Source organism: Labeo rohita, chromosome 25, assembly GCF_022985175.1.
Source record: "Labeo rohita strain BAU-BD-2019 chromosome 25, IGBB_LRoh.1.0, whole genome shotgun sequence".
NCBI classification, from domain to species: Eukaryota; Metazoa; Chordata; class Actinopteri; order Cypriniformes; family Cyprinidae; genus Labeo; species Labeo rohita.
Window position 1 is genome coordinate 22,143,753 of NC_066893.1, and position 61,155 is coordinate 22,204,907.

Genomic DNA, 61,155 nt, shown 5'->3' on the forward strand with positions numbered 1-61,155 from the left:
ATATATATATATATATATATATATAATTTAATTTAGAATTAAGAAGTTAAAAAGTCACACTTACTGATTTTTATTTATTCTGTGATAGAAGTAAGCTTTAATAAATAATGACTGTGACAAAAATAGTATCTAATGAATGAAATAGAAGATACTAGTCACCTTCTAGTAGTTAAAAATAGCTACTAGTAACATAACAACAGAGTGTAGTTAGTTTTATGGAATAAATGCTAAAACAGCTTGTCATGCATACTGTGTCCTGTTTGTTTGAGCAGCAGGTAACCTTGTGTTTATGCTGGAGCTCAGCTTGTAAACTGCTCCGGGTCCATTTTTAAAGGACAATATGGCAATGAGGAGGAGGTGCACGACTAAAATCAGAGCACATTTGCCTGGGAGGCATGCATGACCGCGTACGTGTGGAGGGTGGACCAGGGAGGAGGTGATTTGTTGGATTTTGGGGACATTCATGTGCTGCCTCCCATCCGCAGACCTATGAGAGTGAAATAATACATGCATATGAAATATCAGAGTCAGTTAATCTCACTGTGCCTCATGGCCAACTCAGAATACATATATTAATGAGAAAAGCTTTTATTTTTCCATTAGAGAAGCTTTAAGCTGTTTGGGGACCAGATCACCAGCCCTCAAGTGGAACCGGTGCAATTGTAGAAATTTTATTAAAACAGATTTTTAGATGTTGATACAGATCTTAATGGGCTAATATATCAGTGCCACTGGTTTAGAGATAAAGGTAATTATTTACATTTTTTTCTGTGTGCCAATTGCATTTCTGAGCAGGAGACTGCAATGCTTATGTCTACCTATAGGTGGAAGCAAAGTGTTTGTAATCTTATTGAAACACCAAATATCAAATAACATTTGAACAATTTTCTTTTAAGTAAATAAATAGTTATTTGTTTTTCTTTAATTATTAGTTTGTTTTTGACTTTAAGGTAAATGTCCCCGGAAGATACAAACTGTAAACTTGAAAATAAAAACAATAATTAGAAGAAAAACACAAAATTACATTATTTGTATTTTAATGTGTTAAAAATGGCAATCATTTTTTTTCTGAGGTAATATGTTCCTGCCATTTTGGTTAATCAGTATTTGTAACAAACACTTAATAATATATACTTTATATTATAATAATACTTTATAATAATTTTACACCAGGCACGCTTTCACTGTATAGCTATTTGTGCAGTTGTCCTTAAGAAAGTCAATATCACCAATAAACATTCTTTGTCATACTATTCATGTCCTCAACTTCTTAGAAACATCTTTTACTTCACACAAACACCTGTCTGGAAGTTTCCTAAATGCTACACATAGGTTATTCTGTTTAGGTATAAACTAGTTGACCTATCCAAACCCTCTTTACAAACCAAAGCCTCAAATCCAGCCAATAGGCGATGAGCAAATCATCACCTCCCACCTGCCACTGTGTATTAGTGATGTTCTGTTCGACTCATTGTCGCGAATCGGTTCTTTTGAACAGTTCATGTCAAACAACCCTTTCGAAAGATCTATTCACCTATTTACGTATGCAGGCCACGTCATTACGTGGCCCCTGACATAACGGTATGGCATATGTTCTATATGCGCTTATATCACAGTTTAATGCCTTTTATATATTACACTTTATACCTCATAAATCATAGTTTGAACATAAATATTATGTGCTAAGTGAGTTCAGTGGAAATCTACATGTTTCAGTGAGTGCGTTTACATTGACAGCAGAATAATACTGCATAATAACAATCAAAAATATCCCATTCTAACAATTAATCAACGCGTTTACGTGACAGCCGTGTCCTTTAACCAATAAAATAACTATTTTTCGAGAGTTACATTTAAAATGTTCGTTTTCTTAAACATAATCACTGTCAAAACGTCAATGTGAACTCTCGGATTCTCGTTTCGTAAACGAGTCGCTCAGACTGATTCACTGAAAAGATTCGAATCACAAGAATGATTCATTAACGTATCGTATGCCGCTCGTTCGGTTATTATGGCTGCGCTTTAGAATGCGTGTCTCATCGGGGAAACTTCGTGTCGTTCTTTAACGGAGTCTAGTTTATTTATTTCCACCATGTCAGCGGGTATCATGCTTATAAACCTACATCGACTTTTGCACCGTTCTTTCGGTGCCAGACGGCCGTTTTTAGCAAGTTTATACCACACTCAGCGGGGAGTCTATGGTTTCAGACCGAGAGAGATTCCGGAGAAAGACAGTGGGCTTCCGCAGATCTCTGCGCTTAACCAAGGTTTATACATTAACTGTAACCTGCCTCTGATATTGTATGCATTCAGTATACGTTTATGCTTTAAAGACACCATAACATATGCTTTGGTCGCGGCTTGTTACCACTTCTTAACGTTTCATTCTTAAACCTGTAGAAATATTAGAGACGCAAAGCAAAATCTGCAGTGCTTTAACACATTGAGTGTGGTAATGAATTACAAGTCGCATTCGCTGGCTGTGTCATGTAAACAGATCACGGGCTGGCGAGACTGGTGGAGGCCTATCGAGCACATGGACACAAAGTAGCTAAAATTAACCCGTTACTCCCCGAAACCCCTCTGTTGGACAGCGTGCCGGAGATTAGCCTGCTGAATGGAGCTGTTAACGGAGTCCTTAACACCACTGGTGAGTTTCTGCTTGTTTTGAAGTGACTTCCGTCTTAATAAAGGAATATTCCGGGTTCAAAGGCGGTAGTGTGGGAATGGCTTGTGCAGTGTGTACACAGACATAATATTATTATGCGTCCATATATATCTAATGATGTCTAATAGCATAAGAAGTAACTCTGATATGTCCTTCAGTTTTGTGCAGATGCTGTATTGGGTTTACAGTGGTGGATTTACCGTTTAAATCTATATGGGTCAAGACATTAGTCTTAAGTGCGTTAAAGTGCACTCTTGTATTGATTGAAGTACTTATTGTTTGTTATTTTAATAACAATATTGTAATTATTTTTACTTTTTTTTATTAATGTTATTGTTTTTTTAGTTATGATTCAGCACTATGTTATATATTTTTGAAAAATTCCAGTATTATTTATTTACAATAATAATCACTCTTATTAGTATTATTTAAATAAAAATAGTGATTATATATATATATATAGATATATATATACACTGTGTGCAGAATTATTAAGCATGTTGATATTCTGGTCATATTTTTTTTCCAAACACATTTTACCAATTCCAAACCACATCAGTCTTAGTAACTGCTGTTAATTTTGTATTTAATCATTTATATGTGATGTATAATTGTCCGTGAAGGCTGGAAGTGAAAAACTCCTTATATTCAGGTGTGCAGGATTATTAGGCATGTTTTCGTTTACAGCTAAAATGAGCCAAAAAAGATATTTAACCCAGACTGAAAAGTCCAAATTATTAAATGCCCATGAGAAGAATGCAATACTAATGCATTACAAGAATTTGCAAAGTTAAGGCTTGACCATTGGACAGTGAAATGCTTGTTGAGTCTGCATGGTCAGAAAAAACAGGTGGAGAAGAAAAGATGCATGTTAACTGCAAAAGAATTAGGAATTAAGGTGAAGAATTAGGTGTGACACCATCAGGAACCGTTTCCAGTTCTCCAGCGCCACCATTTTCCAGAACTGCAACCTACCTGGAGTCTTCAGAAGTGCAATGTGTCAGGTTCTCAGAGACTTTGCTTGGTAAAAAATCCTAAAAAATGCCCCTTACTTAATAAGAATAACAAGCTGACGTGTTGTGAAATACATGAAGACAGTTTTTTTATATGCTTTAGAGACAGATAAGTTGAGAGTGACTCTTGAAGGACAAGCATCACATCCTCTTGTGCCTCTGATTCAAGAATTTATCTTCCAAAATCTGGCAGTAAGTTTTGGGAGTTCATGTTTAGTCTCTTATCCTGAAAAGTCTGACTTGCAGAGATGGACTAAAATGAACTCCCAAAACTTACTGCCAGATTTTAGAAGATAAATTCTTGAATCAGAGGTACAAGAGGATGTGATGCTTGTCCTTCAAGAGTCACTCTCAACTTATCTGTCTCTAAAGCATATAAAAAAACTGTCTTCATGTATTTCACAAGACGTCAGCTTGTTATTCTTATTAAGTAAGGGGCATTTTTTAGGATTTTTTACCAAGCAAAGTCTCTGAGAACCTGACACATTGTACTTCTGAAGACTCCAGGTAGGTTGCAGTTCTGGAAAATGGTGGCGCTGGAGAACTGGAAACGGTTCCTGATGGTGTCACACCTAATTCTTCACCTTAATTCCTAATTCTTTTGCAGTTAACATGCATCTTTTCTTCTCCACCTGTTTTTTCTGACCATGCAGACTCAACAAGCATTTCACTGTCCAATGGTCAAGCCTTAACTTTGCAAATTCTTGTAATGCATTAGTATTGCATTCTTCTCATGGGCATTTAATAATTTGGACTTTTCAGTCTGGGTTAAATATCTTTTTTGGCTCATTTTAGCTGTAAACGAAAACATGCCTAATAATCCTGCACACCTGAATATAAGGAGTTTTTCACTTCCAGCCTTCACGGACAATTATACATCACATATAAATGATTAAATACAAAATTAACAGCAGTTACTAAGACTGATGTGGTTTGGAATTGGTAAAATGTGTTTGGAAAAAAAATATGACCAGAATATCAACATGCCTAATAATTCTGCACACAGTGTATATATATTTATATACAGTACCGTTCAAAAGTTTGCGGTCAGTAAGACTTGTAATAGTCTTTAAAGAAGTCTCTTATGCTCATCAAGGCTGCATTTACTTGATTAAAAATATAGAAAAAAAACAGTAATATTGCAAAATGTTTTTACAATATAATATAATGTTTTTTATTTTAACATACTTTAAAATAGAGTTTATTCCTGTGATGAAAAGCTGAATTTTTATCAGCTGTTACTCCAGTCTTAAGTGTCACATGATCCTTCAGAAATCATTCTAATATGCGGATTTATTATTAGAATGATCCATGTTTGATAATATCAACAGTTGTGCTGCCAAATATTTTTTGGAACCTGTGAATTTTTTTTTTTTTTTTTTTTTTTTTTCAGGATTCTTTCATGAATAACAAGTTTAAAAAGTACAGTGTTTATTCAAAATATAAATATACTCACACTACCAGTCAAAAGTTTTTGAACAGTAAGATTTTTAGATTTTTTTTCCCCTCAAAGTCCTTCAGAAATCATAAAACCGTTTAATACATTTTTTTTCAGGGTTCTTTGATGAATCGAAAGATCCAAAGATCAGCATTTAAATGACACAAAAAAGCTTTTGTAACATTATACCATTCAGAAGCTGCTTATACCATTCAGAAGGAGTCAGTATCATTTTTGTCTTTTTTTGTAAAGAAATTATGGAATTAATTTAATTAATTAATTAATTTAGCCAAGATGCTTTACATTGATCAAAAGTGATGATAAATACATTTGTAATGTTCTATTTCAGATAAATGCTGTTCTTCTGAACTTTCTATTCATCAAAGAAACCTGAAAAAATCTACTCAGCTGTTTTCAGCATAATAATAAATGTTTTTTGAGCAGCAAATCAGAATATTAGAATTATTTCTGATGGATCATGTGACTGCAGTAATGATGCTAAAAATCTTAGAGTTTTGAAATCACAATAATAAATGTATATAATAAATATACATGTTTAAATAAACAGTTATTTTAAATAGTAAAAATATTTCAAAATTTGACAGTTTTTGCAGTACTTTAGATCAAATAAATGCTGAGCAGAAGAGACTTTAAAAAAAAACCTTACTGTTCAAAAACTTTTGACTGGAAGTGTATACATTTTTATTTTTTATTTATTATTATTATTATTTTAATTTTGAAATTTTAATGTTCATTTTAGTGCAGTTTCTTATCTTATACACTCTCATTGCAAGTGCATTGCTGTATTTTTTATAAACTAAGAGATTAGTCAAAATTTAAATAAAAGTTGTGATAATTTTAAATTATATACAATTACATAAATTATTACTTTTAAATTTTTATTACAAGCACATTTAAATATTATAATAAATCTAAATAATAGTGTTGTACTGTATATACAAGAATTTTTGTTTGTTGAATTTTATAAAATGTTTATTTATTAAATTGTCTGAGGAACCTGTATCTGCCATGTGAAGCTGGAGCATTTCTATTTGTCTACATTTCTATATGTCTTTATTCTAGGATTGCGGCATTTTGGGAAAGCCGAGGCAACCTCCGAAGAAGTGGTTACCTATCTGGAGAACACGTACTGTGGGAGAATCTCAGTGGAAACCACGCAGCTCCAGAGCTTGCAAGAAAGAGAATGGTTTGCAGACCGGTTTGAGGAGCTCAAAAAAGAGGCGTTTTCACCAGAGGAGAGGAGACAGCTGGCAAAACTGATGCTTGAGTCACAGGTAGTGCAACAATTTATTTACACTTATTTTGAAAGCCCCAGAGCGACTGTTATACTTTTAACCCATTTAATCCCACCGGTCACAATTGTGACCACAATTTTTGCTTGCACATTTTTCTGTAGTATTAAAAAGCAACTCTTATTATAAAGCACATGTTCATATATAATGAAAATTTAAGATGTCTAAATGAGTTCAGGGCAGGTCTAACATGATTGGGTAGTTTGGCCATGTGACCATAAACATTCATTTCCTAGTACTGCCCTCTGAATGGAAGGATAATGTCAAAGCTCAGAAATGACAGGTACATTTTCTAAGTTCATTTTTAAATAGCCAATACATCTTTTGCATGCATCATCATGAAAGGGTTATCTATACATACATATTAAAATTATATTATTACATTGCTTTTTTCTGTTGTCAAACTGCTGATAAGTGAAGACGGTCACAATTGTGACCGGTGGTATAACACAGGGAGTCTAGGTGTATAGTGTAAATGCATTTACAAAATTAAAAATCTCCAGCCAGCAATTAGTTTAAAGACTGGTTTAACTTGTTGAAATTTGTTTTATTCCATTAACAAGAAGTAAACATTGTCTGGCTCAGTTTCAAAAATAACAAAATAGCAATCTTATGCAGCAGTTTAACACAAATATTCAAATGAAATGATGACAAAATGACAGATTATAAGAACATAGAGGAAATTATTATAAACTTCATTATAAATGGAAATAAATAGCGTAGTAATGAAAAAAATGTATATAAAAATTAAGGAATAAATATTGCAAAAATAATAAATAAACAAATGATGAAATATGAGCCTAAGGTAGGAAACATGTAACAATTGGCCTGGCACACTTCTCACAGGAAAATGTCGTGCGACCGTCACAGACACGACATCTGACAAACCTATTTCCTGCACAACAAAAAAAAATACTTAGACTGTTATTTATCTTTTACATAGCTTTTATATAGCTATTTGCAGATGTTATGATTCAGAAAACATCTTTATATATGTAATCTGCTTGCCTGTGTTTATTGGCCAGTGAGCAACACCATCAAACCTGTGTATATCAGTCACAGCAGCCAACATTGAGGATGGCCTCCCATGACCTTTTGGTGCAGTACCAAATTTTTTCAGGAGACTTTGGGCAACTACTCGCTGAAATCCAAGAAGATCGTAGTCACCATTCATGACATCTCTGTGGAAAAGCCAACTGTTGACCACAGCACTGTGAAGAGTCCATGCATAAATTGGCCACCACCACTTTTTTGATCTTATTGTGCTGTGATAACAGGACACCTGAAGATCATGTAGATCTACTCCTCCCATTTGCTGGTTGTAGGAGTGGATTATTTGAGGTTGCTGTAGGTAGTCATATGCCTTTCTTTCCTTGTTCCATCTCTTAACTGGTACCTCAGAGTAGACATCTTCCACATTGCTTGCAACAGTGACCACACTGTTGTCTCTTCACCTCACCAGTAGCTTTTCTCCTTCAGACAGAACTTCGGTGGAGCCCCTCTGTAACTTCTGGAATTCACCCATTGGGTGCACTCCAGCATAAGGCTCCATGTGGTAAAGGTAACCCCCTGAGGATGCCAGGCTCCAAACCTTATAGCCATAGCGGATTGTTTTCCCTTTATGAACTGTTTGTACCCGTGGTGCCCATAGTAGGGAATCATGCTCTCATCAACTGACAGCCACTTACTGAATGGCAGAATTTTGTATGAGCTATTAAGCTCCTGAAAGATTGGCCTCACTTTAAAGAAGGGGTCATTGTTGCACTTTGTGTTGTCCACTACATGGATGGATGCCATAATCACATGGAGCCTTATGCTGGAGTGCATACCCTTCTTCCAGAGACCGGGCTAGGTCAAGGGCCCAGCGTAGTCCTGGGTTTGGCTGAACAAGCTGGTGTTCCAGGAGGATGCAACTTCACACATGACAACCTCTTCACCACATTATCCCTGATTGATGAGATGACAAAGCGAGGATATGGGTGCACTGGGACCTTGCGGCAAACAGGTTGTTTGCTGTGCCATTCAAACCAATGGGTGAATTCCAGAAGTTACAGAGGGGCTCCACCAAAGTTCTGTCTGAAGGAGAAAAGCTACTGGTGAGGTGGAGAGATAACAGTGTGGTCACTGTTGCAAGCAATGTGGAAGATGTCTACTCTGAGGTACCAGTTAAGAGATGGAACAAGGAAAGAAAGGCATATGACTACCTACAGCAACCTCAAATAATCCACTCCTACAACCAGCAAATGGGAGGAGTAGATCTACATGATCTTCAGGTGTCCTGTTATCACAGCACAATAAGATCAAAAAAGTGGTGGTGGCCAATTTATGCATGGACTCTTCACAGTGCTGTGGTCAACAGTTGGCTTTTCCACAGAGATGTCATGAATGGTGACTACGATCTTCTTGGATTTCAGCGAGTAGTTGCCCAAAGTCTCCTGAAAAAATTTGGTACTGCACCAAAAGGTCATGGGAGGCCATCCTCAATGTTGGCTGCTGTGACTGATATACACAGGTTTGATGGTGTTGCTCACTGGCCAATAAACACAGGCAAGCAGATTACATATATAAAGATGTTTTCTGAATCATAACATCTGCAAATAGCTATATAAAAGCTATGTAAAAGATAAATAACAGTCTAAGTATTTTTTTTTTTGTGCAGGAAATAGGTTTGTCAGATGTCGTGTCTGTGACGGTCGCACGACATTTTCCTGTGAGAAGTGTGCCAGGCCAATTGTTACATGTTTCCTACCTTAGGCTCATATTTCATCATTTGTTTATTTATTATTTTTTCAATATTTATTCCTTCATTTTTATATACATTTTTTTTCATTACTATGCTATTTATTTCCATTTATAATGAAGTTTATAATAATTTCCTCTATGTTCTTATAATCTGTCATTTTGTCATCATTTCATTTAAATATTTGTGTTAAACTGCTGCATAAGATTGCTATTTTGTTATTTTTGAAACTGAGCCAGACAATGTTTACTTCTTGTTAATGGAATAAAACAAATTTCAACAAGTTAAACCAGTCTTTAAACTAATTGCTGGCTGGAGATTTTTAATTTTGTAAATGCATTTACACTATACACCTAGACTCCCTGTGTTATACCACCGGTCACAATTGTGACCAGAGATGAAACACATTTTTTCATGGACTTTTCAATTATTTTTATAAAAAATTGACATTGATTGTTTAATATCCTTACAAATACCACACAAATTCATATATGTCATCTCAAGGAAAAATTTGGGATTAAATGGGTTAATAGCATGTAAGTCATTATACACTTGATTCCTCCGGTGTCAGCAATTGTGTGTCTCCTGTGTTCTCTTTTTAAAGGAATTTGACCACTTTTTAGCCACCAAGTTTGCCACAGTCAAACGATATGGAGGTGAGGGAGCAGAGAGCATGATGGGATTTTTTTACGAACTTTTTCGCTCTGCAGCGTACAGTGGAGTGACAGATGTGGTCATGGGAATGCCTCATCGCGGACGCCTCAACCTGCTGACCGGACTGCTGCAGTTCCCTCCAGAGGTTAATACTTGTTGCTGCTGGATAGATTTACTGTCTGTAGAAATCAAATTTGATAAACTGGATTAAATTACAGTTTAAAACCAGTCTGGACAGCAAAGCCTGCTGCTGTAACACATACACTACCAGTCAAAAGTTTTTGAACAGTAAGGTGTTTTTGTTTTGTCAGTCTCTTCTGCTCTCCAAGTCTGCATATATATATATATCTTTACTATTTAAAATAAATGTTTTCTGTTTAAATATATTTTAAAATGTAATTTATTCCTGTGATTTCAAAGCTGATTTTTTTTTTTAGCATCATTACTCCAGTCACATGATCCTTCAGAAATCATTCAAAAAACATTTATTATTATTATTATGTTGAAAACGGCTCAATAGAATTTTTTCAGGTTTCTTTGATAAATAGAAAGTTCAGACAAACAGCATTTATCTGAAATATAATTTTTTTTGGAACAGTATAATGTGACCCTGAAGACTGGAGTAACGATGCTGAAAATTTTGATTTGATTGCAGAAATAAATTACATTGTAAAATATATTCAAATAGAAAACAGTTTTTTTAAATAGTAAAAAAATATTTAAAATTTTTACTGTTTTTGCTTTACTTTAGATCAAATAAATAATAAATGTAGGCTTGCTGAGCAGAAGAGACTTATTTAAAAAAAAAAATAAAACATTAAAATCTTACTGTTCAAAAACTTTTGACTGGTAGTGTACAGTCAGTATATATATATATATATATATATATATATATATATATATATATATATATATATTTCAAGGTACTTAAGACAGAAATAAGAATAATAAAGAAAACAGAATAATATACAAAAGTATAAACAAAAAGAATACAAAATTCAGGTAAAGTCTTAAAATATGTAAGTAAATAAATAATTAAATAAATAAATTTGATCAGTGGCACCTATCAATTTAAAATTCATGTAAATGTTATGCTGGTTATATTACATATTTGTAATGGAAATTACAATTATTGAATTAAATTTGAAAATGAAAAAGTAATATTTTTGCTAGTGATTTCAGACTCAGGATTTCAGAAAAGGATCCTTTATACACAAATGTAAATTCTGTTATTATTTACTCCCCCTCATTTTGTTTCAAACCTGTATGAATTTCTTTCTTCTGGAACATAAAAGAAGATATTTTGAAGAATGTTGGTAGCCAAACAGTTTTAGTTACTATTGACTTCCATTATATAAACAAAAAAACTCATAAATTTCTTCTTTTATGTAAGAAAGAAAGCCATGCAGGTTTGGAACGATATGAGTGGGAGTCAATGATGACATAATTGACACTTTGCATGAACATTACCTTTAAAACCACTTTGGTTTGGACTTGTTTCCTTGTTTTTCTTCCTTGTCAGTCATGTTTGTGCAATCTTTGATTTAATTTTCTTAGCCGTTGTTTGTTCTTAATATCTAATCCTCTGAGTCACGATCTCCACCTCTTTATTCTGCATGAATAGCCTCATTCTCCAGACATTGGCAGTTTATTTGTAACGGCACGTTTTGGGAAAACATTCTAATTGAGTCATAGCCTGCAGCCATTATTTAGCTTTTGACAAACCGAGTACTTCTTCATTTCTCTCTCTCAGCTCATGTTCCGTAAGATGAGGGGTCTCAGCGAGTTTCCGGAGAACTCTCCCTCTATTGGAGACGTACTGTCCCATTTGACCTCTACGGTGGAGCTGGACTTTGGGGCGGGACACCCTCTTCATGTCACAATGCTGCCTAACCCCTCCCACCTGGAGGCCATCAACCCCGTGACGCAAGGAAAGACCCGTGGCCGTCAGCAAGTCAAACAGGATGGCGATTACTCCACTGACCCTCATGCACGACCAGGAGACAAAGTCATCTGCCTGCAGGTCCTGAGCAGTGATGTTTCAATCAATTTTAGGATGTGTATTTTTAGTTTATTCACTAATTAAAACATTAAACACCATGCTAATACATAGTCGTGTTGATGTTATAACGTCTTTTTTTTTTTTTTTTATCTGCTCTGTGCAGGTTCACGGCGATGCTTCGTTTTCAGGCCAAGGCATAGTACCAGAGACCTTCACCCTGTCAAATCTCCCCCACTATAGAGTAGGTGGAAGCATCCACCTCATCGTGAACAATCAAGTGGGCTACACCACTCCCTCAGAGAGAGGCCGATCATCTCTTTACTGTAGTGATGTTGGTATGTCTTTGTCAGGGGTGTTTTTTCCCCCTATTATTTATTTTGCGTTTCCATATTTTCCAACCTGAGATGTATGAATTAAGGTAGGCCTGTCTCGATTGTTGCTTAATTGTCTCATTGTGGTTATTTAATCATGTTTTGCCATCCAAACAAGGTAAATTGTATTGTGGTTATATTATATTATTAATTCACCCAGCCATGGTAAATATGACGGCACCTTTAAGATCTCCCTGTGGTTTTCAAAGAAAAGAACATTGTATTTGGAAAGCAAATAAATGATAATTTGATAAAATGCTAAAATTATTTGATAAAATAATTTGCAAGCAAATAAATTAAGAAAGCCATTAATATTAGTATTGTAATTTTTTTTCCATTAAAGTAAAATAATAATATAATATTAATATTAAATAATAATAATATTATAATATTAAATATAATGTTATTATTATTATTATTATTAAAAAAAAAAATATTTAATAGTACAGTAGTATTGCAATAATGATTTATTAATTTAATTAGAAAAATTAAATAAATTATAATTAATAATGTCATTTTTTGTTGTGTTGTTATTGTTGTTATTATTATTATTATTATTTAAATAATATAATATTTGTATTATTTTTACATATTGTTGTATTGAATAGGTAAAAATTCTGCACCAGTGTTATTTTAATATTACTGTATTACTGAGATACAATAATAATTTTTTTAATTAATATTTAATTTAACTAACATTTTAGTAATGTTTATTTGTTCGTCATTTTTTTTTTTTATTTTTTTTTATTGTTTTTATTACTGTTTTTATTAGTTTTTTTATGAATAGTTTTTTCATTTAACAGTACAATATTATTGCAATAATGATTTATTAATTTAATTTTTAAAAATTAAATAAGATGTTGTTGTTGTTCTTCTTCTTATTATTATTATTACTTATTATTTGAATAATAAAATATTTGTATTGTTTATACATATGGTTATATTGAATAGGTAAAAATTCTGCACCAGTGTTATTTTAATATCACTGAGATACAATAATACTTTTTCAAATTAATATTGGAATTGTAATTTTTATATTTTCTGGTTCCTTTTAAATTTAGTTAAACGTTTTAGTAATGTTTTATTACTGTTTTTATTAGGTTTTTTTATTATTAATATTTTAAATTATTAATTATTATTATTATTAAAAATTAAATAAGTTATAATTAATAATGGAATTTTTAATGTTTAAATAAGTTGTTTTGTTGTTGTTATTTATAATTTAAATAATAAAATATTTGTATTATTTTTAAATATGGTTATATTGAATAGGTAAAAGTTCTGCACCAGTGTTAGAAATAATTAGTTTTTATTAATATTTTTATTTAACAGTACAATGTTATTACAATGATTTATAAATTTTTTATATTTATATTCTCTTTTCATTTAAATTAAGGTTTAGTAATTTTATGTTTTTGTATTTTTTGTTTGTTTTATAAATTTATATATATATATATATATATATATACGTATACACATCTTTTATTATCTATTAACATTAACATTTTTGCAAATTCTGTTTGTTGCTGTTCAGGTAAAATGGTGGGATGTGCAATAATCCATGTGAATGGCGATGATGCTGAGGAGGTCCTCAGGGCGACCCGGCTGGCCATTGAATACCAGCGCCGCTTTAGAAAAGATGTTATTGTAGACCTGCTTTGTTACCGCCAGTGGGGGCACAATGAGCTGGACGAGCCCTTTTTCACAAACCCCGCAATGTATAAAATTATTAGGTGGGTACCCCTACCAGTGACTGTTTTGGCCATTCACCTTTTTTTTATGAAAAAAATTGTTTAATTATCCTGTTTTCATTGCCATTCCAGGTCTAGAAAAAGTATCCCAGATTCATATGCAGACCAGCTCATCGCTGAGGGTCTGATGACGGAGGAAGAGCGTGGTCAGATCAAGACCACCTACTACGCTATGCTCAACGACCGGCTGAACAACATGACCCTCTACAGCCCTCCACCCACCAACCTCCAGGGGCGCTGGGGAGACCTGGTGGAGCCCCAGAACAGAGTCTCATTCTGGGACACAGGTGTAGCGCTGCCCCTGCTGCAGTTCGTAGGCGCCAAATCAGTAGACATACCCGAGGAGATTCAATTGCACAGTCACCTGAGAAAGACTCACGTGCAGGTAATAAAGGAACATCTTACTTGATCTTTACCCCTGTTTGGTGCTCTTTTATGGCAGTTTGTAAAACAGCAACATGACAGTTGAGAGGTTTAACTTTTGTGCATAAATTATGTAAAAGTAGGAACATCTGCTATAACAGTATATACAGCCATAACTAATTCTATGTGAGTGGCTCTTTAAAATTAGCTTTCTCAGTAAAGATTTGATGCAGTCTTGTTAATTGGAACATGCTTAAATGATTCTGTCACAGGCACGCCTGCAGAAACTGGAAGAGGGCACAAAATTGGACTGGTCCACAGCGGAAGCTTTGGCGTTTGGCTCATTGCTGTGCCAGGGTAAAGTATTCATCTCTCATATCTTGCACTGCTAAAATCAGGGTTTCTGCAGGTCTTAAAGTCTTAAATCGCTTTTCTGTGAATTAAGGCCTTGAAAAGGTCTTAAATCAGAGCAGTAAATTCATATGATCATGGCATTAATTTTCATAAGGGTTTGCGTCCTCATGTGTTTCATTTTAAAGTGAAGCGAAAGCATAATTTCTGTGCTACTGTACATGGCTTAGGTTGCTCAATATTCATTAAACAATACGTGGTAGATGGCAGTATGTGCTGCTTTATCTGTCAGTCACCCGAAGAAGAACTTTGTTTGGATTGTTTTTATAGTAATAAAAATCATTTAGTTCAGTTAGAGAACAGACAATTAAAACTGAACGTGGCTGCTCAATGCAGTGTGCCGAACGACGGTTGCATCACAGATCAGATTTCATTTATCGGAATCAGAATCAGAACAGCTTTATTGCCAAGTATTGCCTAAGCATGCATACAAGGAATTTGTTTTGGTGTCACAGGCTTCCAGTGCACAGAGACGACAACAACAATACAGAGAAAATAATATAAGTTGAGAATAAAAAAAAACAAAAAAAAACACATATGTAATTATAAATAGACAAAAATTGCAATATAAGATTTAAGAAAATAAATTGTGTATACAGTTGTGATACAGATGATAGAAAAAGAACAGAATAGAATAGAATAGAATAGAATAGAATAGAATAGAATGAGATGCCGGGAGGCGGGGGGGGGGTCTGGAACATTTAACTGTTCATAAGGTATATTGCCTTGAGGGAAGAAACTGTTCTTATGTCTGGCTGTCCTGGTATTTGTGGCTCTGTAGCGCCGACCAGATGGCAAAAGTTCGAAAAGGGGATGACGTGGGTGTGAGGGATCCAGACTGATTTTCTGAGCCCTTTTCCTCACTCTGGATGTATACAGTTCTTGAAGGGTGGGCAGGGGAGCACCTATAATCCTCTCGGCGGTCCGAACCGTTCTCTGTAATCTTCTGGGCCTGGTTTTTCAAAAGGTTTAATCCGGATAAAATTGATCCGGATTTAGTAATCCTTTTTTTGGTGATCTGTGATCACGTAATCCATCTTACTTTTGAGCCAGTTTTTCAAAGCAACATCGGATTGGATCAATCTGATCCGGATAGGAACTTTTCAGGATCACCAAATCTGGATAACCAGTGCTCAAACAGAATAGGAAATCACAATGTAGAACTATAGATATGTAAAGAGCAACAAGTAGAATAGCCAGTGTGGGGTCAATATAAGTTTATTTTTATTTGAAATGAAAACACACACATTTAAAAAAAACAAAAAACAAGATCTTCTTCCAGCAGTCCGCTCATCTGAGACCTACAACACAAACACTGTACATTGAGGATATTTATAACAATTTTCAAATATAGATGTATTGAATTTAAAAAAAAGACTTAATGTCAAATACTCCACAATAATTTCAGACTTCCTCATCTGATGTGGAGAGACCAGCTTGTCTGAGCGTAGCCTTTAGGAGGCGGATCTCTAGTCTGGCCGTGGTTTGCTGCAGTTTGGTCAGAGTCAGTTGTTCCTCTGCCAGAACGAGCAAACAGGACGTGCAACAAGGGACGCAATAGTTAGACACTATTTCTGATTTGGATTTGTTTTGGATTTCAAAAATCTGTGATTGCCATTCTTTGCATTTTTTTGGTTATTCTGTAATCATTGCATGCATCACTAATAAATATTCTAAAAACAAAAATATTTTCAATTGTGATGAATATATATATATCAATTAGTGACAGAATAAAATTTATTGTTTTTGGTCAATTTTGACAGCTGTTTGGGGGATTATTTTATGAGGCCAAACTCTTTCTACTTTGCTGTAGGCCTATACTGAAAGGCTGAATACGTTAAAGCCTACCTAATCACTGTAGCCTGACGGATGAACAAATAAAATTAAAACCTTATGAATAAATAGGATATCTTGTAAGATACTGCATGATCCAAATATAGTATTATTTGATACATTTTTAAAGTTTTCATTACATTTTGGGCATGAAATCCATGCTGTATCCACCCTTCTGATGGGATCAGTTTAATCCAGATTTTTTGGTTCAAAGTGATCCAAATCCTACAAAAAAAGTTCTGAAAAACCCAAACTAAAGGTTTGATCCAGATCAAAACCAAGATTGGATTACGTGATCTAATCAGATTATGTAATCCGTTTTTTCTTTTGAAAAACCCATTTTCAAGATTTGATCCAATCCGTTATCCAAAATCCTAGTGGATTACTTTTGAAAAACTGGGCCCTGGTGTCTGATTTTGTAGCTGAGCCAAACCAGACAGTTATTGATGTGCAAAGAACAGATTCGATGACGGCTGAGTAGAACTGTTTCAGCAGCTCCTGTGGCAGGTTGAACTTCCTCAGCTGTCGAAGGAAGTACAACCTTTGTTGGGCCTTTTTTGCAATGGAGTCGATGTGAGTGTCCCACTTCAGGTCCCGGGAGATGATGGGCCCTAGGAACTTGAATGTCTCCACTGCAGCCACAGTGCTGTCCATGATGCTGAGAGGGGGGGTGCAGGGGGGGTTTCTCCTGAAGTCTATGATCATCTCCACTGTTTTGAGCGTGTTGAGCTCCAGGTTGTTAAGACTGCACCAGACAGCGAGCTGCTCAACCTCTTGTCTGTAAGCAGACTCTTCACCATCCTGAATGAGGCCGATGAGTGTGGTGTCATCTGCAAACTTCAGGAGCTTGACAGAGGGGTCTTAGAGGTGCAGTCGTTGGTGTACAGGGAGAAGAGCAGTGGGGAGAGAACACATCCCTAAGGGGCGCCAGTGTTGGTGGTGCGGCTACTTGACATTAATGTCCCCATTCTCACTAGCTCACTATCTGTCAGAAAGCTGGTGATCCACTGAGAGATAGAGCTAGGAACAGAGAGCTGATTTAGTTTGGTCTGGAGGAGTATAGGAATGATGGTGTTGAAGGCCGAACTGAAGTCCACAAACAGGATCCTCACATAAGTCCCTGGTCTGTCCAGATGTTGCAGGATGAAGTGTAGTCCCATGTTTACTGCATCATCCACAGACCTGTTTGCTCGGTAGGCAAAATGCAGGGGGTCCAGTAAGGGTCCAGTGATGTCCTTCAGGTAAGCCAAAACCAGTTTTTCTAATGACTTCATGATGACAGACGTTAGCACCACAGGTCTGTAGTCATTAAGTCCAGTAATTTTGGGTTTCTTTGGCACGGGGATAATGGTGGAGCATTTGAAGCATGATGGAACTTCACACAACTCCAGAGACCTGTTGAAGATCTGTGAAAAAATGGGTGCCAGCTGATCAGCACAGGTTTTTAGACAGACAGGCTGGTGTCACACCGTCTGGGCCTGGTGCTTTTCTTCTTTTGTTCTTTCTGAAGACCTAGCGCACATCTTCACTAATCTGAAGTGCAGGAGGAGGGGAGAAGGGGTTTGTTGGAGGTGTTAATGGTTGTGTAGGGAGATGGTCAGAACGAGTGTGGGGGGGTTTCAAATCTACAATAAAACTCATTCAGGTCTTCAGTAAGTTTTTTGATTCACCTCAGTGCTGGGGGATGGCGTCTTGTAGTTTATGATGGCTTTCAGACCTTTCCACACTGAGGCTGGGTTGTTTGAATCAAACTGATCTTCTAATCTTTTTGCATAGGTCCTTTTATCCGCTCTAATCTCTTTGTTCAGTGTGTTCCTGGCCTGACTGTACAAGACTCTATTCCCTTTTCTGTAGGCATCCTCTTTGGCCTGATGTAGATGTCTGAGTTTTGCTGTAAACCATGGCTTATCATTGTTAAATGTTAAATAAGTCCTGGTAGGAACGCAGGTCGGTATAAGATGAACCAGGCAGTGATCAGAGAGTCCCACGACGCCGTCCGGCATCGCGTCATTCAACCAGGTTTCCGTGAAGCACAGAACAGCAGAGTTTGAAAAGTCCTTATTTGTCCGAGTGAGCAGAAGTAGTTCGTCCGTTTTGTTGGGTAGAGAGCAGAGATTCGCCAGATGGATGCTAGGCAGCGCCGTTCGAAATCCGCGCTGTCGAAGCTTAACGAGAGCGCCAGCTCGCTTTTCCCGTCTGCGCATCCTGAGGCGTTTGATCAGTGCTACAACGTTTAGCAAAACGTCCGAATAATCGAAAACCGGTAGGATATTTTGAGGTGTGTTCTGCCGAATGTTCAGCAGTTCATCCCTAGTAAAACTGATTGTGTTTGAGAGACAAAAAACAGGAAAAACTAACAAAAACAGTACAAACACTGGAGAGCCAAACACCGTGGCTGCCATGTGTGGCGCCATCTTGAAAGACATGAAGAGAGAGGTCAGAAAGACAAGTCTATGGCGGAAGAGTTTCAAAACGAAATGCGAAAGTGCCTGTTTTAAAAATGTTTAGGATTTCGAAAAGCCTGTTGACCTCTGCCATTTATCTAAGGTTCTAGTGGAAGTTTCATATTTATTTGGTTCCACAGTGTTTGCTGGTTTTCATTTAAACTGTGTATTTTTTTTTTTTTTTTTTTTTAAATATACATACATCAAGGTGTATGCCGTGCTTCCAAGCTTTCTTGTTTGTTTTGCTAATAAACGTTACACAGTGTTTACTACGGATGCAACAATACAGTTAGTCCACGGTTTAATACTTACCTCGGTTTTTAACCACGGTTTTCGGTTAGGTTCTGATAGCTTGCCACATCAGTGTGTGTGGATTATTATATATGTCTGCTTAATTTTTTTTTTTTTTTTTTTTTTTTTTTTTATGGAAGGTATTATTTTTACAATTTTTACACAAAATAGGATGGGTTTCATTCATATTGGATGCTTGAGGGTGCCCTCGTGCAGAAAATCCACATATGCGTCAAAGTATCACTGATTACATTCTGTCCAGCCAGAAAAATTCTAATATGGATAAAGGCATCGCTATTGCTGTAAATGAATAAAAACAAGATATAACGTTAAACGTTTTCAATGATAACATGTAAGGACAATAAACACCCGTCTACAATAATATATGGTTTATCTGTGTTCTTCAAGCCACTTCCAAAATGCAGTTTAAATGCGGCTTCAAACAGTCCCAAATGCAGTTGTAAACAATCCCAGGCGAGGAAGAAGGGTCTTATCTAGTGAAACGATCGGTTATTTTAATAAGAATAATACAGTTTGTATACTTTTAATGTAAAACGCTTGTCTTGTCTCATTCTGCCTGAACTGTTTTTTGTTCTAGTTCATGACAGTTAGGGTATGTCAAAAAACTCCCATCTCATGTTCTCCCTCAACTTCAAAATCGTCCTATATCACGGTTTTACCTTTTTTGTTAAGGGTGTTTGATCTTCTGTAATCTATTGTAATATTAATATAATCTATTGTAATATTTGTTTATAATTTAATTTATATCTGTGTAGCAACACTGCATTTTCTGCATCATTAGTCTTCAGTGTCACATGATCTTTCAGAAATCATTATTATAATATGCTGATTTTCTGCTTAAGAAACATTTTTTTCTTATCAATGTTGAAAACAGTTTTTTGTGGAAAATTTGATACATTTTTCAGTATTTGTTTGAAACAGAAATCTTTTGTATTAGTGTAAAAGCCACTTTGATCAATTTCATACATCCTTGCTAAATAATGTCTTTAAAAAAACTGACCCTTACTAACCCTAAAGTTTTGATTGTCAGTGTACATGAAAATGTTACGTTAGCATCAAAAACCCATTTTTATGTATATTTAATGCAGGATTTAATATCCGTATCAGTGGTCAGGATGTTGGTCGGGGTACGTTCAGTCAGCGCCACGCTATGGTTGTGTGTCAGGAAACCAACGACATGTACATCCCCCTCAATCACATCAGCCCTGAACAAAAAGGCCACTTGGAGGTGAGCCGAACCAGACACAGACACAACAGGCACAGTTTACTGCAAACATGAGTCATGCATTGCTGCAATCATTTATCAGTTTTTTAGATTGTGTTTTTACCATTAGATTTTAGTTAATGCTGTTTGGTTGATGGCATGTGACGTGTCAGCTTTGTACTGTAACTCAATACACCAACTGCTCTTCATTCCTGAGCTGGGTGGTTTGTCATTTAGTTTTTTTAAACAAACATTTTACCACATATAATTATGTTGTGTGTGTGTGTGTCCTCGCAGGTGTGCAACAGTGCTCTTTCTGAGGAAGCTGTTCTGGGATTTGAGTATGGAATGAGTATTGCTCAGCCTAGACTGCTGCCCATCTGGGAGGCTCAGTTTGGAGATTTCTTTAACGGCGCACAGATAATATTTGACACTTTCCTCTCTGGAGGTAAAAATGCAGTCAGATCACAGTATAATGTTTAGTGTTTTACACTGCCTTTGGTCAAATGCTCAAATACATCTTTAGAGCCTTAAATCCTGTTTTGTGGTAACTTTTTAAGGTGAGGCGAAATGGCTCCTGCAAAGTGGATTGGTCATCTTATTGCCACACGGATACGATGGAGCCGGACCAGAGCATTCATCATGCCGAATTGAGCGTTTCTTACAGGTGAGTTAAAGGGGTAGGTCAAACAAAAATGAAAGTTCTGTCAAGAATTACTCACCCTCACATACTCTTGCAGAATCTGTGAAAATGTGAATAACAAAATAAGAGGGATCATACAAAATGCATGTTATTTTCTTTATAACATTTAAGTACTGTCCTGAGTAAGATATGTTACATAAAAGATGTTTACATATAGTCCACAAGACCAAAAAAATAGCTGAAATTATTAAAATAACCCCCTCCAAAAGTTCCCTTGGTTCTTAATACCATGTGTGGTTACCTGGATGATCTACTACTGTTTTTCTTTGTTTTGTTTTTGTTTGTTTGTTTGTTTTGTGATGGTTGTTTATGTGCCCCTTGTTTGTTCTGAACAGTTAAACTGAAGACTGTTCTTTAGAAAAATCCTCCAGGTCCTGCAGATTCTTCAGTTATTCAGCATCTTTTGCATATTTGAACGCTTTCCAGCAGTGACTGTATGACACACTGAGGACAATTGAGGGACTCGGAACACAACTAGTAAAACAGGTTCAAACATTCACTGTTGCTCCAGAAGGAGCCAGGGGGTGAAAACTTTTTGAATTTGAAGATCAAGGTAAATTGTGCTTAATTTGTCTTCCTGGAAACATGCACGTATCTTCTGTTGCTTCCGAAGGGCAGTATTAAATGGAAAAAAATGATACTTCAATAAAATGAGAAAAATGTGGATATATTCATCCTGTTCAAAAATTTTCACCCCCTGGCTGTTAAAGGAGAAGTCCACTTCCAGAACAGCAATTCACGAATTATTAACTCTCCCCCTTGTCATCCAAGATGTTCATGTCTTTCTATCTCCATTTGTGAAGAAATTATGGTTTTTGAGGAAAGCATTTCAGGATTTTTCTCCATATAGTGGACTTCATTGGTGCCCCGATTTTGAACTTCCAAAATATAGTTTAAATGCAGCTTCAAATGGCTCTAAACGATCCCGGCCGAGGAAGAAGGGTCTTATCTAGCGAAACAATCAGCCTTTTTTTTTTTTTTTTTTTTTTTTTTTTTTTTTGGAAAATAACTTTTTTTTTAATACTTTTTAAGCACAAAAGCTTGTGTAACACAGGCTCTGGGATGTGCGTTCATGATGCTATGTACTATTGAATCATGTTGAAAGGTCATGTGGAACGTAGGCGGAACTACAGATCCAGTGTTTACAAAGTGAACGTGCACAGTAAGTTTGTAAACGCTGTTTACAAACAAAAAGGTACAACAATGTTCTCCTCTCAAAGAGTTTTTTGCAATACTCAGTACACAGACTATGAACTTACACGTGATTCGTAGTAGTGATGGGAAGTTCAGATCATTTTACCGACTCGAACCTTTGAGTCTCGTTCAGCAAAATGAACGAATCTTTTTTTTTTGAGTCATTTTGTTCATTTCAGCAAAATATAATTAAAATGTTATGTGTTATTTCCCTAACACATCTACTGCTGACACACAACGTTGATCACACTACAAACAAGACAAAACTATAATGCTATAAGAAACAGAAAAGATGAATTCATTGTTTACCTGGGTCTTTAGTCTATGATTAGCTCGCCTCACCTCTTATCTGACAAGTTTTCGGGTTTGAGTCATTCGTTCATCATGTGACAGCCCCATAATGACTTGAAAAACCCAAAGACTCGAAACAGGTGAACTAATTCCAGTACAGAACCTAATAGGATGTTGCGCACGCGCGACTGAACGAATCACTCCCCAAGACGATTCGTTCTTCCCGAGTCACATTAAAGATTCGTTCAGAATAAAAGAATCGATCAAGAACGACCCATCACCAATTTGTAGCATCGTGGACACACATCCCAGAGCCTGTGTTACACAAGCTTTTGTACTTAAAAAGTATGCAAATTTTTATTTTTCGAAAAAAATGTTTCACTGGATAAGACCCTTCTTCCTCGGCTGGGATCATTTAGAGTCCTTTGAAGCTGCATTAAAACTACATTTTGGAAGATCAAAATTGTGGCACCAATGAAGTCCATTATATGGAGAAAAATCCTGAAATGCTTTCCTCAAAAACCATAATTTCTTTACGACTGAAGACAGAAAGACATGAACATCTTGGATGACAATGGAGTGAGTAAATTATTTGTAAATTGTTGTTCTGGAAGTGGACTTCTCCTTTAATGCATTGTGTTTCCTTCTGGAGCATCAGTGAATGTTTGAACCTTCTTTAATAGTTTTGTTTGAGCTCCTCAAATATGTGTGAAAATATAGATCTCAAAATCATACAGTCACTGCTGGAAAGGGTTCAAATATGCAAAAGATGCTGGAAAACTGAAGAATCTGCAGAACCTTGAGGATTTTTCTGAAGAACAGTGCTCAGTTTAACTGTTCAGAACAAACAAGGGACTCACAAACAACCATCACAAAACACAAAAACAGTCGTAGGTCATCCCGGTAACCACACACAGTATTAAGAACCAAGGGTTCCCAAACCTTTGAAGGGGATTATTTTAATAATTTCAGCTATTTTTTGGTCTTGTGGATATGTAAACATCTGTAATGTAAATTATCTTAGGATTCCCAAACTTTTGCATAAAACTGTAGTTCCAAACCTGTAAGACCTTCACTCATCTTCAGAACACAAATGAAGATATTTTTGGATGAAATCCATGAGCTTTCTGACCCTACATAGACAGCAATGTAACTGACGCATTCAAGACCCAGAAAAGTAGTAAGGACATCATTAAAGAAGTACTTTAGACAGGGAACAGAAAAAATTGTTGAATAAAGTCGTTATTTTAAAAGTATTCTCATAGCTTCATAACATTACGGTTGAACCAATGATGTCACGTGGACTATTTTATCGAATCCTTACTACTTTTCTGGGTCTTGAACGTGTCAATTGCATTGCTGTCTGAGCAGGGTCAGCTTTTGGATTTCATCAAAAATATCTTTATTTGTTTCTGAAGATGAATGAAGGTTTTACGGGTTTGGAACGACATGAGGGTGAGTAACTAAAGACAGAATCTTTATTTTTGGGTGAACTAACTCTTCATTGCATGATTTCTTATATGAAAAGTACAGACTAAATCTTCCAGCATCACTGATAATCTTCAGAACTGCACTTTCTTCTTCCTGCAGCTCTGTGACAGTAAAGAGGAAGGTGTAGACGGTGACACGGTAAACATGGCAGTGGTGAATCCTACCCTACCAGCTCAGTACTTTCACCTTTTGCGGAGACAGATGATTAGAAACTTCAGGAAACCACTGATCGTGGCCTCTCCTAAGACTCTGCTGCGCTTTTCTGTGCGTTAGAGATGTGAATATTGTTTATATGAATTCCTAATGAAAAAAAACACTTGTTTTGTTGTTGATCTTTTACTTATATTGATATGATATTTACTTATGTTTGACACTAGGGGGCAGTGTCAAGCTTGGCTGATATGGCACCAGGAACTTCCTTTAAACCTGTCATTGGTGATACTTCTGTAAACCCTGCAAGGTGTCTTCATTCACTTTTTGCACAAAGTCTAAAGTAGCTGGTTTGTATTTGAATGTATTTTAAAATATAATTTATTCCTATGATAGCAAAGTTGAATATTCAGCATCATTACAGTCTTCGGTGTCACATGATCCTTCAGAAATCATTCTAATATGCTGAGTTACTGCGGGGATAGTTCACCCAAAAATAAAACGTAATGTGAATAATTGCTCTCGCTCAAGTCGTTCCAAACCTTAAGACTTTCGTTCATCTTCGGAAAACACAAATTAAGATATTTTTGATAAAATCTGTGAGCTTTCTGACCCTGCGTAGACGGCAATGCAACCGACACGTTCAAGGCCCAGAAAGGTAGTAAGGACATTGCTACAATAGTTAAATAATGGTTAAAATAATTATAATCGTTTCTTTTGCTGTTGTCTTGCAGTGTGCAGCGGATTCTGTTTTGCTCAGGTAAACATTATTACGCCCTGCTGAAACATAGAGAGACGTTACCAGAGGCAGAAAAAAACACAGCGCTGATCAGGGTGGAAGAACTGTGTCCTTTCCCTACAGAAGCCCTACAACAGGAACTAAATAAATACACAAACGCCAAAGGTGAGTTGCTCATATACACATCTTTTATTCATGGAACACTCTAATCATCGTCTTAATTAGCATGTGTTTCTTTGGTGTTGTGGCAGTTGCTCTCTGAGGGGCCTTTGTAAGGAATCGAAAACATGTCCAAAATGCAAAGACGTTTCGAAAATGATGTTCAAAACAAAAACCTAATTTGGCAATTCCAGAATGCACTTTCACAAATCTTAATGAAAAGAGTATACTTAGTTTATACTTGCTTTTCAGTATTAACCCTCAAAGACTGAGACAGCTGCCCGTGGCTAATAGTAACTATTGTTCTTACACATTTAATAACTTTTGAACCGCTAATCCAATTCAAATGTACCCTTAACACGTATCATTTGTCTCACTTGGATATTCAGAGGCTCTGTAGTGAACGTGATTACGTCATCACATTTTGATCGCGTTGATTCATCAGAAGAAATCAATGTATTTCGATCCTCAGGAACGATTGTTGACGCTTAGTCGCACCCCCATGCCCAGATTGGTTTAAACGGTCATCTATTCAACCAATAAACATGGGTTTTGAACCACCAATTAGCATGGTTTTTGTAAATTTGAACAAACTCAGTGAAAGTAAAATGCATTGTGCATGCATGAAAACAAACACAAAATAACACATTTGCATGACGACACTCTCTGAAAAAGCACAGAAAAACAAATGACAGAGCACTTTGTCATAAAACAAACCAAAAACAAGGATGAAACAGCGGTACATATCAGATAAAGCACTGGAATTTATGTTTTCACGTGGCTATGCTCTGTCCCGGTAAAACGCAGAATACAGCCAGCGGATCGATCCTTTTGGCTGTTATATTATGGTAATTCTTCTTATATAGTTTATAAAGATCATTTGCACTATTTTTTTTCTGTTGCACTCTGTATATTTTTCTGTCATTTTGTGTGTAGTTTGTGAATCATTTGCACTGTTTGTATATTTGTTGCACAAGACTACTTTCTGCACTGTTTGCATTTGTTGTTCATACTTTATAAAAAATTATATTTCTCTCTTTTTTTTTTTTCTTTTTTTTTTAACTGTTTTGTTATTATATAACACTGAAAAGCGCCTGAAAAGCGCCTATAACAATATTGTAATAAATAGCTAAAACTTGCTTGGGGAATGTTATATGTAGACAATTTTATTTGGAAGTATAAAACACCCAAATACAACTTTCTAAAGAAAAAACTCCAAACTTCATGAGTTTCTGTTTGAGTACTCAGTAGAAAACCTCCAACTGTTGCTTGCGTTTTTCTTAACGTTTTGGAAATTCATTCATTCTTAGAGACGTCAAAAGAAAAATTGGGACTTCTGTCTATCTTCTATCTTTCCTCTGTCTGTCTATGTTCTACTATTTTACCTGAAATATATTTTAAGTGGATCCAAAGCTTAATTTTCAACATCATTACTCCAGTCGCAAGTGTCACATGATCCTTTAGAAGTCATTCTGATATGATCAAGAAACATTTCTTGATATCAAAATTCAAAACAGTTGTGCTGCTTAATATTTTTGGAAACCATGATAGAAATAGAAATAGAAATGGAAATAGAAATAGAATAGAAAAGTTCCAAAGTTAAACAAAGTTCCAAAGAGCAGAATTAATTTGAAATAGAAAGCTTTTGTAACATTATAAATGTCTTAACTGTCAGTTAATACATCCTTGCTAAATACAAATATTAATGTTTAAAGATTAAAAAAAAACATACTGTCCGAAACTTTTGAACAGTAGTTTATACTTAAAGGAGAAGTCCAGAACAACAATTTACAGATAATGTATTCACCCCCTTGTCATCCAGGATGTTTGTCTTTCTTTCTTCAGTTGTAAAGAAATTGTGTTTTTTGAGGACTTTTCTCCATATAATGGACTGATACGGTGCCCCGAGTTTAAACTTCCAAAATGCAGTTTAAATGGGACTTCAAACGATCCAAAATGCAGTAGATGATCCCAGCCAAGGAAGAAGGGTCTTATCTAGCGAAACGATCTGTTATTTTCATTAAAAAAAAAAAATACAATTTAAATACTATTTAATCTCGTCTTGTCTTGCTCTCCCTGAACTTTGTGTATTCTGAGTCAAGACAGTTAGGGTATGTCGAAAAACTACAATTGTATTTTTTCCCTCAACTTCAAAAATCATTTCAAAATAATCCTACATCGCTGCAGAAGTTCCGACCCAGTCTTTGCAAAGTGAACATGCAAAGAAGATCAAACACCCTTAACAAAAAAGGTAAAACAGCGATATAGGACGATTTTGAAGTTGAGGGAGAAAGTTTTTCGACATACCCTTACTGTCTTGAGCTAGAATACACAGAGTTCAGGGAGAGCAAGACAAGACGAGCGTTTGACGTTAAAAAAAGTATTTAAATTGTATTATTTTTATGAAAATAACCGATCATTTCGCTAGATAAGGCCCCTCTTCCTCGGTTGGGATCTTTTACAACCACATTTGGGATCATTTGAAGCCGCATTTAAACTGCATTTTGGAAGTTCAAACTTAGGGCACCATATCAGTCCATTATATGGAGAAAAATCCTGAAATGTTTACCTCAAAAAACATAATTCCTTTATGCCCGAAAAAAGAAAGGCATGAACATCTTGGATGACAAGAGGCTGAGTACATTATCTGTGAACTGTTGTTCTGGAAGTGGACTTATCCTTCAAATGAACAAAGGTCTTACGAGTTTGTAACGACACGAGGGTAAGTAATTAATGACAGAATTTTAATTTTTGAGTAAACTGTCCCTTTAATGTTCATTACAGTGTTGTTGTTAATTGTGAACATGCTAACAAACTCTACTGGAACTGGAAGTCAGTGTATTTATACACAAAATGCATCAGGCTTCATATTTTGTATTTAATTATAATACATTTCCTTTTCCATTACAGAGTTTATCTGGAGTCAAGAGGAGCCACAGAACATGGGCTGCTGGTCATTTGTATCACCACGATTTGAAAAACAGTTAGCCTGCAAGGTCAGGTTCTCCACTTCACGCTAATAGAAGGCCTCTTAGCTAATGCCTTGATCGCCTCTAAGCTTAAATTTATGACATTCATCAAATTAACACTGATTTATTGCAAAATGACTGATGTTGATCTCGTCATTATTCCCTCAGTTAAGATTAGTCAGCAGACCTGCATTACCCGCTCCTGCCGTGGGCATCGGTACCCTCCACCATCAGCAGCATGAAGGCCTCCTGGCCGCATCTTTCTCCTGAGACCTGAGAACTATGAACTTCAAGAAATGATCGTCTTATTGTAGCATACATGCTATGACTGGTACACTGACAACAAACACCAAGCTCTTTTATAGCCTGACTGCTATAACAGAGGCATATTACAAGTTTGACTGTTTAACGCGTCCCCTTAAGTATAAGGGAACTGCTGACTGAGCATTTCTTACTGATCAGAATTGGTTTATCAATACCTTTTGAAAGTATCATAATTGATATTTCAGAAGAGGGATTTATTGTATAAAAGAAATGTAGAAAACAAAACAAAGCATAATTTTTCAAAGCACTTTTAAAGTGATATACTTGCAGGAGGCGGAAGACTGGAGGCAAAGAATAGAATATAAATAAATTAACATTGTAGTGTTAAGATGACTGTTGTGATGTGAACTGATAGTGTTATGATCAAAACACTGATGCATTAAATGTTGTGTGCATGTTAATCAAGGGCTGTTCGACGATTTCCAAATGAATGTAGAGTCAGTGAGAAATAAGAATCTGTCACTGTTTGTTTACAAAGGTATAGTATTAATTGAAAACTAGCTGAAAACTATTTGGATGCAAAGTTACTGATTGATACCTGGCTGACATTACACAAATGTTTTTCTAACATACCCTTGACAAACCCATCCACCTTATATAAAACATCCAGTTTGTAATTATAGGTATTATTTTCAGCAATGTTGTGTGAATGAAAATGAATTTGTACTTGAATACTTATTCTGGAGATTTAAAACAATAATAATAAAAAAGTTGATCGTTTAGCATTAATATCCATCATGCAAAACAAAACTCCTTGTGTATCTTTTTGTACATCCACCCCTAATCAGTCAGTTTAAGTGAATTACATTTTAATATCTTCTAAGAAAAAAATAATCACGTTTTCTTTAGACATTCATGAAGAAATTATAACCTGGAAAAGTTAATGCATAGAAAGAAAAGGTAGGTGATTTAACAACATTACTGTGTGTGGAATATAAGCTATTAATATTAATTATAACGCGCTGGTAAATTATTAGATTTTAGGCTATTTTGTTTAACATGTCTTCTAAATTATGCGTTTAAACATCAAAACACCTTAGAAATATCTAGCCAGGAATGTCCACATAAGTAGCACTAGAACCAGTGTATTTTATTTATTTTATTTTCAATTTATGGAGTAATAAAAAGATCCAAAATCCCTTTATGTAACAGCCTTTAATATGTCAGCAAGACGAAACAAGAATGTTAAACCTTGCTTTATCCAATGTTCAGATGTCTGTACCGCAAATGTATGCAAATTAGTGCGTATTTCAATAGATAATCGTTTGCATATTTAAGTATACGGTTTCAGAAAACTTGTAAACTAAAACAGCTGTTTTACCTTACAGTGGTAAATCAACTAGGTAAGTATGGTGATGTGTTACTTCGTTTCTGTAATGTCTTTAAATATTTATTATTTATGTCTGAATTGGAGTGTATTCATTTAAACTGAACGTTTATAAAAGTGTCTTCTTCACTACACTGAGTTTGTAATGTATGGCTAATGATGAATGCAGCATTACTCTTGATGCAGCAGGTGTACCGTTCCTGACGCAGTCTGTTCAGCCGTCTGCTGTCATCCCTCACACGCGCTCAGCGCTTATTTACCGGGCAACAGTTGCATCATCTGTCAACCGGTGCGGTAGAGCAGCCCTACTTTGCAATACCTCGAGAACACGGAATCACGCATTTGCGCGCGCGTTACACGTTCTGTTGGTTCAGCTCGAGCGCGTCTCCTCGTCGCGGTGAGTCAGTGAGGCGGGATCCGCGATTGGATTAGTCGCTGTGCGTCGGTCAGTCCTCGTTCTGTTTGGCGGTACCGTAACCGGGCGGCATGAAACGGAATGCGGGCAACGATTAAAACCGGTCACAGAGTCACAGAGAGCGATACTCGCGTTCGCGGCTTTATCCGTTTGTGTTTTGTGTTTCCTGTAAGGCTGGAAAGATTGACGCGTTAAGAAGGTTATTCGGAGGCAGCGCTCACCCTGGAAGCACCATGGCCAGGGGAAGCGAGGAATCTGTGAATGGATCGTGGAAAAAGCAAGTGGATGACATCAGGAAGATATTTGAGTTTAAGGAAATCCTCGGGACGTGAGTATGAATAATGCTTTGACATTGTGAATGACTGACGGCTTTTGTAATCTGCATATCACAGAGTCAATGTCCTCCAGTTTGGCTTCTCAAAGTTTGACCTGTGAGATTATTCTAATGTTACAGACAGGTGAAATACTCAACTTTATCATTGCATTAGACATTTATTTGCTGGGTTATAAATAGCATAAAAAGTGAAAGCTTTTTTTATGGCTCATTGACTCAAAAAGGTTGTGTTTTTGTCCCTCATAAATATATGTGTAAACAACAGGACACTCATTTGCATATGCATTTATATATGGAAATAAAAGGTAGTATATTCTGTTTACTCATACTTATTTTATTCATTCAGAGGTTAATAGACAGAAAAAAATTGCATCCTCAGGTTATCTGTCAACCCTGTTACCATCATAAATAATTACTAAAATTAAATGTAATTATCTATCTATCTATCTATCTATCTATCAGTCAACTGTTACCATGATTATGTACAGTAAATAAGTGATTACTGAGATATATATATATATATATATATATATATATATATTTTTTTTTTTAATATTATTTAATATTTTTATTTTTAATATTTGCAATGAATTATTTTTCTAATAAACACTTTCGCATAACACATTTCATATATATGCTTATATTATTCATTTGTATTAATAAAAAGATTTTGCATTCCCAGGTTATCCATTAATCTTGTGACCATCAAAATTAATTACTGAAATGAACTATAATTCGAAATATATATATAAAAAAACTGCTCTACTATTTATCACTATTTTACGTTTTGTAAGGTTTGTCAGTCAACCCTGTTACCACAATTTTATACAGTAAACAATGATTGTTGACAACTGGTTCTTTTTTTTTTTTGAGCATGGCATTCTTTTTCTGATAGCACTTTCCATATGTATGGTTATATTATTTTTTTCCAGATGTTACTAGACCAGTTAATTGAAGAAAGACGTGAATTTGCACCCCTAGTTATCTGTCAACCCTGTTACCATCATAAATAATTATTAAAATTACATGTAATTCAATAAATAAAAAAACACAAATTTTTTTTAAACTATCTTACATTTTGTAGGTTTTGTCAGTCAACCCTGTTACCACAATTTTATACAGTAAACAAGTGATTGTTGACAACTGGTTACCATCATAAATAATTATTAAAATGACATCTAATTCAATAAATGGAAAAAAAAGGTCATGTAATCACTATTTTTGGGGGATAAAATCCCATTTTTTAAACACTATCTTACATCTTACATTTTGTAGGGTTTGTCAATCAGTCCTGTTACCACAATACCACGCTGAGCGCGTGTGAGAGATGACAAGTGATTGTTGACAAGACAAATGGATATTTTTAAAAAGATCAGCATTAAATAATTTATCTGATAACACTTTACTTTCCATGTGTATGGTTACATTATTTATTCAGATGTTATTAGACTGGTTGAATAAAAAAAGACTTGAATTTGCACCCTAAGTTATCCCTCAACCCTGTTATCATTATAAATAATTATTAATCTTGCATTTTTAAAAAATCCTATTTTTTTTATCTATCTTGCATTTTGTAGGTTTTGTCAGTCAACCCTGTTACCACAGTTTTATACAGTAGACAAGTAATTGTTCACAACTGATTCTTTTCTTTTTCTGATAACACTTTAATTTTCATATATGGTGATATTATTTAGTTGTTTTTAGACCAGTTGAATAAAAAAAAGACTTGAATTTGCATCCTCAGGTTATCCGTCAACCCTGTTAGCATTATAAATAATTATTAAAATGAAATCTAGTTCAATAAATTAAAAAATCTGTCATGTAATCACCTTTTTGTTTTTGTTTTGTTTTTTTAATCCTATTTTTTAACATCATTATCTTATCTTATTTTGTAGGGTTTGCCAGTCAACCATGTTACAACAGTTTTCTACAGTAAAGTGATTGTTGCCACTGGTATGTTGTTTAAAATATCAGCATTAAATTATTTTTCTAATAGCGTTTTACTTTCCCTATATATGCTTACATTTTTTATTTAGATGGTTTTAGACCAGTTGATTTCAAAAAAAAAGAAAAGGTGTCCCTAGGTTGTCAGTCAACCCTGTTACCATCGTAAATTATCATTAAAATTAAATGTAATTCAGTTCATTAAATCACCTTTTTTGGAAAAATATCCTATTTTTATCACTATCTATTTGTAAGGTTTGTCAGTCAGCCCTGTTACCATGGTTTGTACAGTAAGCAAATGGACATTTGTAGCAGTATCAGCATTCTTCTTCTAATAAACACTTTATAGTTTCATGACCTTGAGCGCAAGACTAGTAACGGCTAAATGAACTGTAAAACTGTCAAACGTGTCACTAAGGTGAAAGTGTGTCCCAGCATTCCCTTGTTCTTATAAACTGCAAAGCTGCACATTAAATCACACATATAATAGGATGTTCTGGGCAATGTTGTCTTTATCAATGCATAATATGTATGCATTTTAAATCCATACTTAACCCACTTGGCACAGCGGGTTTTAACATGCAGGCCTTCTTCTGTCACTTTTAATATCCCACAACCGGCAACATGGCCTTATGTTGTCATGAACAACTGTTCCTCTTCTGTTGTAGCAGCACTGAAATACAGGTTCACTGGGTTTTCCCTAGTAATTCCTTGAAATAGACCAAAAGATGTCTATTTATATGGTGCGCAGGGACCAAAAACAGGACAGGTATTTTTATGTCCCTTAGAGAGAGAAAACATTGTTCATCTTTCACCATTTGTGTAGTTTTAATTTATTTTTTTTCTTTACTCGTCCTGTAAACTGTGATAGTGCCTTAGCTGACACGCTCAGCACCAATGTAATGAACTGCACATTTTTGAATCAGTTAATCAAGATTAAGTGCCTTTTCCAAACATCTGAAAATAATGTTTGTATAAGGCAGATGATTATAGCCAGGTCAGGCATGTATGATACTTCAAATATGTAATATTATTATTATTATTATTATTATTTTTTTTAAATGTTTGTCTATATAAGACAGATGAACTCAAATTTATGTTATTTTATTTTATTGTTTTTTTTTTTAATTTATGTCTATGTAAGGCTGATGAGCTCAAATATGTATTTTATTTTATTTTATTTTTTAAATGTTTGTCTATATAAGGAACATGAGCTCAATATGTATTTTATTTTATTTTATTTTTTAAATATTTGTCTATAAAAGGCAGATGAGCTCAAAAATATTTTTATTTTATTTTTCAATACTGTGCCTTTTTCAAACATCTGAATGTGTATATAATCTATATAAGGCAGATAAGCTCTTTTATTATTATTATTATTATTATTATTATTATTATTGCTTTTTTTTTTTTTTAAATGTATGTCTGTGTAAGGCTGATGAGCTCAAATATGTATTTTATTTTATTTTTTAAATGTTTGTCTATATAAGACAGATCATCTGAAGATAATGTATATAATCTATATAAGGCAGATAAGCTCATATTTTTTTTTTATTTTATTTGTTTTATTTTATTTTATTTTTTATTGTATTGTTTTTTTTGTTTTTTGTTTTTTTATGTATGTCTATGTAAGGCTGATGAGCTCAAATAAGTATTTTATTTTATTTTTTAAATGTTTGTCTATATAAGGCAAATTTTATTTCAAGTATATTTTTATCAAATATATTTTATTTTATTTTATCCAATACTGTGCCAAACATCTGAAGATAATGTATATGATCTATATAAAGCTCTATTATTTTATTTTATTTTTAATTTTTTTTAATGTATGTCTATGTAAGGCTGATAAACTGAAATATGTATTTTATTTTATTATTTTGTTTTTCAATACTGTGCCTTTTCCAAACATCTGAAGATAATGTGTATATAATCTATATAAGGTAGATAAGCTCATACATATTTTATTTTATTTTATTTGTTGCATTTTATTTTATTTTATTTTATTTTATTTTCTTATTCAATTAAACAAATTTTTTTTTATTTATTTATTTATTTTAATTTTTTTATTGGTTTTTTTTACGTATGTCTGTGTAAGGCTGATGAGCTCAAATATTTATTTTATTTTATTTTATTTTATTTTCAATACAGTGCCTTTCCCGAACATCTGAAGATGTGTGTATAAGTCAGATGAGGATGCTTAGGTCACAAACACATTATAACACGATGGAGATTTGTATTATATAATGTTTGTACAATAGCACACCAAAAGTCTCTTACAAAAGGATTTACTTGCAGCTTTAGTAAATACAGACCAATCCTGACCTGTAAATGTATCATTTTTATCGAAGCTCCATTAGTCATGCCAATTACAATAGTTCATAGAGAATCCTCCAAATTACGTACTTCCATGTCTCAGGCTCTGATACTGTATTACATCTCATAGGTCCAACAGCAAGATTCACAGTTGTGTTTGCACGTGTACGTTTAATCCGACTGTTTGACAGCATGTCATCTGGGGTTCAACACTCCACTCTCAATGCTCTGAAGTCTTGACTGTGGATTATGTGACTACAGAACAGGGAAAAGACTCAGATTATACGGTTTCTCGAGTTTCTCTTGCTCTTTGCATGTCCAGATTATAATTATTTTTTTTATTGTGTTGTGCACACACCACTGCACCAGAGCTTTTAAGGTCATTCTAATGCTTGGATGATGCAATTCTCCCCCCCCCCCCCCACTGCTCCAGTCATTTGTGTTGTTTTCATTTCAAAGATGATGATGATTATGATGCAATGATCATAATTCATCATCAACACCTGGAATTACACCTGACATCAAACACACCTGAACAAGCTAATCGAGTTCTTCAGGATTCCTTTCCAAAACCGATTTGACAATAAAAAGCATTTAAAAGCAAAAAGCATTAAAAGCATTTCAAGAAAGTTTTTTGTAAGAGCCCTTGTTATTCTTAATTTTGACGTTTATTTTAATTTTTACACCAGGCATGTACATCAGTTAAAAATATTGGTTATTGGTATACTTGATCTGTGATAATTGGTATTGGCATTGGCCCTGAAAAACATATCAGATGACCCCTATTAATTAATAAATAATATTAATTAATAATTAAACCATTTAATAAATTATATATTTAAATGTATAAATATACATTACTATTCAAAGGTTAGGCCATTTTGTTTTGTATCACAATGTATGTATTACTAACATATTAATATTACTAAAATATTATATAACTGTTGATCCATTGATAATGATAGACTAAATGTTTCTTTAGCAGCAAATCATCATATTAGAATTATTTCTGAAGGATCATGTGACACTGAAGACTGGAGTAATGATGCTGAAAATTTTGCTTTGTATCACAGTAATAAATTATATTTTAACATATGTTCAAATAGAAAACAGTTATTTGTAATTGTAATAAAATGTAACAGTATTACTGTTTTTATGGAAGTCTGTTTCCACCAAAAAAAAAGGTTACTGCTTATTTATTTATTTATTATATATTTATATATATATATATATATATATATATATATATATACACACACACACACATACATATATATTTTTTATTTATTTATTTATTTTAATCTCGCAATTCTGACTTTTTTTCTCAGAATATAAACTCACCATTACAAGTTAAAAAGTCAGAATTGGGAGATAAAAACTCACAATTCTGACTTTTTCTCACAATTACAAGTTTGTGTCTTGCAAATCTGTCTTTATTCTCGCAATTCTGAATTTTTTCTCGCAATTCTGACTTTTTTTCTCGCAATTCTTGCTTTTTCTCGCAATTGCAAGTTTGTATCTTGCCATTCTGTCTTTATTCTTGCAATTCTGAGTTTTTTTCTCGCAATTCTTACTTTTTTTCACAATTGCGAGTTTGTACCTTGCAATTCTGTCTTTATTCTCACAATTCTGAATTTTTTTTTCTTGCAATTGCGAGTTTATATCTTGCAATTCTGACTTTTTTCTTGCAAATCAGGTTTTTTTTAGATATAAACTCATAATTGTGAGTTAGTTTTGAGGGGGAAAAAGACTGTTTATATATCTCACAATTCTGACTTAATAACTTGCAATCCCGTGTTATAAAGTCAGAATCGCAAATTGCGAGAAATAAGCCATAAAATATAAAATAAATTCTAAGAAAAAAGTCACAGTTGCCAGATAGACTCGCAATTCAAAAAAACAAAAAAAAACAAAACTGAATTGTGAGTTTATATCTTGCAAATCTGACTTTATTTCTCAATTCTTTCTTCTATATAAGCTCGCAATTCTGAGAAATAAGGTTGCAATTCAGAATAGCGAGATGTAAACTCGCAATTGCGAGATAAAAAGTTGCAATTACTTTTTTACATTTTTTTTATACAGTGGCGGAAACAGGCTTACGTAATTTTTACTGTATTTTATATCAAATAAATGCAGCCTTGGTATGAAGAGAGTTCCTTCAGAAGACATTTAAAAATCTTACAGACCACAAACTTATAAAAATAGAACTGCATTTGGCAATGGATGTTAAAAGCTGTTGTAACGTGTGCTAAATTTGATCAAGAACAAGCATAAATCTAGAACACGTTTCACTTGGATTATCTCTCTAGGATTTCCCATCCTGAAGATGACATAACAGATTCTCTAATACGACTTACACAAGATTTTCCAGACGCAGCTTTCAGACGCACTAAACTGAAAACAGCACAAAGATGAGCCAGATAAATGTTTCTTTAACAATACATTCTTAGAAATCATACAATTTACCATGCAGATTTTGGATATCTACTATTATAATGTACCAAGTTCCTACGGCATCCGTAAAACCTTTTACAATTAGACTACTTTGGCAGAAAAGGTGTTAATTCTTATTATTTTTTGTTTATATTACATTCAATTATGCCTGTTTACTATTAATCTGTGCGTTTTATCATATCAGGCTATTGAGAGCTATGCTTTTACAATAAGTTTATCACATTTAAATATGTTTAGACACTCTTAAATACTGTTGCTCTATTATATATGCCATAATGGGACAGAATCTGCAAGCAAGCATGTTTTTGATTTGTACAGAAAGACAATGACACCTGGTGTTTTGGTTCACATTTTATTTCTTGACAGAAATAGCTCAGACTTTCCTACACACAATGACTCAACAAAAACCTACACACAATCTCCACCCATCCGCACAGTCTTTATTGTTTAAACTTCGTTTGTACGGCTTTAGGCATTTCTAAATGAGAAAATACCATCAGTGTAGTGTTAATCTGTTAATTTTAGATTAATCCCATCTTAATCCTGTTACCTTCCAAGTGGAGGTGCCAGTTTTCCAGAAATTCACCTGAGGTCGCGGTTGCATATGTTCAGCATGTCATTGCTGAAATGATAAAAGTTCCTTTTTTGGTTTAAATATTCCTTTTAATAAGACTTTTCAGCTGCTCTGTTCTGAATTGACATTTCCCTCACATTCCATAATATGTGTCTACACCCACATCCCATATACTTATCCAATATATATATAGATTTATGAAACTGATATTCACATGAGAAATTCAATATTAGTGCAAAACAATGAGGTGATGGACCACAGAGTCATGATATATAAAGACTAGTTCCTCACTGACCTCATGTTATGCAAATTCAAACGCAAACCTATGCATGCTTTCCAGAGAAGTGTTTTGTTGCAAAATATACTTTACAGTCTGGTGCACGACAAGGAACGCAAAACACTTAAAGGTCAATGGATGTGGGTTAACCGTTATACTTTTATAGCATGTGACACACATGGCATTGAGTTTTTGAGTTTAAACTTCCTGTGGCTTTGCTGATTTCCTCTGCTGTTGGTTGACTGACAGCAAACTGATGGCAAAAATGCAGCTACTCTACTACACAAGCAATGCTACCCATAACTTTCTAGCACTTTCTACCATTTTATTTTTATTATTTTATTTTATTGTATTTTTATTTTTATTTTTATTTATTTTTATTTTTTGGGGGGGCTGATTGTAAAAATGCAAAATACCACCATATTTTATTTTATTTATTTTATTTTATTATTATTATTTATTTATTTTTTCTTATAATTCATTGCACTGCAATACCATATTTTGTTTTATTTTATTTTATTTTATTTTATTTTATTTTATTTTATTTTATTTTATTTTATTTTTTAGTTTTAGTTTGAGTTTTTCATGCTGCTTGTTGACTGCATGTGTGCTATTACTTTTCTAAACAATTAAATCTGCCTTTTTCTGACTTGGCCAAGTAAACAGTTACATAGCAACCACCCATAATTCCCTGGCAAACACATAACAATCCACTTAATACCTCTCATTTTGTTTTTATTATTATTTTTAAGTTGCTTTGAATTATGAGGTGTTTTTTGTTTATTTTTGTGTTATTTTGTTTTGCTTTGTTTTGTTTAGGGTTTTTTATGCTGTTTATTGACTTGAGGTGTGCTTTTACTTTCTAAGAAGTCAAATTTTCTATGTTTATTTTTTATTTTGTTTTATTTTTATTTTTCTGTTTTTTTTATTCTGTTTATGGGGGCTGATTGTTGACTTGAGGTGTGTTACCCAAAACTTTCTAGCACTGCAATACCATTATTAATTTTATTTTATTTTATTTTATTTTTTGGGGATGATTGTTGACTTGAGGTGTGCTACCCATAACTTCCTAGCACTACAATACCACTTTTTATTTATTTTATTTTATGTTAATTTATTTATTTTGGGGGGGTGATTGACTTGAGGTGTTTTACCCAAAACTTCCTAGCACTGCAATGCCATTTTTTATTTTATTTTATTTTATTTTATTTTATTTTATTTTTGGGCTGATTGTTGACTTGAGGTGTCTCACTCATAACTTCCCAGCACTGTAATATTATGTTTTGTTTTGTTTTGTTTTGTTTTGTTTTGTTATATTTTATCTTTTGGGCTGATTGTTGACTTGAGGTGTCTTACTCATAACTTCCCAGCACTGCAATATTATGTTTTGTTTTGTTTTGTTTTGTTTTGTTTTGTTTTGTTTTGTTTTGTTTTGTTTTTTGTTTTGTTTTGTTTTGTTTTGTTTTGTTTTATTTTTTGGGCTGATTGTTGACTTGAGGGGTTCTACCTATAATTAATTGCACTGCAATACCATGTTTTGTTTTATTTTAGTTTAGTTTAGTTTAGTTTAGTTTTATTTAATTTTTTTTGGGCTGATTGTTGACTTGAGGTGTGTTACCCATAACTTCCTAGAACTGCAATACCATTTATTTAATTTAATTTAATTTAATTTTATTTTATTTTTGCTGAATTTAGTGTTAAGATTTTTTTGATTGCTGCTTGTTGATTAGAGTTGTGGTATTACTTTCTAAACAATTAAATTTGCTGTTGTGTTTTGCTGTTTTAATTTTATTTGTTTGTTTGTTTGTTTGTTTGTTTGTTTGTTTGTTTTTGGCTGATTGTTGACTTGAGGTGTGCTACCCGTAATTCTCCCTAGCAATACCCCCTATTTATTTCTTTATTTTTAATTTGTTTTATTATTATTTGCTTCTTGATGAATTGAATAATTTTTTTTTTTTTTTTTTATCCTGCTTGTAGACTCGAGGTGTGCTCGTATTTTCTAAACAATCAAATTTGCTGTTTTGCTTTGTTCTGTTTTATTTAGTTTTATTTTTTATTTTTCACGCTGCTTGTTGACCAAACAATCATATTCGTAACTCCCTAGCAACGGCATAGCAATGCTCTTCATACCACTCTGAACATCTTAACATCCACCTTGCAACTCCTGGCAACCATCCAGAACACTTAACTACCGCTTGCACCCAAAAACACGTCTAATGTTGTCCTGCGAAAGGTGTCTGAATTACATATGTGTTAAATCTGCTGTTTAATGCACTCTGTGCAACCTCACGCTGTTGTTTTTTTTTTCTAGTTTAATCCTTTGCAGAGATGAACACTGCGCCCACTGCAATCTCACACGCTTATATGAACACATAGCTTACAAAGTACTCAACCTGCTGGGCGCTCGGCCAATGAGTCACTACATTTCTAGCCTCCTGAAGGGCTTACGTTTCAATCGCAGATGAGAGTTGAATTTTACAGTTTAAGAAACAGATGACAAATGCTTCATTTTGGCAAAGCACCAAGCCCTATATTTAGTAAAACGGTTCAGGAAACCTTTTGACTGAAAAGCGGCCTTTTGTTCCAAGCTTTCCGAATTGCGGCAAGGGCTCGTGTCAGAGTTTGTAAATGACTGTGTGTGTGCCGAGGGATTAGAGCGGATTTTCAGTGACCAATAAAGGCTTAGCAGCAAGCCACAGTGATACCAACTGATTACACATAGTGCATATGATACAACATACCTACTGAATCACAGTAGACCTGAATGTGTGCGTACAGGTTTACCAGTGGTTTTAAACAAATATTTGAAGAAGTACAGACATTTGAAGTGGGTCTTTAGTATTTGAAATGCTCATAAATTGGTCAAGGCAAATTGTTGTTAAGATTTTATTTTATTTTATTTTATTTTAATCTTATTGTATGTTGTGCTTCTGCCCCTTTGTAGGCAGTCTTTTTTTATTTTATTTTATTTTATTTTATTTTATTTTATTTTTATTTTATCTTATTTTATTTTATTTTATACTTCTGTCCCTTTTGAGTGTCTATCTAGAGCACTGTTTTTTAAAATTTTATAATAATCTTTAATAATTTCTTATAAAAAAAAATAATAATAAAAATTTAGATTTTCCTAGATTTTTGCTTATGCTTCTGGCGCTTTGTAGGCTGCCTAAAGGCTGCATTAATAATTTTTAATTTATTTAATAATTATTTTATTTTATTTTATTTTAATTTGCTTCTGCCTCTTTGTAGGGTGTCTAAATTTTTATTTTATTTTGTTTTATGCTGCTTCCTCAAGCACTAATTTGTATTTCATTTTATTTAATTTTATTATTTTGCTTCTGTCCCTTTGTAGGGTGTCTAAGTTTTATTTTATTTCATTTTTAGCTGCTGCCTAAAGCACTAATATTTATTTTATTATATTTTATTTTATTTTGCTTCTGTCCATTTGTAGGGTGTCTATTATATCTATGTTTATTTTATTTATTTATTTTATTTTATTATTTTATTTTACTTTTATACTGCTTCTGCCTGTTTTTAGAGTGTCTAAAGCACTACTATTTTGAACATTTTATAATCTTTACTAATTTCCTATAAAATATAATAATAAACATAATAATAATTATTATTTTGATTTTCCCCCTTTTTTATTTTATTTTGTTTTATGCTTCTGGCTCTTTGTAGGCTGCCTAAATCCTACCTTTTTTATTTTATTTTATTTTTTATTTTGCTTCTGTCCATTTGTAGGGTGTCTAAATTTGTGTTTTATTTTAGATTTTATTTATTTGCTTTAATTTATTATTATTATTATTATTATTATTATTATTATTATTATTATTATACCTACCTTTACCTAAAGCACTAATATTTATTTTATTTTGTTTTATTTTATTTTATTTTATTTTATTTTATTTTATTTTATTTTTCTTCTGTCCCTTTGTAGGGTGTCTAAATTTGTATTTTATTTTATACATATATATATATATATATATATATATATAGCGTGTTGCTTTAGTTTTTATTATTATTATTATTTTATTTGGTTTTATGCTTCTGCCTCTTTATAGCTGCATAAAGCACTAACATTTGTTATTATTTTATTTTGTTTCTGACCCTTTGTAGGCTGTCTAAAGCACTACTTTTTTTATTAATTATTTGGTTTTATTATTTTTATATTTTATTTTATTCTGTCATGTTTATGCTGTTTTGTTTTTGTTTTGTTTGTTGTTATGTTTAATTTTATAACTATTCTATGTTTTATTTGATTTTGTTGTATTTTATTCTGGCTATCTAATGCACTTCTGTTTTTGATTTCTATTTTCATTTTCATTTTATTATTCTATTTTCACTGTTGTTTCAGACTATCAGACCCCACTATATGCTGCGTACCTTTCAAGCACCTTATTTTGTCTGTCTTTTTTCTGTATTCTTTCTCTTTTGGTATTCTCCAACCGCTATTTTACACAGCCTTCCTTTCATGCTTGTTTTTTCCCCCAGTGGGGCATTTTCTGAGGTGGTCCTGGCCCAGGAGAAGGCCACAGGAGAGATGTACGCCGTGAAATGCATCCCAAAAAAAGCACTAAGAGGAAAAGAGAGCGGAATAGAAAACGAGATTGCGGTGCTGAGGAAGTAAGTATTCTAAAAGCTCCCAGAAAAGGCTTAAAATAACAAACCCGACACCCATTACATGCTTTACACGAGTTCCTCTAGCTACAGACGAAAACCCTAAAGTTCAAAGAAAGCTGTTAGTGGGAGTTTGAGCTTTTCTCCACAGAGCGAGAGATGACTCAGCCTTTACGACACGCCCCTCACAGCCTCCTACCTTTACCGACTCCCACCTGTCGCTGTCAAAAGCGGCGGAAGCATTTTAAAGGCCGTACAAATGATTCATGTGGCCTCCGCCGCAGACCTCGCTATTCACCGCACATTGAGGCCGAGCGCAGGTCCGCGGTTGTCATGGTAAAAAGGCGTTCAGGCAAGGAGGCGAGGCATTACGTTGGCGAGTAAAAACGCTGCAGCTTGCAGCTGGATTGGAGAAGCAGTGGTCAGAATGATAGTAGTGACAACTTACATTTGGGAATTTCTTTTGTTTTCATCATCTGCATGAATAAAATAGCTCTACATATCAGCCCAGAATGTATGCAGGAATGTCTAACTTCAGCCATCCAAAACAAAGCCTTTGTAATCCACTCAAGTCATTGTAATTGATCAAATATTTTGTCTTTTCTTTTCAGGATCAAGCATGAGAACATTGTGGCACTGGAAGACATTTACGAGAGCCCCACTCATTTGTATCTTATTATGCAACTGTGAGTAGAATCTGTTTGCTACTTCAATTAATGCTTTAAGTCTGCAAAGTCTTTGAAAGGGAGCCAAACCTAAAACACTTGAGAAGTAATGTGTTCTTGTTGAATGATGTGTGCAGTCCAGGATATTCTTCTTCCTGTCATTTCAATTCACATTCCAGTTTGACGTCCTGTGGGGAGTCCGACTCATGACTTGAAAGAAAGCCAATTCTTATTCTGATTCGTGTCCAAGCCTGCTGCTGTTGTTTGAAATCATTTTATTGAATTAAACATCTGATGATTGCCATATTCCCCATCCATAATCTATAGATTTTCAAGAGAAGCATTTGCATTTTTTTTAAACCCAGATTCGAGTGTTTATTTTATTTTATTTTATTTTATTTTATTTTATTTATTATTTCCTGCGTGTTGGATTAAATCACCTGAATTATGTTTGTTTTTATTTAATGTAATGTACTTGAATTTTATTATTTGCTTTAATAATTAATAATTAAAAAATATATATATATTGTATTAATTTTATTTATTATTTGATTCACCTGAATTATGGGTTATTTTATTTTATTCAATTTTTTAGAGTTGTTTTGTTTTTTGTCTTTTTGTTTTGCTTTGCTTTTAAATTTAGTTTTTTTTGTCATTTTGTTTTGCTTTGAGTTGTTTTGTTTCTTTTGTCTTTTTTGCTTTGCTTTGAGTTGTTGTTGTTGTTGTTGTTTTTTGTCTTTTTTCTTTGCTTTGAGATGTTGTTTTGTTTCGCGAGGTTTTTTTTTGTAATTTTGTTTTGCTTTGCTTTAAATTGTTTAGTTTTGTTGTAATTTTGTTTTGTTTTATTTTTTTCTTCTTTTTGTCCTTTTGTTTTGCTTTGCTTTGAGTTGTTTTGTTTTTTTGTCTTTTTGCTTTGAATTTTGTTTCGCTTTGAGTTGTTTTTTGTTTTGTTTTTTTGTCCTTTTGTTTTGCTTTGCTTAAATTTTGTTTGTCATTTTGTTTTGCTTTGTTTATTTTTTCCTATTTTTGTCCTTTTGTTTTGCTTTGAGTTTTTTTTGTTTTGTTTTGTCTTTTTGCTTTGTTTTGAGTTGCTTTTTTGTCATTTTATTTTGCTTGTTTTTATTTATGTTTTTTCTTCTTTTTATTGTTTTTTGATTGCTTATTTTGAAGATTATTTTGTTTATTTTTTGCTGCTTTATTTTATTATTGAATTTGATCACACAACTTTTCTTTGCTTTGTTTTGTGTTTCATGCTGTTTGTTGATTTGAGGTGTGCTATTACTTTTCTAAACAATCAAATTTGTTATGGTTTGACTTGGCCCAGTAAACAAATGCCTAACAACATTTTATAATAACATTTTATTTTATTTTATTTATTTGTATATTTTATTTTATTTTAATGATTTTTTTTTTTTTTTTTTTTTTTTTTTTTTAAAAGTGAATAAAAAAGCTATTAAGTAGAAAACACACTACTGTTCAAAAGTTTGGGTGTCAGTATTTTTTTTTCTGCAAGAAATAAATACATTCATACTTTTCATTCATCAAGAATGCATTACATTTTAGTAACCGTAAACAGTATTATACCTGCATGTGATTTTGACATTTAGATCACTTCCAGAATAAAAATTTCCTGATAATTTACTTACCCCCATGTCATCCAAGATGTTAATGTCTTTTTTTCTTCAGTCAAAAAGAAATTAAGCTTTTTGAGGAAAACATTTTAGGATTTTTCTCCATATAGTGGACTTCAGTGAGCATCAGCAGGTTGAAGGTCCAAATTGCAGTTTCAATGCAGCTTCAAAGGGCTCTACACGATCCCAGCCAATGAATAAGGGTCTTATGTAATGAAACGATTGTTCATTTTATTAAAAAAAAAAATAATAATAATAAATCAACTTTTTGTCTCTTTACTTCGGTTCAAAAAAGCAGGTTAGCGCGAAAAACTTATCATAAGAATCATTTTCTCCTCAAACCTCAAAATCATTCGACGTTGTTGTTTTACCCTTTTTTGTAAAGGCTGTTTGGCTTTCTTTGCACGTTTGCTTTGTAAACAGTGGGTCGGTACTTCCACTATGTCACGCATGACCTTTCCAACATGATTACGTAATGTGTGAAGTCGAGCTAGTGCAAGACATTTGTTGTTAAAAAGTATAGAATTTAATTTTTTTTTTTTTTTAAATGCCTGATCATTTTGCTAGATAAGACATATAAGACACATAATATTATCAGGAATTTTTTATTCTGGAAATGAACTAAAGGAAAAGTCCACTTCCAGAACAAAAATGGACAGATAATGTATTCACCCCCTTGTCATACAAGATGTTCATGTGTTTTTTTTTTTTTTTCTTCAGTCGTTAAACATTTAAATTGCATTTTGGAAGTTCAAAATGGGGGCACCATATTGGTCCATTATATGGAGAAAATTCCTCAAAAAAAAAAATTCTTTACGACTGAAGAAAGAAAGACATGAACATCTTGGAAGGGGTGAGTACATTATCTGTCAATTTTTGTCCTGGAAGTGGACTTCTCTTTAATCATTTAATAACTACATTTAAAAAAAATAAAGACATTTGTTAAAAACAAATTTCTTTCATTTTTCAGTGTGTCAGGCGGGGAGTTGTTTGATCGTATTGTAGAGAGGGGTTTCTACACGGAGCAGGATGCCAGCGCGTTAATCAAACAGGTTCTGGATGCGGTTAACTACCTCCATTCGCTGGGGATAGTCCACCGAGACCTGAAGGTGATGATTTCCCTTGGCTGATTTCCTTCACAGCAAAACAGATCGATATACAGAGACGTGCACTTTCATTATACAGTATATAGGATACTGGAACATGAGACACGAAAGGTCACCGCACCGTGATCACTCACTTCCACTTGAGTGGAAACAAGACGTACGGTGTAAATAACTCTGTAACTTTTTAACCTTTTCACCCTCTCTCTCATCTCCTGACAGCCAGAGAATCTGCTCTATTTTAACCCACATGAGGAATCCAAGATTATGATAAGTGATTTCGGCCTGTCCAAGATGGAGGGCGCAGCCAATGACATAATGTCCACGGCTTGTGGGACGCCAGGATACGTGGGTAAGGCTGTCGATCCATTAAATATCAGTGTGAATCTACAGTGAATCTGAATGTTTAAAAAATGATTGGAATTTTAAAGAGATAGTTCACCCAGAAATGAAAATTCTGTCATTAATTACATGTCATTTCAAACCTGTAAGACCTTTGTTCATCTTTGGAACACAAATTAATATATTTTTTATGAAATTCGAGAGCTTCCCTGCAAAGACAGCAATGCAACTGACACATTCAAGACCCAGAAAGGTATTAAGGAAGTAAGGAAAGGACGTGATGTGTGGCCAAGTATGGTGTACCGGAATTTGTGCTAACCCATTTAACCCATTCTGCATTTAACCCATCCACACACAGTAGTGAGTAGTGAACAAAAACACACACACACACTCGAACCCGAGTCCTTTCGGTTACAAGCCTGACTCCCTAACCATTAGGCCACAGCTGCCCCTTGCCCCTTTGTGCACAAAAAGTATTTTCATAGCTTCATAACATTAAGGTTGAACCACTGATGTCACATGGACTATTTTAACGATGTCCTTACTACCTTTCTGGGCCTTGAACGTGGTAGTTGTGTTGCTGTCTGCAAGGTCAGAAAGGTCATGATCACATTTGTTTTGGGGCCCATTATCCTTAATTACCCTTTACAATTGAATAAATGTATCATATTTCATTTCCTCTCTCTATTATTACTTCAGCTCCAGAGGTATTAGCGCAGAAGCCTTACAGCAAAGCTGTGGACTGCTGGTCCATCGGAGTGATTGCTTACATCTTGTGAGTACTTTTTCCCCCCATACGAAACACATTTGGCTACTTTCCAGTCATTATTTTGAAAAGAAGTCTTTAGCTTAAAATACTGACCACTGTTGAATCCTCGACCTCCTCAGGTTATGTGGATACCCTCCGTTTTACGATGAGAATGACTCCAAACTGTTTGAGCAAATACTGAGGGCAGAATACGAGTTTGATTCCCCATACTGGGATGATATTTCTGATTCAGGTGTGTATGGTTTTGGAAATCAGTGTGAAGTGAATTATATGTTATACACTGACCAAAATTATAAACGCAACATTCCCCCATTTTTCATGAGCTGAACTCAAAGATCTGAGACTTTTTCTAAGAAATATTGTTCACAAATCTGTCTAAATCTGTGTAGGTGAGCACTTCTCCTTTGCTGAGATAATCCATCCATATCAAGATGCTGATTAGACAGCATGATTATTGCACAGGTGTGCCTTAGGCTGGCCACAATAAAAGGCCACTCTAAAATGCACAGTTTTATCACACAGCACAATGCCACAGATGTCACATGTTTTGAGGGAGCGTGCAATTGTCATGCTGACTGCAGGAATGTCCAACAGAGCTGTTGTCCGTGAATTGAATGTTCATTTCTCTACTATAAGCCGTCTCCAAAGGCGTTTCAGAGAATTTTGCAGTACATCCAACCGGCCTCACAACCGCAGACCATGTGTAACCACACCAGCCCAGGACCTCCACATCCAGCATCTTCACCTCCAAGATCATCTGAGACCAGCCAGCCGGAAAGCTGCTGCAACAGTCGGTTTGCATGACCAAAGAATTTCTGCAAAAACTGTCAGATACCATCTCAGGGAAGCTCATCTGCATGCTCGTCGTCCTCATCGGGGTCTCGACCTGACTGCAGTTCGTCTTTGTAACTGACTTGAGTGGGCAAATGCTCACATTCTATCCCATCTGGCACTTTGGAGAGGTGTTCTCTTCACGGATGAATCCCGGTTTTCACTGTACAGGGCAGATGGCAGACAGCGTGTATGGCGTTGTGTGGGTGAGCGGTTTGCTGATGTCATTGTTGTGGATTGAGTGGCCCACGGTGGCGGTGGGATATGGTATGGGCAGGCGTATGTTATGGACAACGAACACAGGTGCATTTTATTGATGGCATTTTGAATGCACAGAGATACCATGATGAGATTCTGAGGCCCATTGTTGTGCCATTCATCCATGCACGGCCCCATGTTGCAAGGATCTGTGCTAAAGGAGAAGTGCTCACTAACACAGATTTAGACAGATTTGTGAAAAATATTTGAGAGAAATAGGCCTTTTGTGTACATAGAAAAAGTCTTAGATCTTTGAGTTCAGCTGATGAAAAATGGGGGCAAAAACAAAAGTGTTGCGTTTATAATTTTGGTCAGTGTAGTTACACGGATATTTCACCCAAAAAATGAAAATTCTGTCATTTACTCATGCTCATATTTTAAAGAATGTTGGTGACTCGTTGATTTCCATAGTATTTTTGTCCATACTATGAAAGTTAATGGAACCTGAAAATGTTTGCCTCCAATATTCTTCAGAATAAGGGTGAGTAAATAAACAGAATTTTCATTTTTGGGTGATTTATGCCTTTACTGACTTAAACTTTCACGCATATTTGTATCAGCTTCAATCTTGGAGAAAATGACAACCTTCCTCACCTCCTTTCGATTCTTCTACCCACTTAAACGCCATCATTAAGTATGACTTGGGTTACATGTGTTTACTTGTCACTGACAGTCACGACTTTGTTTTTTTTTTTGTCCCATGAGCAACACTTTAATAAGGGTTTTTCGAAAGTAACACTGAGGTATTGCAGCCAGATATAAATCGGCAGTTGAGAAGCATTATCTGGCGCTGGGCGATTCAGCATCGTTTGAAAATAACAACTCGACACCCACACCACAAGCTGTTCCCTGGTGTCTAGGGAAGTGTAGGAGGGTGTCATTTTTTTCACAATTAGAACTGCGCCCTTGTGTAACTGATTCAGGTTTCTTTATTTTCACATTTGTCTTGTTTCATAGCTAAAGACTTCATTAGTAACCTGATGCAGAAAGATCCAGAAAAGAGGTTCACTTGTGAAGAGGCTCTTCGGCATCCATGGTGAGCGAACAGGAATATAGACGCATTGAGTTCACAGCGTTTCGGATGAAAAACCCCAGGGTTATATTAGTTGCTGCAGGTTTATGGTTTTAGTAGCTGTTGATAACATTAAGCATATTTCCCTGCTTCCTTAATGCTCATTGCTGTGTTCAAATTTGTTATTCCTAATACAATCAGCATAAATTAAACATGTTTACACTATGATGCATGAATACTTTTAAATATTACATCAATTCAAACAATATATGTTGACTTCAGGTAAATTAGGAAACTGGGTAAAAAATAGTCCAATCATGCTAAATTAATCCTATTATGTTATATTATATTATATTATATTATATTATATTATATTATATTATATTATATTATATTATATTATATTATATTATATTATATTATATTATATTATGTATGTGACCCTGGACCACAAAACCAGTCTTAAGTAGCACATGTATATTTGTAGCAATAGCCAAAAATTGTAAAATAGCCATCAAAATTATTGATTTTCCTTTTATGTCAAAAATCATTAGGATATTAATTAAAGATCATGTTCCATGAGGGTATTTTTTTAATTTCCTACCGTAAATATCTAAAAACTTAATTTTTAATTAGTAATATGCATTGAATATGCATTAATATGCAAGAACTTCATTTGGACAGCTTTAAAGGCAGTTTTCTCAATTTTTTTATTTTATTTTATTTATTTATTTTTCGCACCCTCAGATTCCAGATTTTCAAATAGTTGTATCTCAGCCAAATATATAAGAAACCATACATCAATAGAAGGCTTATTTATTCAGCTTTCAGATTATGTATAGAACTCAAAAATGACACTTATGACTGGTTTTGTAGTCCAGGGTCACATATATTATATTATATTATATTATATTAGTATTTTTATGCATTACAGTAATGAGAACTGGGGACAATCTTATTAATTGTCATGAAAATGTCAGAATAAAATAGGCTTATTTTTATTTTTGTTTATATTAAGTATAAATTTATATACACTACAGTTCAAACTTTTTTTTTTTGGAGTTTGAAATTCATTATTCTCAGTACAATCAGCATAAATTAAACATGTTTACATCATGATGCATGAATAATTTTCAATATTATATAAACTTAAACAATATAGATTGACCTAAGATAAATTTGGGAAATAGTCCAATCATCCTGAATTAACCATATTATATTATACTATATTATAAAGAATATTTATTTCTATGCATTACAGTAATGGACTGAGGACAGAACTGGGGACAATCTTGTCATAAAAATGTTATAAATGCAAATGAATGAATATAATATAATATAATATAATATAATATAATATAATATAATATAATATAATATAATATAATTATTTTGAAAGGAGGTGTAAAAACTTTTATAATGTTACGAAATGTTTGTATTTTATATAAATGCTGTTTTTTTTGAACATTCAACTCATAAAATCCTGAAAAGGCATAAGTCGGCAAACTAAAATGATTTCTGAAGGAGCACGTGACACTAAAGACTGGAGTAATGATGATGCTAAAAATTCAGCTTTGCATCACAGAAATAAATTACCTTTTAAAATATAAATAAATAAATTTATATTTATATTTATATTTATATTTATATTTATATTTATATTTATATTTATATATAGTGCAAAACAGGGTTATTAGTTTAAAAACTAATCAAAACTAAACAAAATTTCTGATTTTATTTTAGCCAGTAGCCAACATTTCTCATTCTAACTTGTACTAAACTGTCTAAACATAACACTAAAATACAAATGAATAAAAATGTAAACATTTTTTGAAAATAAAAATTAAATATATAAAAATAATAAAATAGAAAAAACAAAATGTGCTATATATATATATATATATATATATATATATATATACATATATATATATATATTAGTCACATATCATAAGACTCTGCCTCCTTATGGATGTCAGATGACACTGCAGGATGTCCAACCACTGACTTTCGTCTAATTGCAGGATAGCTGGTGATACTGCGCTCTGTAAGAACATCCACGAATCAGTCAGCCGACAGATGAAGAAGAACTTCGCCAAAGCAAAATGGCGAGTAAGTGACCACTTCCTGTCCTCCTGCAAAATTTTACACTGAACCAATAGATTTCTCATTCAGTCTTTATTCTCCTCACAGCAAGCGTTTAATGCTACCGCAGTGATCAGGCACATGAGACGTCTTCAGCTCGGCAGCAGTATGGATTCCTCTCAACACAGGAAGCAGAATCCACCATCCATGCCAGGGAAAAGTCAGTCGGTCGATGTTTCCTCAGTCCACCGCAACGACTGTAAGTTTACGCCTTAATGCTTTATGTTTCACGAGTTCAAACTCACAAGACTTGATTTACTCATCACCAGTGATGTGCTGTGTGTTGTATTATGTCGTATTGTCAAACAGCCCTTGAAGAGGGTGTTATCTTTGTCTAGGTTCGTCCATGCAAGCGACAAACTCTTCCTCGAGGACGCCCGAGCGCCACACGCGGCCATCCACGGTCACTACCATCATCACTGGCTCCAAATGACATCACTTCCTGTCAGACTGCTCACTTGACTGTTGCACTTTGTGGAAAGACGTGTTTTCTTCTATTTAACGGTAACTTCCATTGTCCGCAGTCGCCCGTTCAAACCAGTTTTCCTTTCTGGAAAGCCAATGGCGTACTAAGAAACGAGGCTTAAAAATAGCGGCCTGTGTGAATTTCAGGGACTGTTTTGTCAGGATTTGGACGTTTGAATGGATATTACAAACCATGAGATGAAGAACAGCTTTGAGTATTAATAGAAGATATAAAAGGTGTAGATAAAACCGTTTCATTCATTAAAAAGGTGTACCTTTTGCTGCTTTATTTCAACCTGCTGCTGTTATGAACAACCAAACGATAAAGGATGTGAGATTTCCAGAAGCTGGTGTAGTAAATACAGGCTAATAAATAATAGCCAATACGTATAAACGTAAAATTCGGTTCTGGATGCATCTGGCATTTATTCATGAGAGAATGAAGGATGTGACTATTGTACAAATAGAAATGTGCAGATTAATGTTTTTATCAGCAATTCGTTAATATAAGTGAAAGAATCTGGAGTGATTTGTGTGTAAATGTTTCTGAAAGTATAAAATGGTGGTGAAAAGCACTTTTTGTGTATGTTTTGGATTTATTTTGTAAGCTTTGCTTTTTAAAATGACTTTTGGTCACACTTTACATTGCAGTGATTATGTTGCGTTGTGTAAATTCAGGTATTGCTATTGCCACTGTACATTATATGTAATATAGACACTGTAATGTAAACTGTTATATCATAATTTAGTTCTTTTATTGTGGCTAATGAGGAGATCGAACAACGCTTGGCCAATAACGTGTATGTTTTATCACAGATCTATATGAAAAGTACCAGCTTCAGTGACGGACATCTGTATTTGCTGATCTTGTGTTTCAGTGAAGCGAAAACGACTAAAATTTCACACATCGTCCCAGTGTACGGATGCAAACATCGCAGTTTTCCAGTTTAACCGAAGCTGTTTTGATATGATGTGTCCACTGATATACGACTGTGAGCGGTTCAAACAGTAAATCTTGCATGTCATCCTGGTCTTCATACCGGCCCGCTGAATTTAGCAGCTGAGTGCTGGTTCTTTCATTCAGGTCGCAGAAATGATGTAAGCAGTGTTTTCTCTTTAGTAGATTTGTTCTGTGGTGAGTGTATGGTTTCAAATTTTCATTAAACACAATGATAACACCTGTTTTATTGTTGAGTTTTGTGATTCAGACTGTTACAAAGATTTACAACATGAAATATTTGCTCATACTGCAATACTGCTTGTATTAAATGTTAATGTAACACTCCAAAAATCGGGTTACTTTGAAATAAGGTTAAAATGAATAATCATTAAAAAACTTTAAGTTACAGATTCAATGTAACTTGTGCTGACTTCCGTCAGTGTGTGAGGAAATGTACAGTACATTATAAACTAGCCATGAAATAACAACTAGCGAGTTATTCTATTAGTCGTACAGTGAGGGTTATAAAAGCCTACGTATGATATGAATAAATGTACATAATTTTAAAGAACTATGATACATGGATTACATACGTTCTGCATGCATGAATACACATAGACATCTACTTTCTTTTGCGCGATTGTGCGCATGTTTACTACAGACATTGTGCCACAGAAATATGCTGTAAAGTACTGTAAAGCTCTCTACCCGTTTGCTTGTAGTTATCCGCTGTTTTACACCGTGTGTCGGTTGTATTCGTAAGATGGGTCGAGGCCGTCGTAGTGAAACTCTCTCCACTGCTCTGTCTTCTCTCTGGTGCGCTCGTCTTGCTCTGGAGGAGAATAAAATGCAGTAATTTTAGCTTTAAGTGTATTTAGATAATTGTACATGAGCCTAGACGGTACCAAATATAATATTTGAACAACTGTAAATATTTTATGTTATACCACATGACCATGTGATACTGTACAGAAATTAAAAACAGGCATATTTACATAGTGTTGTATCATGTCATATGCTAACTGAATATTTTTTTTTAAATAAACTATTCATAGAGCAATCTATTTCAATCTATTTCTCCCACACTGCTAGGGCATTTATTATGCCACGTTTTTTTTTCTCTCAGTATATTAGGCAAGATATTAGAACAATATTAAAGCGGCGTTCTTTTATTTTCCCCCCTCCAAAATGCTTAATAAGATTTGGTAACCCTGTTTCGTAAAACCCTACAAGGTTCAGCTAAGTTCAAGCGTAATCCTGTTTGCTTGAGTGACTTGGCGTTGAATGATCTCAGAACGCTACTAATGCGGCCTGATCCAAAATGGCCACCAGGTGAGTGATTTGAGTTCTCACCATCATGCTCCTCTTCGGCATAACTTTCAAACTCATTCCTCTGTTCCTCATGATACTCCCTCCTTCTCTCATCTGCGGCCAGCCTCTGTCTCTGTTCAGCTAATAAGACAACAAAATGTGAGAGGAGAGGAAATAAAAACAGGAATATGCTCAGACAAGGCATGACAATAATGTTTACAAATTATTCAGAACTTATAGCGTAGTAAACAGACCAGTTTTTTCTGTTGTATCATGTTTTTATTATACCATACTTTAACTAAATGCAGTTTATTCTCACTTAATGATAAGAAATATGAAATACACAGTTTAAAAACATTAGGTTTTACTATGCTAACATTAAATCGTATACATAAAGCATGGCTGTTTGTGATTACATCACTGTTTATATTACATAATAGGATCACCTGATTTAGTGTGACAGCAGCAGCGCATTATAAAACACCAAAGCTGCATACTAATTCATTTTATTTTATTGTAAGTCCAAAACAGCTGTTTATGATGACACTTGGGATGTTCAAAATGAAAGAGAATCCTCTTGTCCTTATCCTCACCTCACCATTTGAATACAAAGTCACAAAGGTGAGTCAAACAATTTTTGGTGAGCCCTTAACCTTAACCTAACATTCTCAAATCCGGCCAAAGCCAAATGAAAACCTTGAAAAAACAGCAGAGCTCCTCCTCCAGCACTGGCAGGAGCTAAAGTCTGGTTTCTCCAGCCTGCCCTGTGGTTCCTGCTATGTGCTGCGGTTCGCCGTCTTTACATTCCTCAGCTGGCTCGAAACGCAACACCTGTGTGGCCATTGCTAGCCACTACTAAAAGGGATCTTTATTATTGTTTTACGCTAGCAAGCCTGACCAAAAAGTCCTAGATGCTACAAAAGTGATGTGATTGATGACAATTTACTTCAAATTCTTACTTTTTGAGTGTTTAAAAGTTTGTGGTCAGTAATATTTTTGAAAGAAGACTCTTTTGCTCACTAAGTGTGCATTTATTAGATCAAAAATACAGTAAAACCAGTAAAAAAAAAAAATTAAATCTTATTATATATTAAAATAACTATTTTTTTGGTTGAATATATTTTAAAATAGAATTTATTTCTGTAGTGCAAAGCTGAATTTTCAGCAGCCATTACTCCAGTCTTAGGTATTATTATCAGTTTTGCAGCTTTATATTTTTGTGGAAACTGATACACTCAGTTATTCTGTCTAAATCAAATGTTCTGGATTGTCCATTGTAGTTGACAGTTGCTCAAGGGGTTGCACTTGAATTCAGGTTTTTGAAAGAGTTTTCACACAAGCACAAATAGCCTCACCGTTTATCTCATCTTGAGTTTTCACAGCCCTCCTGCTTCGCCGTTTGAAGAAGCTGGAGGCGTCTGCCTCTGGCATGAAGATCTTCCTCAGTGCACCTTTGGTGAAAAAGAAATACATTGATGAGGGGGAAGAACTCTTGAGAAAGATCTACAGCAACATTGTGAAGATTTGAAGATCACCTTGAGGATCGGCTGCCTTCTTATCTGACACAGCGGCGGTGTCGGCTCCATGGAACACTGTAACAGAGGAAACACGGTTTGAGGTAAGTCCAAAAGATTTTTCACCCTTTCCAGGGACTGTTAGACCTGTGGTTCCCCATATTGGTAAATCAACACTTCCCTTGGCCAGTACAGTAAACCACTGTCTGGTTACTCACAGGTGATGGCAGACAAAACGAGACAGGTGAGAAGGAGAGGTCGTGTCCAGGACATGTTTAGATTTAGTGAGAGCAAAGAAAAAGCTGCTGATGTTCTCAGGGACGTCCTGCCTGAGACTGGGCTTGTGGTCGTGAGAGCAGTGAATGAAATTTGACCTGGAGGGTGAAGGAGGGGTGGAGTCTTCGGAATGTGTTGCTTTTGGAGTAGGGGGTGGCACCGGAAAGGAAAGGTGGCAAGGATCGAGCTCTGTGGGATCTCGCTTGAAACGATCATATGACATGGGAAGGGTGAAATGTTTGTTTGTTGTTGTTGTTGTTTTTTTTGGCCTAATGACGTTATTTGGCAAGGCATTACTGCATTAGGAATTTATTAATGACACTGTATTTTGAATAAAAATGGGTAACAGATGGGTACTTGTAACACATTTATTATTCTTAGTTCATATTAATTGCAACATTTACTAATACGTTATAAAAATCCAAAGTTTTTTTGTTAATATTAAGTAATGGACTTCATGCATATCAATCAAGCATGAACTAAAAATAAACAGCTGTATTTTTGTTAACTAACATTAAGCAGGATTAATAAATACTGATACTAATGAACCTTATTGGAAAGTACTACTGGAATATGTAAGTGAAGGGCATTTTGTGGCAATAATGTGAAACTGGATATAACTTTTAATTGTGTTTTAATTCCCTTCATTGTTTTATGGTGGTTTAGGGTTTTAGGTGTTACATTGTCATAGCAAAAACATTGCAAAATAGTATATAACTTTAATTAAAATTATGTTAACAAATTATTTACATGATGTGACATAATATTAATTAGCAAAAAAATATTGTTTTCTTTACAAAAAATGACATTGCAGTGAGGCAGACACTTTATAATAAAAAAAGCACTTACATTAATTCTTCTGTTAAAACTTGTATATTATTCAAGCTATAAAGTTGTAATTTTTACAGTCAGCTTATGGATTTAGGCATTGTGTGGAACCATAATCTTAAAATTGTCTATGTTTATCTAGAAAAGGTTAGTAAGTGATTGATTTTTCTAAAAAACAAATCATGGTTGCACACATATTGTGACTGTACTATTGAAATAGTGACTATTTAAATGTTAACTGATGATTATGTGGGCTTATTAGCACACAAAAAAAGATTTTTAATTTGATTTATTTACAAAACGTTTATTTCTAACCTTTACAAACTTACAGTGTTGTTATTTTTGTAATAATTAGCATCATGCCACAAATGTATGGAAGCCTGTTTCCGTCAGTGACTAAAAAAAACTTTTTATCTCGCAATCCTGACTTTTTTTCTTAGAATTGTGAGATATAAAGTCGGAACTGCAAGTCATAAAGTTAGAATTGCATTATATAAAGTTGAAATTGAGAATTATAAAGTCAAAACTGTGAGATTAAAAACTATCAATTTTGACTTTTTTCTTGCAATTCTGTTTTTGAATTTTTTTTTTCAGAATTGTAAGATATAAAGTCGCATTTGTGAGTTATAGTCAGAACTGTGATATTAAAAAGTCTCAATTCTGTGAGTTTGTATCTCGCAATTCTGACTTTTTTCTTAGAAATGCGAGATATAAAGTCGCAAATACGAGATATAAAGTCAGAATTGTGAAATTAAAAACTTCCAATTCTGACAATGTTTCTCGCAAATGCGAGTTTGTGTTTCACAATTCTTACTTTTTTTCTCGCAAATCTGACTTTTCTCTTAGAATTTTGAGATATAAATACAGAGTTACGAGATAAAAAACTCCCAATTCTGGCTTTTTTAAGTAAAAAAGTCAGAATTGCAAGATATAAATTCGCATTTGCAAGAAGAAAAGTCAGAATTGGGAGTTTTTATCTTACAATTCTGAATTTAACTCGTAATTGCGACTTTATACTTTATAGAATTGCGAATTTGTGTTCCACAATTCTGACTTTTTTCTCGCAATTCTGACTTTTTTTTAAAAAAAAAAAAAAGTGCGTTCTAAAGTCACAATTGTGAGTTATAAAGTCAGAATTGTAAGATTAAAAACTCCCAATTCTGACCATTTTTCTCACCGTTTTGTTTCACAATTCTGACTTTTTTCTTAAAAATGCGAGTTATAAAGTCACAATTGCAAGTTATAAAGTCAGAATTGTGAGGTAAAAACTCCCAATTCTGACTTTTTTTCTCAAATGCGGATTTGTTTCACAATTCTGACTTTTTTCTTGCAATTCTGACTTTTTTTCAGAATTGTGAGGTATAAAGTCACAATTACGAGTTAAAGTCAGAATTGTGAGATAAAAACTTCCAATTCTGACTTTTTTTCTTGTGATTGCGAATTTGTATCTTGCAATTCTGACTTTTTTACTCAGAATTGTGAGATATAAACTTGCAATTTGGAGGAAAAAAGTCAGAATTGTGAGTTTATTTCTCACAACTCTTACTTTATAATTTGCATCTGCAAGTTTATATCTAACAATTCTTAGAAAAAAAGTAAGATTTGTGAGTTTGTATCACAATTCTGAGAGAAAAGTCAAAATTGCGAGATGTGAACTTGCAATTGCAAGAACAAAAGAACTGTGAGATAAAAAGTCGCAATTACCTTTTTTAAAAAATTTTATTCAGTGGCGGAAACGGGCTTCCATATAAATTAGTACTTACATTCCAAAAACGTAACTTATGTTGTACTTGTATTGTAACTTGTAACTTTTATTCCTAAAATACAAAAAAAGCGTTGTTTGGATGCGTTATACAAGTACATCATATATTTAATGTCCTCAAACTACAAACTGCTGTCTTATTTTACTTTCTGATACCAAAATCTTCATTCTGCCCAACTACCTTGTTTTACACTTTACATTTCCCTTTACGCCCCCCCAAAATAATGTTGTTCTTCATGAAAATACAAACTTTTCAGTAAATGATTTCGAGACATGTTTCTGGCCCCAGAGGTCCAAAATATGGCGAGTGCTTTGCACCTGAGGGGTGTGATCCAACACAAGGGGCTCCTCTCATGCCTAATGCCCCAGGCTGGAGAAAACGTCTGCGGTTCTGTGTTTACTTAGGGTTTTTTTTTTTTTTTTATATATAGCTGGAGTCTAGCCAATGGCAGTGAATGATGAAATTGTGAGGGCCTCTTTCAGTGAGTCTGGGCCCCAGCGAAACTGAGATGTGAGAGCATGTAAAGGAAAGGCTTAGAAAGAGACATGCAGTGTGTGTGTGTTGGATGACAGAGAGGAGAGTTTTGAAGACGCTGCCAGAATGTGTGGCACATGCCTGCTTAAATATATTCTTTACTGTCACCGGACAGTCGTAAACATGCCACAACTGCTGGCTTTTTCTGTCCTTCAGAGGCTGGCTGTGTCACTGGATAAGCTTTGAAGTTGTTGAAGCGTTGTGAACTTTGTTAAAGCACAATAATGTTAATATAGACGTTAAAGGGTTATTGAATCTTTGTTGTCAGGACATTTTGATCACCGAATTAATTAATAACGTTAGTTTAGGACTAATAGTGCCAACAACCACAGTCATTCACTGTCTGTCCTGGAGGGAGCGCCAACTGTCTAAATTACCTGCTTCTTCAGTGAAAGCTGATAAATAAAAAAATATAGTAATTCTTTTAAAATATATGAATAAATGCAATAATTTGGAACATTTAATCAAATCAAAAGACATTTCTGTGAGAGAAGGTTATTTTAGTATCATTGAGACACTATTGTTGTTGTATTAATATTTTGAATTTTTTTTCTGTTTAATTCTAGTAATTTTCTTTTTTAGTTAACCTATATAAACGCATCAAGATAAATACAAAAATGTCAAATGTTTCCTTGGCATCTAACTAAAACAAAATAAGTTTAAATAATTAATTTCAGTTCAAGTCAATTGGATTTATGACAAAAAGTCTCCAAGATTGCTTTTCCTCATACAGCGGAACTGAGCTGCAGTACTGTTGTAAAAGTATGTTATGTCATTAGTGCTGCTGTCAAACAAATAAACATTCTCTGCCTCTTTGCAATCATGTAAAATTTTGGAAGAGTTCATGTCACCCTCAGCTTCAGACAACCTTGCATGCATGTGATCTGAAATTTCCTGGACATGTTGCACATTTTGTAACATTTACGTAAATACGATTACCAATATACAGGATTTCGCAATTTTTTTTTCGTGAATTTTGTGATCCAAATGTATGATTTTGTGGTGGTAATTTCCAAAAATTTGCGCTAAATTTACGATTAAATAATTATGATAGCACATTTATCATATTGTATTATGTTAGATTCACAGTCTTACATGACACAAAGAACTAACAAATGTATGACGTTTATTTTGCTAAGAAACAAAGGACAACAGGACAAATAAGTACAACATAAAGGTAGATAAAAACTATTATTTTTTGCTGCTGCTGCTATTGTTGTTTCATGAATTTTAAGAAACTATACAGTAGGCTTACAGCAGGGGTCTCCAACCCAAGATAAGACCCTTCTTTCTCATCTGGGATCGTTTACAACCGTATTTGGGATCGTTTGAAGCCTCATTTACACTGCATTTTGGAAGTTCAAAATCGGGGCACCGCATCAGTCCATTATATGGAGAAAAATGCTGAAATGTTTTCCTCAAAAAAAAACAATTTTTTTACGACTAAAGAAAGAAAGAAAGACATGAACATCGTGGATGACAAGGGGGTGAGTAATTTATTTGTAAATTGTTGTTGTGGAAGTGGAGTTCTCCTTTAAGGCATCTATCTATCTATTGTTCTGTCTATCATTCTGTTGTTCTATCTATGTTCTAGCTGTCTGTTACTGGCTGTCTCTAACTAATATAGGTAATATAAGACGACGCACACATGCTCAGTCACGTTTAGTAAAGGAATCTGTTTTATTTTGGGAAAAAAGTTAGAAATGTAAATTTCTAGTTTACATGGTTTTATACAGTTCAGCAACACAGAAGAATAATTTGTTTTGACGAGAAAAATTTGCCTGCTATTTAAAAAAAATTAAAATGTAAAAATATTCATATGCATCTAACAAGTCAGGCCCGTAGCCAGCCTAGTGGAAGGGGTGGACCTTTTTCAGTTCTCACCCATTTTGTATTTAATTATGAGGTTCTGCTTCATTCTGGTGACTTCTCTTGCACCAATTTGTGCCGGATTAGCATGTCTGTTGGTATCT

General features: G+C 34.2%; 3 protein-coding genes across 5 annotated transcripts; 2 read left to right on the forward strand and 1 right to left on the reverse strand.

Moving 5' to 3' along the window:
• The first annotated feature begins 1,992 nt into the window (after positions 1-1,992).
• On the forward strand, positions 1,993-29,941 carry dhtkd1 (dehydrogenase E1 and transketolase domain containing 1). The gene is made up of 17 exons (XM_051099201.1): positions 1,993-2,267; positions 2,498-2,650; positions 6,203-6,414; positions 9,777-9,971; positions 11,580-11,849; positions 11,992-12,163; positions 13,734-13,932; positions 14,023-14,335; positions 14,586-14,670; positions 20,402-20,541; positions 20,815-20,965; positions 21,078-21,184; positions 24,296-24,460; positions 24,574-24,656; positions 25,081-25,250; positions 28,155-28,240; positions 28,382-29,941. Exons 1-17 carry the CDS (start codon positions 2,093-2,095, stop codon positions 28,481-28,483), a joined length of 2,778 nt encoding a protein of 925 aa, XP_050955158.1. The 5' UTR covers positions 1,993-2,092; the 3' UTR covers positions 28,484-29,941.
• A 120-nt stretch (positions 29,942-30,061) lies between these two features.
• On the forward strand, positions 30,062-53,198 carry camk1db (calcium/calmodulin-dependent protein kinase 1Db). 3 transcript variants are annotated; one of them, XM_051099243.1, is made up of 12 exons: positions 30,062-30,607; positions 32,509-32,566; positions 42,670-42,801; positions 43,407-43,481; positions 46,062-46,200; positions 46,417-46,546; positions 47,236-47,311; positions 47,425-47,537; positions 49,352-49,430; positions 51,431-51,518; positions 51,600-51,750; positions 51,890-53,198. In XM_051099243.1, exons 3-12 carry the CDS (start codon positions 42,719-42,721, stop codon positions 51,982-51,984), a joined length of 1,029 nt encoding a protein of 342 aa, XP_050955200.1. In that variant the 5' UTR covers positions 30,062-30,607; positions 32,509-32,566; positions 42,670-42,718; the 3' UTR covers positions 51,985-53,198. The 3 variants fall into 3 exon arrangements, with proteins under 3 accessions (XP_050955200.1, XP_050955198.1, XP_050955199.1); XM_051099241.1 differs by lacking the exon at positions 32,509-32,566 and having other exon boundaries at positions 30,064-30,607; XM_051099242.1 differs by lacking the exon at positions 32,509-32,566 and having other exon boundaries at positions 30,065-30,607; positions 51,861-53,198.
• Positions 53,182-56,139, reverse strand: ucmab (upper zone of growth plate and cartilage matrix associated b). The gene is made up of 5 exons (XM_051099253.1): positions 56,000-56,139; positions 55,803-55,859; positions 55,623-55,718; positions 54,310-54,408; positions 53,182-53,788 (listed from the first exon to the last, which is right to left on the reverse strand). Exons 1-5 carry the CDS (start codon positions 56,052-56,054, stop codon positions 53,691-53,693), a joined length of 405 nt encoding a protein of 134 aa, XP_050955210.1. The 5' UTR covers positions 56,055-56,139; the 3' UTR covers positions 53,182-53,690.
• Between the last annotated feature and the right edge of the window lie 5,016 nt (positions 56,140-61,155).

Excerpts from the sequence above, each read along its gene's own strand:
- ucmab (XM_051099253.1), bottom strand. The coding sequence starts at position 56,054 with ATGTCCTGGACACGACCTCTCCTTCTCACCTGTCTCGTTTTGTCTGCC. Across the intron at positions 54,409-55,622 it reads AACTCAAGATGAGATAAACG|CTGAACAGAGACAGAGGCTG; the intron begins GTGAGGCTATTT and ends TTGTCTTATTAG. Across the intron at positions 53,789-54,309 it reads TGCCGAAGAGGAGCATGATG|AGCAAGACGAGCGCACCAGA; the intron begins GTGAGAACTCAA and ends ATTCTCCTCCAG.
- camk1db (XM_051099241.1), top strand. The coding sequence starts at position 30,513 with ATGGCCAGGGGAAGCGAGGAATCTGTGAATGGATCGTGGAAAAAGCAA. Across the intron at positions 46,547-47,235 it reads TGGGACGCCAGGATACGTGG|CTCCAGAGGTATTAGCGCAG; the intron begins GTAAGGCTGTCG and ends TTATTACTTCAG. Across the intron at positions 51,751-51,889 it reads CTCAGTCCACCGCAACGACT|GTTCGTCCATGCAAGCGACA; the intron begins GTAAGTTTACGC and ends ATCTTTGTCTAG.
- dhtkd1 (XM_051099201.1), top strand. The coding sequence starts at position 2,093 with ATGTCAGCGGGTATCATGCTTATAAACCTACATCGACTTTTGCACCGT. Across the intron at positions 6,415-9,776 it reads AACTGATGCTTGAGTCACAG|GAATTTGACCACTTTTTAGC; the intron begins GTAGTGCAACAA and ends CTCTTTTTAAAG. Across the intron at positions 25,251-28,154 it reads TAAATACACAAACGCCAAAG|AGTTTATCTGGAGTCAAGAG; the intron begins GTGAGTTGCTCA and ends TTTCCATTACAG.